Here is a 57,799-nt window from a genome sequence, read left to right on the forward strand (position 1 = left end):
TCACCATTTTGTACTGCTTTCCGAAATCTAAGTGAGAAATTATAGACCCCATATATATAGGGCCCTCAATGTATACCAAAATGCATCTTGAAAAGTAGTGTCCATCCGATGGTCACTATTTGCGACAGAAATGACGTCATTAACGGCGAAAGAAAATGACGGAGGTAGAGACCAAAATGTCCAAAAATGCTTTCACAATGAGTTCACTATATGGTGCCCGACATTGAACTCCCCATATGGGGAGTAGGGAGTGAGTGAGTGATTTCGAACACAGCCTCAGATATGACACTGACTTACAATTGGTACAAGTATCTCACTTTTTTGTAGAAGGAGAGATGTTTGTGGTGGCACGCAAAGATCAGATGTAAATTGTGGGAGGAGAAATTCTTCATAGCTACAAAGGCACCAACTGAACATGCACTTGAAAGCCAAGACGTTTATTGAGGCTGTGTAAAGAGATCCTTTGCTGCTTCATTGGGATCCACCACTGAAAGTGTTCACAAGTCGTAACCCTGGACTGCTTCACAGCAAAAAATGGCCACCACTCAGCTCCTTCTTCCGTGCTGGGGAAGAGTAGTATACTGAGGGTGTTGGACGAGTTTAAATCCGCATTCCTGGATGGCAGCCATAGCCACTGTTGACTCTCAGACGTGCTGACTTGCAATTTTTTAAAACACAAATACCATAAAGTTTCTGCAGAACTACACTGTACAAGCAGCATGATATGTTCTGCCATAGGCCAGCAGCTTCATCCATCTGTTATGGACAGGAGGTTGAAAGATGAGCAAGCCTTGCACCCTGTAGCACCTCAAACAGCATTCTTTCAGTGAGAGACTTCAAATGAAAAAGTGTGACCACACTCTTCTTCAGTTATGAATCTTTGCATCAGGTGATCCTGATGATGACACTGATTGGATGTTTTATTTAGTGTGAAGAAAGAAAAGACATATCTTCGCCTGCCAGTGAAGAAATGGCTTGAACTGAATGACTACAGATCTGGTTACGTGTGGACATACAGTACATTGTAATGTAGGGTGCTTCTAGTGGTTAATGATCCTCCAGCCTCCTCTTCCAAACCAGGAAGTGAGGTGAGAACGGAAGACAAAACAGCACTGGGCCCCAGCAATGCCTCGCCAGAGTGGCTGCCCTTGGCAACGGAGAGGCGGTCTGTGCCAGTTTTGGGCCACTTCTGTCCCGGGGCTTCTTTGAGCACAGAAGAATGTCAGGGGGGAGATTTGGAAACCTTCCCTCAGCTCAGGATGAATGGTCGTCCCCTGCACTCTCTCTCCCATCCCCTCCAACCTCCCTTCTCCTCCACACACACAGGAACAGCAGAAAGCTCAAACACTCTGGATTTGGGAGTGTATACAGTTGTTGAAGGCATCATCCAGTCACTTCATTCCATCAGATCAGATGCTAGCCTAAATGATTGTTAAGCTTTATCACAATTTGGAAACATAAAGACATTTTAAAATTATGCAGAAAATTATGCAGATCCATGGATAATTTATAGGTGTCCGTAATCCGACATATTTGGAGTACGGTGATGTTGAACATTGGTGGCTCCAAAATTGAGCCTTGAGGAACTCCATATGACAGTGATGTTTTTGCCATTTTTACTCTACGTAAATGTAGAACTGTAACCACATGCTACATATAATGAATAGCAACAACTTCTATTTATCACTACTAATACAGATGGTGCATTCAATTTGGGCTGATGGAAAGTGCCTACCCTGACCTGTAACCTCTGGTTCTTGTAATGAATGAGCACTGACTTTCAAAAGGGCTGTTCCTGCTGTCAGGTTACACAACATACATTTTGAGTTTGAGGTCAGAACATATTAATGCAAAACACTTAGCAAGCTGTGAGATGATTAAAGAAGCTAGTCAAATAGAAACTTCACTGTGTCCAGACTGGTGAATGGAAGTTTAGTACAGCTAAAGGTGGACCCAAATGCAGACAAACTCAAAAGGACTAAAGTTCAACAAAAGGTGAGCTTTAATAAGACATCAAAATGTCCAGTAACACAACAAAATATAAAGAGCAAACAAAAGGACAAAACATAAAACACACCAAACCAAAAGTAGAAGTACTCCATTGGAACAGGTAAGGCCATCCACAGAGAACATGAAACATGAAAATCAAGAAAGGCTGGAATACTTGCCGTAACACACGAGGAACACGAGGAACTCTAGGTACACAAAACGGAGTGAGGGAAGATAAACAGCTTAAATACACAAAGGCAGGGAAGATAAATAAAAACACAGGGAGTGCCTAGTCACTAGATGCCCACTGGGCAAACAGTCAAAAGGGAAAACGTCTAGGGAAGCAGAGAGAGCCATGGTGAGGGTCAAAAGGGCAAGAGACCCCAAAAGCAAGTCGAGATAGTCAGGGGACCAGGCAGGAGCCCAGTGGCGGTGCTGAGGATCCCTGTTAGGCCAGCTATGAAATCCAGAAGAATCAAGAGGCTGGGCCAGAGGCCAGTGACAACAGAGACCAGGAGACTCAGGAGGCTGAGCCAGAGGCCGGCAATCACAGATACCAAGAGACTGAGCCAGAGGCCGGCAACAACAGCGACCAGGAGACTCAAGAGGCTGAGCCACAGGCCGGTGACAATGGGGACCCTGAGAGGTCTGACCGGAGGAAGCTTGGCCAATGAGCCTCCAGAGCCTGCACTTGAAGCCACCAGAGACTGACACAAGGACCCTCTAGGATTTGGGATAAAGAGTACCAAAGACAAAGGCTCGGACTCTCCTGGGTATGGGCAGAAGGCCTCCACAGATGAAGGCCTGGACCAGAGACACAGACTCGCAACCTCCGGGGTCAGAACAGGAAGCCAGAAACCGGAACCCTCCAGGATCCGGAAAGGAAACCAGAGACTAGGACCCTCCAGGGTCCAGGCAGGACAAATCCAGAGGTCCCACCAGTGTCTGAGCAGTGGCCACTTCCAGGGAGCCAGTTCTGTAGAATCCACGGGCCCACTGGCTTGCTTGGGAACAGACGGAGTGAATCAAGTGGGCAAAGGTGAAGACACTGGTGTGGGGTGCAGGCTCAATCCAAGATACACAGGCTTGAACTGTGGAAGAAGCCATAGCTTAACGCCTAAAACATTGTCAATTAGGGCCAACAGAACCTACCTGCTTCCCCAGTTCTCACAGTTAATTAACCTACCTTAAGAGAACATAATGTTTGTACAGCCTGTCTGTCTGTCTAATGTCGCAGACAAACGCAGACAAACTCAAATGGACTAAACTTCCACAAAGGGAGGGCTTTACTAAGCCATCAAAAGGTCCAGTAACACAACAAAAATACAAAGAGCAAACAAAACAGTCCAAAACAAAAACCAAAGCAGAAGTAATTCACTGGAACAGGTAAGGTCATCCACAGAGAACAGGAAAAAGAACAGAAAAAACTTGAAAAAGTGCATGAGGAACACAAAGAACTCAAGGTGCACAAAACGATCTGGCAAGGAGTGAGGGAAGATAAACAGCTTAAATACACTAGGGCAGGGAAGACAATCAGACACAGGTGAACACACATTAGGGCGGGACAGGTAATCATAAAGGCAGGAAACAAATAAAGTAAAACACACAAGGGAACAGGGCCTTTAAAAATAAAACGAAAAGTAACCAAATCAAGCTATAAAAATACAAATAATACCAAAACTCAATAGAAAACAGAACACCAGATCCCAGGACTGTTTTGTCCTTGCATCTGCATTGCTATAAATGAGTGTGCGGGTGTGTGTGCATGTATGGGTGGTTGAAGAGTAACCTCCTGCAGGCAGCACAGGGTTTACCCATTAAACAAAACATCATTATCACATCATGGAAAGATGGAAAGTCGGAGAATGGATCACAGTTATAGTTTGTCTTAGGTCAAGAGACGAGTGCAAAGCCGGACGTGTTATTTCAAAATGCTGATGCACAAAGCATGCATACATGTCCAAAGACATACTCAAGTATAACGTCAGTTCAGTTTATTCTACTATTCTATGCTGTAAACTGATTGGCAAAATGCAAAAAACTACTCGCAACAGTTCCACTGCAACATTGGTTAAGTCATCTCTGTTGCACCATATAACATGCAGCATCACCGCCAGCTAAATATTGAACAATGCATGACATAGAAAATGCTAAGGAAGCATAACCTGTGTTTATACATTTGTATACAGCCGTCCATGTTGGCAGCATCATAATCCTAAAGTTTAGGCTAAGAGGTGAAGCACGGGTTGCAGGTTAGCTAAATACAGCTGGCTAAGATTACCTTGCTTGCTAGCTAATATTACAGCAGTTGTCCCGCTGGAAATTGATTTCATAAATGATATGAAATCAATGTTTCTGTGCTAAGTTACAGCTCACTAATCTGTGATTATACACCTTTGTTTTGTGATGTTACACCATTTATTGTTATATTTATTGACATAATATGTAACTTTGTATTATATATGCATAATGTTGGGGGGTGTAATATGTAAAGCTAGACAACTCTTACCTGCTCAGATAGTGTTTAGCTCATGATGATGTTGATGAGCAAGTTGAGACATGTCCAACATGCTATACCATAGCTACAACACATCCATGCAATGTTGACATGCTGTACCAACAAGTCCAGCAGTTCTGTCTTTGATTTAAGCTTGATACATACTCCACAGACCAAAAAGTTTTTTTTTGCGAGGTGGCAAGAACAAAAACAAGGTTAATTTTGGCTGGGACTTTTCATACTCTACGAGAAATGTGCAGAACTCTTCATACGGCTCTCCCACTGCGCACATCGCACACACAAAAACACAGGTCCAATTATACAATAGTTCTCTGGCACAAATGTGTCAAGAACAATCTGCAAGACCTCCCAAACCAACACTACAAGAAGAAAATTACGTCATTTTCATGTCGGAGTGCTGGAAGCCAGAACAAGTTTCTCTGTTCCCATGGAGTATGTAACAGCCTTTACCCTCTTACAAGACCTGGTGTACGTAACGTCCAACTGAATGAGCTGTGCGTAAATCAGCAGCATTAGCAGTCGGATCTTATTTTTTAAGTGACCACAGTCATTTAAATTACAAAAGTTAATTCTAACAGAACAATGTGCCGCTGACCGCATCCCCTACCAGTGCAGCGCTGCAAACCGCTATCAGCCGATTGTGTCGGATGGTCTCTGCACCTGGTCTTGTAAGACTGAACGTCAAAGACATGTGAAGCCCCATCAGACCGTGTCCCTTAAAAAATCCTTCTGCTCCACATTTTACACATTGGTTGCTACAAATCTTAGCATTACAGCTAACAGGAAAGTTCTCTCAATTTTTGCATAGCCAGCTTACGAACCAGTAGCACTTAGGAGACAAAGCATGAAAGTGGACAATCTTCCCTGGTTGTTGACTCTAAACAAGAGCTAATGCCAGTGACGTCCATGACCTTACACCAATCCAGTAACATCACCATGTCCACTTGGACATTAAACACTACACACTTTTGTAAATAAAAAAAAAACAAACAAATATTTAACACAGAGTGTTTAATTCCCTCTTTGTGGTATACATTTCCTGAAGATAGAGGCAAGTGAGATTTTATCGTGTACTTTTACTCCATTGCCCTTACGCCCAATGCCATGCACCCAATGACACACACATTCAGCTAAAGTAGATTTGAGCTCTGCAAATACACTTTACACTGAAATTATGCAACAGGTTTGGAAACCTTGTGTCAGATCAAATATGACCCCTGGGTAGACAAGCAGAAAGCACTACAGTGAGTCACCACGTGGGCTCATGCAATTTATTGTTCAATTCCTCCTTATCGAACTCACATTATTATATACAAATGACAAGAAACAAAGACTGCAGTACACAGATGTCTGCTATTGGCAAAAACGTTAGGCCTACATGAATGAAATATATATTTTGATTTTCCTTTTTTGGAGTCATTCCTTACTGGAGAGAAAGGGTTTTATTTGTGTTCTTAGTGTTATCATGAAAATCATTTATTCATCTCTTACCTTAAGTGGGTGTCTGACTCAGGCTAATAACTGTCCCCTCTGTGTGTCTGTGCTGCTTGGCCAGGGTAATTACTTTGACTGAGTTAATGTGGAAAAAACACAGAGAGGAATAGAGCAGCCACAGAGAGCGATCACAAACCCTCACTTGAATGCAGTCAACCCATTTTAAACTGGACGATGTTTAAAATTGGTGTGTGTTTGTGTGTGGGTGTGAGTCATTTATAGAGTAAAATCCGATCCTTAGTGGGCAGCAGAAAAAGCCTCACGGAAAAAATCGGTGCAGATGTAGAGTAAGCCATGAATAAGCATTACCTAAAGAGCCTTCCCAACCATTACTAAACCTGTCTGTACCACTCTGAGTGTACCAGCTACAGTAATAGCTTATGAATCACAGCTGATGGTTGAGGATCCTTTAGTGCCTCCTGTAGCTTTTTAAGCAGCAGAAATCAATCAGTGAATCAAACGTGATGCAGCAAATGTAGATTTCCAAAATGCAATCATTTTCCATTGGACTGATCCAAACAAAGTAACAGGGAAAAATAACAGGAAATGACTTGTGAACAAAGAGTTTTAACTTCCTTAGAACTCACACTGCATTTTCTTCCGGCATACACATATAACTATGCACTGGACAAGGAGACCATAAAACATCTGTTAGATTACATGTTACCATGGTGGGTGCAACGCTTTCCTGTTTTCATGTGGTTGAAATTCGATTTGAATTTGATTTAAACAGTTCCAGTTACCCAGCAATTGTTAACCTTGCTTCTTGGAACAGGATGCACAGAGTAGATGATTATGATTTATGTTTTAAATTTCCAGTCAGCATTCTGTCATCCTTCAGAAAATCCAAATATCATTAATTTCATGAGTTAAAGAGTTAAAATATGTTTGTACATATGAAGCAACAAGGCTAATGTAGCTTCATACACGTAAAGTGCAGCATCAGTTTTCTGATACAGATTGCTCTGCTAAAACAGAGAAAAAAGAGAGAAAAAAACAGGAAAGCATTGCACCCATTGTAGCAACACAAAATTTCCCAGATCTTTTACAATCTTCTTGTGTAGTGACTAACGTGTGTGAGTCAGAGAAAAATGCAGCGTGAAAAACCTTGCCACAGTTTCAAGGAAGTCAAAACTTCCTGTTCACCTACGAGTCTGCATGGGTAGAAGTCTGACATAACTAGATATTTACACTGTGTGCAAACAGGCGCCACTGGGGGGGTGATGCCTTTGCCCACTGGGTGATGCTTGGTCTGCTGATGCTGAGCTGAGTAGTTGTTTGATAGCAACGGGCAAATGGCACAACAAAGCTCCACAGAGCCTCTGGGGACGTTATTAGAGCGGTCGCTCTCCTGGAGACAGCATGGAGAAGCTAAGCCAGATAACACACACATGCTGTGCAATCGCTTGATGAAAAACAGCAATGGTATTCCTATAGTACATTATTGTGTGCAACTATAACAGTATAGTCGTGGTATAGCAACATGTAGAAACGGATACCCATGTGATGGGTACACAACAGCTACCTTAGCTCTGTGGAGTGTCTCATGGTTTTGCTTCTTACAGCCCACAGCAGTAGAAAAATGGCGTTCTGTTTAGAGGTTGCATGTTCTTACCATGCCTGTGTGGATTTCTCCAGTTAGTCCACTTTCTCTTGTGCATCAGCCCTGTGAGAAACAAGTGACAGAGAGCCAGACATGCTCTCACTCATACCTACGAACAATTTAGAATCCTTAACATACATGTCTTTGGTATGTGGCAGGAAGTTGGAGTTCACAAAAAAAAAAACACAAGCAGGCATTTGAAGAACGTGCAAACTCCACACAGAAAGGGCCCCTGTGGTGCAAACCACTTCTTGAGGAACTCAAAAAAGTCTCTGCTTCAAAATATCTGTATATCTGTCTAAGTACCAAGTGACCACCTTCGCAACTGAGAAATGAAGCTCATGTGGAAGTGTTAAAAATTGCATCTCACCAAACAGGTTTTGGTTGTGGAAACTGGATTCAGGAACTTACGGATGACACCATGTACTCTCTTTATGCTAAATACTGGTCATTAAAAATTCTTAGGGCTCTTGTTTACTTTTTCATTTTAACCAAAATTACCCAAATATGCAATTTAACTCTTATGTGTAATTTGCTTCCATAGCCACAATACATTAAAAAAATACGAACATAATGATAATTCTCTTAAAATACATTACATAATAAGGTCTAGAATATTAGAAGCATATTGTGTAATTTTAAGTTTATTTTGCCATTAAAAAACAACAAAAAGCTCAAAGTAAAAACAATGTATGTATATGTGTGCTTCAGGTTGAACCTGAACTGTCTCTTATGCCAGACTATGATTATTCAACATGTTCGTGGATCAGTGACTAAAATCCGCCGCGCATCAGTTAGACTGTACTGAAATGCGTGTGTGCCCATTGATTCGGGAATCTGGGTCTATTGTTAAATTAAAACCTCTATTTCAGCCCCCTGGTAGTAAATTAGTAGGCTTGTGCTGGAGACTGGCACCGCACAGGCACAAATTTCCACACACACAGGGGGTAGAGGGAGGGGGCGTGCTTGTGCGCAATGGAGACGCTAGAGGGAGGGGTATTGGTGCTGGAGGGGGGGGGCGTAATGTGTGTGTGGAGGGACGGAGGGGAGGGCCCGCCTTGTGGCTTCCTAGCCCCCTGGGTGTATTATAGATGCGCATCCAAGCAGCCGGGACGGCGGGGGCCACTGGACGGGACGGGTGCAATGTGACGGGGTTAGGGGGGGGAGAGACTAGGACGCTGCACTTAACCCGAGAGGGAGGGAGGGAGGGAGGGTTTAACCATTAACAACCATTAACCATTAAGGAAGCTGTGAAGAGCCGGCACCGTTGCTACATAAAGCGTGCGCACCGGCGTCCACGCCTTAGCTTTGAAAGCGCGTTACCAAGAGGTTAGAGGATACGTTCATCCAGCCACACGGAGACCTTGTGCACACGCTGACCGTCTCAACCTGTGTGGACCGCTGACACTGAAAGGTAACCACCATGTGGAGCTTTTCTTCTTCTTCTTTTTTTTTTAAATCTAACTTCTTGCTGGACATTTACGCTGTTATTACACGTGAGAGAAAAGTCATGTGCTGCCTTTATCTGACGGAATGTGTCACAACTGCAGCTTACCCTACTAGACCTTGTGCGCACGCTGATGGTAAAGAAAGGGAGGGCCATGATTCTTTAGTATTCTTTTTTTATGAATTACACACTCGTGGTGATAGCGGCAGTGACATCGGCTCTTGGAACAGAGAGCCCTCTGCCCTTGTTTAAATGAGCAGTAGAATAGAATAGGAGGGCTTGTCTATTCAGCCCTGACCAGGGGAGCACTAATTTACGCCTTTGCCATGTTGGGTTCGGGTGGTATTGGTCCTGACTACTAAGCAGAGGATTGTTTCAGCGGGGAAAGCCAAAGTCTGTGTGCGGATGTCGCAACATGCAGCCGGAGGAAAGCTGCGTAAAGGTAGTGAGAGTAAAGGTGGAAGCTATTAAATACGCCTTCAGAATAAAAGCTGATGTTTATTTGTTGGTTGAGTAAACGTTATCCAAGGATTCAGATGGAGCCAGCACTGAGAGTTTGTTTTCTGCAACACATGAAGTGGTAATAAAGGGGTATTACAAAATAAATTATTTAATTTTATTTGTTAAATCTGTTTTTATGGAGATCAACGTGTTAATTCCAATGTTAAAATGCTGGACTGTCTACTCTTAATAATAGGTACAAAATGTTAAACACAATGTATCCTCTGCATTAGCTACTATTTTATAAAATGAAAATCCTGTAACTTTAACCCTACAGTAACCACAGTCAAGATTTATGCAAGATCTAACTTTTATTTTTTTTATTTTGAAAGTTTCGACAGGAATTTACCATCTGCCCAGTGCTGGAGCGCTGGAGACAGTGGTAGTGTGACAGTCCACCGTCAAAAGGATGTAGGCAGAGGCTCTGTTAATGGTAGAATATTTTTAGCTGCCGGGAGGAAATTTGGCGCTGGATGAAACTGCTGAGTCTCCTCAGCAGTTCTGTAATGACTTTTCAGTCTCAATGAAGAGCTTTGGAATAATATAACAAGTATATGGGGCTTCCATTTGTGGTGAAGTTCGTGAGTGAGTTTCCAGTGATAAGTTGTTGATATTTTTTACATATGATGTATACAAACGATCATTTCTGATCAGAAACTACGACAAAATAGTTTGCTCTCTTTTGACCAGTTACAGCAAAACTCATTTGGAAATAAAATATTTTTTTTTTTTATTAAAGATTGAATAATTAATGGGTTTCTTCTTTTCCCAGGTGACCGTCCACTCCGGTCGGAGAGCTACTTTTCCGCAGCTGGTAATTCAATCCTTATACTGCCGACCTTTAAATATCTTTTGAAAACCTCCCAGCAGCCACGTGGGTGTAAGGTGAGACATTTCCACTGGTGCACCGACCAGTCGGGCATGATCAGTGGACTGAGAGCATGAAAAGTCAGTGCTGCAATCTGGCTGCTGCAGATCACTGCTTTTTCTCCAACCTGCCCTGAACATTAAAGGACTGTTTACAAGTCACCAGAGGGGGATTTCTGTGGTGAGTCCCCAAGCCCATTGTTTTCATTTCTTGTCTGTTTTGAACCAGTATGCCTTGTTTTTTTTGCCGGCCTACCACAAGCATCTTGCATTGAATGGAGAACATACTGGTTCTGCTCCCGAAGCACCGACAGGAACACGGGCTCTGCAGACGCACGGCTGCATGTGCCTTGCTGCAGGTTTTTTCCTACAGAGCAGTTTTTTTCTGGTCTTTAATAGCGACCCACACTCCCTGCCAGCCTCTTTAATGGGATAAATTAACTGGACTGATCAGGTTTGAAACCAGATCAGGTGGCCAATTCCATTCTGACTTCCCCCAAAGAGCGTTAGGCTGAGGCAGGCTGACATTTTTCTTGTTAGGCCGATTGTCTTCCAAAGGCTTCCGCATGGTACTTTGGTCGAAAGAACAAGACAAACTCCCTGACATCGACATGTCCTCCACGGACATTGAGATGAAGAAGGAGGGAGACCCCCTGACCCCGACCTTCCTCAACTCCAACTGCTCCGTCCACCCAGTGATCCTCACCAAGGGCCCAGAGGAAGTGAGTCCGGGGACCGTGGGTGAGTTTGAGCTCACAGAGGTCACATCTCTCACAGAGAGAGCCGGTGAGAACAGGGAGGATGAGGAGAGGTCAGAGATCGTGGTGGCAATGGATTGCCGGGCCAACGCCAAAGGTCAGAGGGAGGAGGATGCTCTCCTGGAGAACGCAAGCCAGAGCAACGAGAGCGACGACACCAGCATCGATCAGAGCCCCCAACCTCCGGCGCCACTCAAAGAGACCTCCTTTTCCATTGGCCTGCAGGTGGTCTTCCCCTTCCTGCTGGCCGGGTTTGGGACAGTGGCAGCAGGAATGGTGCTGGACATTGTCCAGGTGAGTGAACCTTTCTTTGCTGTTAACAGTGCAATGAAAGTTAAGGGCTTTGGGTTATTTTGGTCAGTACACTTTCTTCTTTAATCAGAGGACAAATCCAGTTAGCACCACTTCTTTCTATTTCCCTTTTACCTTTGTAGTACATCAACATGTTTCTGAGCAGAGTTGGTGCTCCAGTCAGCCCATGTGTACTGACTCACAGTATGGGATGAGCTTTCCCCTGGAGCATTTAAATAAACTTATTTAGCAAGGCCCTGGTATGTGTCAGTCACTGTGCTGTTGGCCTATCCTGAGGCCTGCCTTTGGGGATGGGTTGATCATGGAGCATTCCATGGAGGTATTTACATAACACTTTCTTCCACAGGACTGGCACATACTGGTACACAATGTGTCTTCCATTGAGCAGTCACACACTCCTCTGACATGCTTTGATCAGTAGCAGGAAGAATAGACGGTGTTCATTGTAGTGCAGTGTTTAGCTGGAGAACTGCCGGATCCACACTGCCTCTAAGAAAAGAATATAACTTATAATTTTTTCTTCTTGACTCGTTGCATTTGTCTCATTCTGAGCATGTCTATTTGTAAGTTAAGGGGCCAAAGTCACATTGACAGGTCATATATTTCCTTTAAGTCAACCTGTAGTGCTGATAAAGCTGGAGGTGTCAAGCTGCCAGAAGACCAGTCCGGGCACATTGTGTACACTGGTACTGATGCCAACATGGTGGACCCTGTCGCAGAGAGGAGGGGAGGAGGAAGAGGAAGAAATTTTACTTTCTTTTAGCACCTGAAATGGCAGCTGAGCCAGAGTGAAAACAAAGTACAATACGTCAAGGCCTCAGTTACCGTGTGGTTAGGTATTCTTACTAAACCAGGAATGCAGAGGTTTTGGGGTCAAAAAGTTTTCATGCTGCCTCAACTTAGGCACCATGCTGCTGCGCTTTCTCTAATTTCCAAAACACTCGGTGCACCATTCCTTCAGAATGGGTGAGACTGGAAGAGAAGTCACATGGTCTTATTGTACAGTGCTAGTCTGCCATCACACCCTTAGCCAGCTGTGACGTCACAGAGGCAAAAGTAACATCTGTAACTACAGCTGAAAAAAAACAAGTTGCTTTTCAGCATCCATGAGCATTTATACTAATAAACATGCTATGCTAATACATACTGACTTCCAAGCCTTACATTGCAGGGATGAAGTTATATGGTTGCTGTTTTCTGTTTGAACAGCTGGAACAAAACATTGTCTGTTTTTAGTGGTCATTAATGTTAGCAAGGAAAACATTTTCCTTTCTAATCTCTCCAACTTCTCTGACCATTTTCACTTGTGATTGTTTCACCATCCATTTGTTTTCACTTCATTTTTATTGCCCTGCCGATTGGCCCTTGCCCGGTTCAAGAACAGAGAAACACTTTTACCTCTAAGCTCCAAGCATCTGAAAAAATATAACATGGGTAGCTCATGTCTCACACTGAGCAAAACATATCAAAACCCTATGTAGAAATGAATAGAAGTCTATTAGGGCGTGCAGCATTTTGTTGTATTTTCTAGCTTACAATGTATTATCCTGGACCTCACTATTTTTCAATTTTTTTGACTACGCCCCTGTATTTTTCATTCAGACTTGTGTTTTGCACTGAGTTCCAAGCTGAGGCTTGTCTGAAACGACTTCTCCAGTGAGTTCGGCTGAGCATCTAGCAGGTCATCTCACTGCCTAATTCCCCCTCCATGACACCGTGAAACGCTAACTCAGCTAATCCCCCTTGTCCTTGCAGGAAGGTAATTGTCTAACCCTAGCTCAGTCTCTCTCTCTCTCGCTGTCTCTCTCACACACACACAGGTTTGATCAGACCTCACCAGTCCCTTTGTGAGTTTTTAAAACTGCTTTGGTTAAAAGTGTCTGTTTGGCCTGAGTTTATGAATTGCGGCTTGGTCTGGTGTATGACCTGGCTGTGTTGCTTCTTGACCCGTTTAACATTGGACTCTTTGACCATGTACAGCACACACAGAGACTCTGGCCTCATTCCCACACAAGGTTGGCCCAGAAATTATGGTCCAGCCTGGTATAGAGGAGTGAGACGTCTGCATAGTTCTTTTCAGTGACTTGGCAGCAGAATGACCTAAAACTGTCAGTCTCTCACTGCCAGGGACTGATGAGGACTCTGAGGGTGACCGGCTCAGTTGGACTGAAGGTTACGTGTGGTTTGGAAAGGGTCATGTAGTGCTAGTTTCCTCAGAGTCAAAAGCCAAATGGGTGATTCCGTCATATGAAAACCAAGAATGCAAAAAGTGTTTCTACAATATATTATCGTGATCGTGTGTGTGTCTGCCTCACAGTCTAGCCGTCTGCCCTGCATTGCGGTGTCTGTCAAAAACAAACAGTCTAAAAATACAGACACCAGTAAACAGGAAATCGTAGTCAACACAAAGGTTTAACACAAGCCAAGCCCTCGCTGCCCACCAGACATCATTTAGGTTCCAACCACATCCACTTGCTGGGTTTTTCACACAAGAGCCACAGTGAAAACCAGAACGTGGGCTTCCATTCTTCCATTCCATCAAACTGAATCATCTTTACAGCTGTAGGCTTCATACCCTGGCCCTGCTGGACACAGTTCAGCCATCTTGTGCAAATAAACTGGAGTCTTTTCTGAATTCTACCAAAATATATCATTTAAGAAGCAAATTAAGAAAAGAAACAGTTGGTTTCCGCTTGATGTTATGTCCTGACAATCATTAACAACATATCAGCTCACAGCTATTAAAACATGAAAACATCTCGGACAGCTCCATGGTCCAAGGATTAGCAGGTGCCACACCTGCTTTTGTGTTGTCCCAAGCTTTGGCTAATCTTTCACTCTGTGAAGGATCCTCAGGAATCTTTGGAAAGTCCCACTTTGTTTATTTGCTTTCCCTTCCGGTCAGATAGTTCAGGCATTACCCTCAGTCCATCCTCATGTGGCCCCAAACAGTCCAGGCTTCTTAGCTCAAAGCTTCATCAGATGTTTTTTTAATGTACACATATTTCTTCATCCATGTCAGGCCAATAAGGTCTTCATCTTTAGGATTCAGCTCAACGTGCCCCTTTATTCTCTCCATATGTTCATTGAACCATATGTTCATTTGAACCATATGTTTCTACATTGGACTTGTCTGGCTCTGAATGTGCTGTCCACGCTGCGGCACCAAGAAAATGAAACAGACACCAACTGCTGCACTTTCTGTTATGCTGTTGGGAGTTGTGTAGACATTGCATGCCATTAGGCTCAGCTTCCCACTCACAGTACAGCAAGTACAGTGATCCTAAATAAAAATGGGGCCATGATGCTCAACTGGGCAATCTGACCCTTGTGGGGGCTTGCATACCAGAGCTCCTATAGGTCTGTACACAGAGGTACTGGGGTTGTCCAGTGGAGTTCCTAGAACCGAGGAGGTGGCCTTGAGGAGGGAGGGCTTGTTTGGCTCAGAGCCAGAGTTCCATGGAGACAACAACATATATCACCACAGGGGAGGCAAAGAGCAAGATAGGGGAGTGAGACAGAAGTAGAGAGAGAGAGATAGAAAGATTGAAAACATTCGGCTGTGAAAGAAGAGAGAAGTGCTCACAGAGGCTGCTGGGTTGGCAGAGGGCAGCGAGCCAAGCTGAGGGGTTGGCTGTTGGAAAGGAGCTCGGCTTGGCCTGGTGACAGCTAAGGGGATAGACAGAAGGAGTTTAACCCACACCAGACATTTGGTGCCACACCTACTGACACAACATCTTTAATAGACAGCACTCCTTATCAATTCCATACACCTGGTACGGGTAACCACACAAAACAGAGTTAGAGATGCTGTGTTTGTATGTAGCTTCTGCCGCAGCTACTCCTCTGTTTATGCCTGTGTCAGCCTTAACGAATATTGATTCAGCACCGAGGCGGACCAGACTGTAAGTGCTGGGGGGCCTGTGGGACTGGCTCCAAAGATAAGCACTTTTTCTGGAGGTAGATCGATGGCCACGGCCTCAGCATTAGCTTTGTTTCTGGCCACAACAGACTGCAAACCTGCTATCACTGCATGAAGTCTAATGGAGGCAGCACTTCACCACAGTGACAGGCCCACGGGAGGTGAGGCCATCTGCGAGGTGAGTTCCTTGTGACTACAAGGAACTCACCTCTCAGATGCTGGCTATAGGACAGGGAGGCCTAATAACACCAGCTATAAATTTTATTAAAGGCCATCTACTGGAGATGTAGAAGAGCATGCATTTTCTCCAGCACGTGCTAAATTTGATTTGTGATTCTCTGAAGCTACCTTCACATGCTGTCCTGTAGATTTAGCTAGCCTAACTACTGGCTGACATTGTAATGCATACAGAGGAATTCAGCTTATTTAGGGAGTGGGCAATCATGGCCGCTTAAGGCATGATTGTAAAGTTGCTAAAACAAGCTACTAATAATGTATTAGTAATGTAATAATGTAGCTCCTCACGATACCATTTTTCAATACTGTGTCATTAATCTAATCTATGCTTTTTTTGCCAGCAAAAATCTTTTTATCATAACCACATGTGGCACATGCCATTTTTATTTTACTGTGTTTATAATGAAGATTGGTGGGTAAAGGTGAAAAGGGGGAATCACAAGGGAAAGAGACTGTTATTCAGAAGTGGATGGTGATAAATCTTTTCAGCCTGAAGTCCTACTGACCTTGTTCTTGTTAAGGGCAGAACTGATAGATACATAGTGCGTAAGGTCCATAGAGACTGACTGTTTTCCATGTGCTCCATTAATACAGGTTTCACCCCTGAATCGATACTGTTGTAGAATAAGGTCACACAGACACTGGAAAAAGGTGACAGTAGTCTGTGTGTTCTGTTTGAGTGTGGTATTCACTGTGTTGTTGATCATTGCAGCACTGGACGGTTTTCACGGAAGTGTCGGAGGTGTTCATCCTGGTTCCAGCACTGTTGGGGCTCAAAGGCAACTTGGAGATGACGCTGGCCTCCAGACTTTCCACTGCGGTAAGAAAAGTTGTTGTTTCTGTGTGTTTTCCACTAACTCATAGGAAATATATTAAACCCATTATATCAGCATCTTTCATTCCAGTGAAGTACTGACTAAATTCATGACGGCGGTGATTGCCATCAGCTGTAGTCAAATCGAAAGCCACAAGGTTGTTGAAAAGGAAATGAAAAAAAGATTTACAGATAGTTCCGTTGACGTGCTAAAATGTGTTTCATTTTAGCACTACATTAGGGGCTACATTGTAGTCATGTGACCATGCTGCAGTTCATTTATTAGCTTTAGCTTTTTACTTCCCTTAGCTTTCAGAAATCATAATAGTCAAAATGTGTAGGGATCATATATATAAAATGTATTTCCTGCCTACCTAAAAGTTCATCATCCCTGTTGCACTCTAGCACACCTGGATGTTGCCATATTTTGCAAGACACCGATGCCCTAAAAAGCATGTATGCAATATGACACACAGTGTTATTTTTGTAGTTGACGTTTTTATATCACGGTTAATCAAAAATTGATGCTATCTGTCACTTATAGCTGTATACTGAGCTGTCGGAGCTACAAGTCTCTCTGAGCTTGTCTATTTTACAAGCATGAGGGGTCAGTGAGTGACCTGACAGCATTGCTAACCAAAGGTTAGCAGCACACCCTACACACCCTACAGTTATAAAGGCATACGTTTTCAAGAATTAGCCCAGTATTGCAACGATCTTCACATTCTTTCCACTGGCCTGTGGGAAAAAAACAGGTGATGAAGGTGATTAGCATTGCAAGCAGCGGCCCACCCAGCACGTACAGATCTACTTACTAACATTACAAAGCAGACATGCAGAATTAGTCCAACAGTTTTCAAGTCTTTAAAGACGCAAATGCAGAGATCGCATACTGAATACACTGAAAATGTCTACTGTACGCTAATCCGCTAAAAGCTACTGCTAAATCATAATCCTTATTAGAATTAGTAGAATGATTTTGGCATAGTTTATTCGTTGCTTAATTAATTAGCAGATGTAAAAACACTGAACTGTGGCTGTACATAAAGTTCCAGCCTTCAAAATCACATAATGGAGAAAAAGTTGGATATTTAACGGGGCACTGCTTTTGGAACATGTCCCTTTGTTTCCACATTAATTCAGAGTGTGATGGGTGAATCAGTGTCAGACTGGGAAGATGATTCAACAACATTTCCGCGCAGCTTCAACACTGATTGAACCATTCCTCAATATTTATTGAATGGTTTTCCTGATTAGTTAAATATGTGTTTAATTTCTTTTTAGGAGTAACCATCACAGTGAATGACAATATTTCCATTCTTACATCCATCATCACAAAGTAGGCCAGGTTCTAGTCCTGACTGAGACATTACTGTTAGCTCTCTGCTGGCTGGCCCCAGCAGGACCACGTTTCTTTCCACGCTGCCACTAATTATGAGCAGATTAAAACTGCTGTAAGTTTCCTAATGCGCTTATTACTGATAAAAAAAAAAGAAAATCATGTAATCCCCAGTACTGGCTGGGTGTAGGAGTTTTCAGTCCACATGACTGTTGATTTTTTCCCCTCTTTTTAACCTTTGAATATTTACTGAGATGATTAATGGAAATAAGCTGTTGTTTTCTCGGTTACTTCTGCCTCCTTATTGTGTTATTGAGCCTAATTATGATTGTTTGTAGGATTACTGGAACTTGGCAGCACTTGCATTGAAACACAAGTGACCCTATAGTCTGATATTACAGCTACAAAGATCGACTTATCTTCATTTAGTGTGTATTAAATGTTTCAACACAGGTGCATGTTCAGGTTCCACTGGTGTAAACCACAATGAGCCACAACCCCACACATATAAAGCCGAGGATTTGGCATCATTATTATTATTCTTATAATGACATAACACCAGGCTATGAGCATGAGCGACATCAATCCCCACCAGATGCGTAGCGCATCCGTGCATATGATACAAACTCCCGCGAGGTTCACAAAATCACCCAGGTATCTGCCTCTCTACTGAAACCTCTGTTTACTCCATTAACACAGCAGCTTCTCACCTTTCAATCTGAAAGCAGCTGCTGCTTCTCTCCCTGCCTTTTCCTTTCTGATGTGCTCTCTCCTCCTACATGGCTGTGGATGTGTTTCTCTGCTGGTTGCTATGTTAAATCAGCTAGAGTTCAGTTTCACAGCGTTTTATTTTGAAAATCTACAAGAAACTCTCTGGTGTTCTGGCACCTGACTTCCTGCTTGACGAGGGTTGGTGCAAACTGACGCGTTTTGGGTCAAAAATCGAACTGGTCACATACTGGAGCAGCACACGTCTACAACATGGCACTGATGGGCGAGGAGCTTTTGTATTGCTATCTTCCAGAAGCACATGTCATACTGACATGCAGGGCCTACACACACATGGCCAGCAGGCTTGTCAGTCTGCCAGATGTATTGGATGGTGCTAGATTGTGTGAAATGTGAGAGGAAGAGAAAGATCACACACATTAACACTTGGCCACTGAGAAATCCCACTGCGGCTTTTCACCAGTCAGCTAGATAGATTATTTTTACACTTTTACCACTGGTTTGTCAGTCCTTTATGTCTATAGATGAATTGCTAAATGTTTGGTGAAGTTACAACATTAAATAACTTAAAGCTGTATTAATCAAAATAAGCTAACAGATCCACAACCTTGAGCTAACAATTATATTAGCAAACATTATAGTCTGATAGCTTAACATTAATTTGAAGTCATGTGTATGGACACGAGTCAAACAGGTTTGTCTACACCAGCCTGTGTGAGTCTTAGTTGAGTGCTTAGTGGAAAATGTTGGTAAGCTAAAAGCTAGTCATAAAAATGAGCTAATAAGCTCAAGTCAGTGAGTAATAACAACGTTAGAAAGTTGAAATGTGCTTCTACTTCCTGTATTATTTAACCCATTCAAAAAGAAGCATCTCAAGATCTTCTCAGGACACAACCCTTCAAGTCCAAGTGTGTTATGAACTAATTCATCTTACACTGGTTAATTAAAGCTGAACATAAAGCGGATATTCTCACACGGTTTGTCCAGATGTCTCTCTTCCCTCTGCATATGCAAATGACAGTGCACAGAATGGAAGAAGGGATTATCTGTTTGTGTCCTCTCACTGTGGATGGCCATTAGGATCATTGCTCTGGACACACAGTAGCCCACTGTAGCAACAGCCACTTGATGCTTGAGACCATCAGTGTGTGTGTGCATGTGTGTGTGAAAGAGAAGCGATGAGATAAGTGGAGTCGGCCGCAGGGTGGGGATCAGAGTGTCTTTGTCCAGAGAACTGACATCTTATTGTTCTGATGGGACCAAGGAGATACAGCGTGTGCACACTCTTTAACCCACCCCCCAGCCACCACACACACACACAAACTCTCACACAGATTGAAATAATAATATGTCATGTCTCTTTCAGGCTAATATTGGTCAGATGGACACAGCCAAGGACATGTGGAAGATGATCATGGGAAACTTGGCCCTTATCCAGGTACATGAAACTCTATGATGTGCTCACCTCCAACCAACACCCAATAAACATAAGCACTTCAGTCCATGTGGTCAGATCAGAATGTAATAATGTGTTAATACTCTAGTAAAAGTCTGCTATAGAAATATGTATTTGATGTAGAAACACGCTACAGTAAAATGCTCTGTGTACTTTATTCATATTCATATATGCAGCTATGCTGGACTTACAATGGGGCCTGCAGAGTTGTAGAGCTGGATGAGTGACCTGACTTTCTCGTCTGTTTAGTCCTCTGGTCCTCTTAGACCAGTGATCGTCAACTGGCTGCTTGCGGGCCACAGGATTGGATTGAACCACCAACCCGAAGTTGCTGTCACCTACTGCCTTAAGAAAAAAAATAGCAGCCCCCCAATAACAGCTTGACAGCCTCACATATATGAAACGTACATTTGGAAGTAAAATGAATACATTAATATACCAAATAATAATATATTACAACTTTTTTTTGGCCCTCATTGTGTCTGCTAAGAAACATTTTGGCCCTTTGACAAATGTAGTTGATGACCCCTGCCTTAGACCATCCCCAGTGTGGTTCTATAGGCTCCTTGTGAACTCAGGTTTAGGCTTTCGGGGCCACCTTCGTTACCTCTATACAGAATAATTGTGTATTCATCTCTGTTGTACATAAAGAAGATAACTGGGGGTAAAGATGCAGGTTCACAAGACCCAAAACCTACATTAAAAATGCTTTAATGTGGACACCCTGTGAGGAGCAGTTTTTGGTGCCTTTATGCTTCCCGTTCTGAACCTCCGCAGGTTTTAATGCTGCTGTGTGAAGTTTGTGTTCTTATATTTGAGTGGCTTTTGAAACTGAGTAGATCACATTAGAGTTGGAGCTAATAAATGATAAACAACAGGTTGTTTTACTGAACTCACTGCAGCACAGGTTACAGACACAGTGGAGCAGGTTGCGGATGGTTGTGTATTTTTAGTGCTCGTACAACACTGAAACACAAATGAGAACAACAAATTCAAATCTGATGATTTTTTAATTATCTATAATAGTATCATTATATCATACAGACCAGGACAGAAACTTCAACCTGAAGCTCAGATTTTCATTGAAATTACATTTCAGGATTCAAGTTACTGTTAAACCTGGAAACCTGGAAACAGTGATGTATTGTTAGAGCACTGTGTGTACAGTAAACACTGGGCAGTGATGACTGGGCACAGGACTTTAGCACAGTACAGGTATTTCTATGACTGCCTGATTGGACCATACCTAATTTAAGCTTATATTGCTGTACATACAGTAAACAATGAAACTTTAGAGTGTCTGCATCTTTATAATATTACATATATATATGTGTGTGTATTTTTTCATTTACCTAAAGTCCCTCTGTCACTGTGAGTTTGTCACCGCTTTGAGGGTCTGCCATCTGATGTAAGCCTGTTATGTAATATTTGGTCAGCCTGTACTTCCTGTAAAACCTGAAACCAATGCAGGCCATGTGCTAACACAGCCTCCTATTTAGAATCACTGTGCACTCACGCAGGGTCAGATTGGTGCTCAGTGACTACTGGGACTGCAGATTTGATCAATCTGTTGTGGTGTGTAGGTCGGCCGTGTGTGTTTTGGACATAGTGTAGTGTATAGTGTTACTGTGTGTACACATGAAGGCCATGTAAGGTTTGACAGGATGCTGACGGACACGTGACATGTAACAGGATCGTCTCATACACCTGGAGTTTACATGCAATCCATAGCCAACTGAAACATTGTAATGTGTGTGTGTGTATGCAGGTCCAAGCCACCGTGGTGGGCTTTCTGGCCTCCATAGCAGCGGTCATCTTCGGGTGGATTCCAGAGGGACACTTCAGGCTGGGCAACGCGGTGTTGCTGTGTGCCTCCAGCGTGGCCACTGCCTTCATCGCCTCTCTGCTGCTAGGTACAGTCATCACACAGGATGTGAGGGAGTGTAAACAGCCACTCATCATGTCAGGGCTTAATGTGACTGTCAGAGTCAGGGCTAAAGTTAGCGAGTCAGGGAAACGACTTCTGTTACAGCTGGAAACTAAGCACTACAAACATATATATATATATATATATATATATATATATATATAGTGCTGTGGCAACAGGTTAAGCATATAAACATCAGCTAAGACCTTCTCCCAGATTCTAGAATAAATGTCTTTTTAACATTATACATGACAAATTGTAATTTCTCTTCATGTTTTCTACAAAGGTTTGAGTACTACTCACTTAAAATGGCTAAAACGCAAGTACATTTTTGTTTTTTTGGTTTCTAGATTTCCAGCATCATGTTTTATTTAGTGTCCTGTTTCTCACATTAACAGCTTTTGACCCTTTGTGTTTTATTTACACTCCTGAGTGCACTTTTGACAAGTGTCCACTTGTCAAAAGGACATCCTTTAAAGGTTGTAGTGTTTGGGACAGGGTCCAAAATCCTTATAGGCAAAAAGTGTCACTCGGCAGACATCTTGAAAACATGCTTCAGCTGTTATTTCAGGTTGGACCAGGCCCCTAAGTCTTCATTAATGTACATATAAGGCAGATGATTGGCTGTTTGTAGAGAGGGGTAGCATATATGTTACTGTGTTATACACAAGTTTCTGATGCGATAACTAGCGTAGCTCCAGTTAGCTGTGGATCTGTAGCTCCTAGCAAAGATAGTGGTACACATGCAGTCTTAACACACTGACCCGTCTTCCCTGTCGTGATTCCTCTGTCAGGTCTCATCATGATTGGTGTGATCGTTGCATCCAGGAAGGTCGGCATCAACCCGGACAACGTGGCCACCCCCATTGCCGCTAGCCTGGGGGACCTGATCACCCTGTCCCTGCTGGCAGGCATCTCTACAGGACTCTACAAAGAGCTAGGTAACACTGGTGTTTTCATTCATTTATTTTAGATGTTTTTTTGAAGTTGTCCTTGGTAGTATTATTTTATCTATCACTAATCAGACTGCTGGTAGCTCCCAGATCAAAAGCAGAATAATAATCATTTGTATACCAATTAATTCAATAATATAATCATCACACATCAAAAGCCTTCATCACCTTTGAAGATGCCAAATAGAGCCGCACGTGTAGAATGTGTGAAATGTTTCCCTGCGCCCGGCTGTGCGCAGTAAACAAAGATGAAAGCCGCACATGCCTAACCTTGCTGCGTTTTAGGGCGAGAAGCTCCACAGCTATTTGGCCCTATTGTTAGCTCTGTGATGGTTTTTTTTTTCTCCAGCAACACACCCAGCTCCCCACTGTTCACATAATTTCCACACCACACACAGACAGACACTGACAAACACACACACATATGGTGAAATCACCCTGAGTGTGGAGTAATTCTCTCAGAAAGTCTAAGTTTACTGTCTTACTCACATCAGACAACAGTCTGAAGCTATGTTGGGCTTATTTGGGATATTTTGGCTCAGGCACATACAAACAGGGCTGGGGCTGTCTGGGTTTTGTAAGTGTTCTGTCTACTTAAATGTTGCTTGCTTGCGGTCTCCTGCAGTGTCAGTTGAGCTGTAACACTGCCCCCTACAGGACAGACTAGTGATTTTGTTTTTGCAGTCTAAATCCAATCCTGTTTTATTATTTTTTTTTTTATTTGAAAATTTAAAGCATATAAAAATTCATGTTCAATCTTTAAATTGTATTTTTCTTCAGTTCAGATTATTGTATCACATTCAAACACTTGTTTTGAGCCTCTTACTGCTGTTAATCAAATTACATATTTTCCCATGAATATTTGACTCCTCACAGATCTCAGTACAGGAAATCATCTGCCTCCCACTGTTTTTCTCTGTCTTTCAGAGTACAATGACTATACCAACCCGCTGGTGTGTGCGGTGTTTGTGGCCATGTGTCCCCTGTGGGTGCTGATAGCTAGAAAGATCCCATCCACCAGAGAGGTCCTGTACTCCGGCTGGGAGCCGGTCATCATCGCCATGGCCATCAGCAGGTAGGAATCACATGCATATAATAGCTTTTATATAATGCATTGGATCTAAGGTATTACAAATACATTAAAAGGTCTTCCTAACTGCTGACTACAAGCTAATTGCCATGTCAAACATCATCAACAATGATGAAAGACAACAGGAAGTAAGTGTAGCATCCTAGGCTACCATAATATAGTAAATGTTGCATCTACAATCTACACATATAGAAATATGTTTAAATGTGTGTTTCACATAGTATTGATTCAGTTCATAATGATGAGGCTATATCTGATTATGCTAAGCTAACTCCAGTTGTTAATGAGTCAGTCAAATGCTATTGCTAACTTAACAATTTGAAGCATGCTGTGTTGTTTTTGTGAATCATGCGATTGTGATGTCTACTCTAAACAGGTCAAATATTAGCAAGCTAATGTTAGCTTTATTGGCTAAACAAACAGTGTAAACAGTACAATAATAGTAATACATGTTGACAGTGTGTAATGTATTCAAAGATAATGTATTCAAGATAATGTATCTGAATTATATTAGATGATATAATAATAAAGATAAAGATAATAATAGTGGTACCAATATGTCTTACAGTGTCGGTGGTCTGATCCTCGACAAGACCGTCACCAACCCAAACTTTGCTGGCATGGCCGTCTTTACTCCAGTCATCAACGGTGAGCAGCTGGAACACAAAAGAGTAGAATTTATGTTTTAGGCACTGGCAAAACATGTGTGGCTTTTAGAGATAACTAGTGCCACTATGCCAAATAGCTGATCAACAATACAGAGAAGCCAGTGTATGCTTAAAGCTATTTGCTCATCCATCTGTTTTAATAACAGTCAGAGTGTCAAATGTGCAGAGATGTCTGCCAGACCAAGCGTGTTTGTGAAGTGATCATCTCTTGAACAGATGGAAGCGGCAGACTGCTAAAAACATGGTGGAACAAAAAAAACAATAACAGTGTTTCAGATGTGAAAACTGTTTTCTATTTTCATCATGTTTTGTTGTGTTTCCATGTTTTCACGCTGTGTGTGTGTACCAGGTGTGGGAGGTAACCTGGTTGCTGTTCAGGCCAGTCGGATCTCCACCTATCTCCACATGAATGGTCTACCCATCGGGGATCCCAACCCTGCCCCCAGGAAGTGCCCCACACCCTGCACGTCCTTCTTCGGCTCCAGTAAGTTAGCGTTCAGGCCCGGAATGTTCCGCTGTTCCTGTACATGCCTTATCTGATAAACACACAACTTTCCATGCATGGCCCTGAGTCCAGGGAGATGTCACAAAACAAGAGGCCAGGTGATGGCAAATAGACTCACAGCAGTTACAAAAGAGACACAACACAACTACAATAAAATATAATCAACAATGTACAAAGACACATAACTACCCCTGAAAAACACAAACAACTAGAAGGTGTAAGTAAACAACAAAGACTACAGAGTCACAAAATGACTACAAGGTGACTTCACATCACCACAAGGAGGCACCAAACAACAACAAAGTAACACACAACATCTATAAATATCACAAAACAACAGCAATAAGACACTGTACAACTACAAAGACACATGTTTCAACTTAGACAAAGAGCTACAAGTAGACACAACATCACTAAAAAGAGATATAAAACAACAAAGGGACTAAAGACATCTACAAATAACAAAAAGGACTACAAGAAGACACACAATGGCTATAAACAGACTCAAAACAACTACAAATGACACATTACAAGCATACAACAAAGGGGATACAAAACAACTACTAAGAGTCTAAAACTACAAAGAGTGAGTTCTGATGCCTTCTCTTCCAGCTGTGAACTCTCGCTCAGCCCGTGTGCTCTTCCTCCTGGTTGCCCCTGGTCACCTTGTCTTCCTCTACACCATCAACTCACTGAGAGGGGGACACACAACGCTGACGCCCATCTTCATCTCCTTCTACCTGGCTGCTGCACTACTGCAGGTACACATCTGTCTTCTGTAGACTCTAGAACTCCACATGGCAGAATGGTTGCTATGGCGACCTAAAACCGAGCTCATTGCCCCCTGTCATTGCCTCTTTCAGGTCATGATCCTCCTCTACCTGGCAGACTGGATGGTCCACTGGATGTGGGGTCGAGGCATGGACCCCGACAACTTCTCCATCCCCTACCTGACTGCCCTAGGTGACCTGCTGGGGACCGGATTCCTCGCCCTCTGCTTCCACATGCGCTGGTTCATCGGGGACAGAGACAGTAACGCGGGCAACTGAACAAATGTGATACACGCACAAAAAAAACAACAACAAACCTTACTGTACACTCACGGGCTTGTTCAGATGAACATCACCTGTATGTTTGAACACTGTCTGAAAGTGTGCATCCATAATAAAAGGGCTAATCTTCTGTAGGGCTCTGTTGATGGTGTAGTGCATAGCATTTCATCTTCAGGATATCAGGACACTGTTGAACATATCTGCACCTCATTCTATGATGGATCAGCCCCACAGACTTTCATTCTAACCTTACCACTATTGACAATGATTGTTAATTGATTCACGTGCACGGCCAGTCCTCATTTTTTTCAATGGGGACGTTATAGCCCTCCTGTTTTTTTCTTAAAAGATCAGCATTTAACACTTGAAGCCACCACAAAAAATATAGAGAAAACAAATAAAGAAAACAAAAAATATATCCAAACAAGCCTAGAATGCTTAATCACCAAGTGCTACGTCAAATGAATATTATGTGTAATCATTTCTGATTTAGTAGAATGTTGCGTTGTTTTACTACACAAGCGTAATCCTACGCTGTGATTTGAGTCCAAACAGGGAGTTCAAAGCTCTCTCTCTGTAGAATAAGGAATATGAGACCCAAGGTCAGGCCTAGAGACGCTTTCGTCAGTTGTGAATCACCTTGTTAGTTTCTGTTAATGAGGATTGTGTGTTTGTTAAATCCTCCTCTAGAGTTCACAGAGCTTACACTACTTCTGTCCAAATCTACTAAATACTGCGGTTATGAAATAATAGTAGCGGGGTGTTATCTTACGTCCCCCTCTCTACTGGAGCAGGCTAGTTGTTGTTGTTGTGTTTCCCAAGCCAGGCTTACAGTAAGTGACAGAGTGGCTCAATATGCTGCAACGTACTGGAACAAACATGCAGAGCTCAGCAGACAACTGAAAGTGTGTTAAGTTGCGTTAGCCAGGATGTGTTAATTCAGGTTCAGCTGGCACAGTCCGACACACAGGCAGCGAGGTACAGACAGCTGATTTTTTTTTTGCGTGGATCCTTCCATGCATGCTCATTCTGCTGCTTTTGTTTTTATTCCTTTTTTTAATCCATCAGATCAGCTGTCTTTGTGGACTTATAAGAGAGGAGGAGAATGAAACAGGAAGTCGTTAGCCTTTCAGACAGACTGTACCAAGTACAGAGAAACCTGCATGTGATGCTAGACCTATCACTGTTTTTTGTTATTTTTTTTCAAAGTAAATGTGGTGTGGGGGTAGAATGCATGTGCAGGGCACATAGACTGAATGTGCAAAACTTGATTATTTCATTTTACTGATTTTTTTTTTTTTTGGTTAAAATTGTGATTTTTCTATTTTGTATTTCTTTCCCTAATCTTTTTAACTCTTCATGATTGTTGTTTCTGTCTTATGAATATCATTGAACATACAACAAACCACTCTAAACATGAATTCTTTTTCCAGCTGGTCAAATGTACTGTAAAAGTGTTAATCCACCACCAGAGGGCGCAGCCTCCTCTGATTTGCATACTTTTCTGTAGCCCATCCTCCATCCTCATACTGACCAGGTGCCAGCGTTCTGCCTCTGAGAAAGTTGTGAATACTTCTATAAAGAGGGGCAAGCGATGCTTTGTCTATTTATTTTTAGAAGCACACAAAGCAAATTGTACATACTATATTTATTCTATATATACACGGTTGTTTATTTTGGCTCCATTTCTGTTGTTGATGATTTTTTTTTCTTTGCAAAAGGCCAGTAAAGCTTTTTTTGTTTTGTTTTGTTTTTTTGGGCTCTTGCTGCTATAGTGGAGCTAGCTAAGCTAACGACTAGCACGGTGCCTGATGACAGTTTCCGCACACATATCCCCGCAGGGGAGGAAAATGCATACTTATTAAGACATAGAATGGCCTTAACCTATGAGAGCCAAGCTCAACTCAAGAGTAACCAATCAGGAGCTGGGTTTGCCACAGAGTAGCATCTCTTTAATTAGCTTTGATTAATATGTGGTGTACAGTATGTTGATTCAGATGTGTAATATAACTTTATGTGATGTTGGCAGTGGAAATGTGAAAGGTCCCTCAGAGAATGCTGCTGTGCTCCCTCCATGCAGCTGTAACACACCCAGCCTTTAAACTCCTCCCCACTGCCTTTGTTAACCTCAGTGCTTCGACCACTCGCTGCCCCCCCCCCCCCCAACCCCTACCGCCTCTGTACTGAACTCGCTGGGAAGCATGTTGACCCCAGGGGGGGTGATGACATCCACCTCTGAACGCTGATGTGAAGACACGTGCGGCGGTGTCACTGAGGTGTTCTCTGTGTCCTTCTCGTACAAACCCTCCCTCTGTGAGGCAGGAGGACACCTTTCTCCCTGCAGGACTTTGTAAATTTGCTGGAAATAAAGGACTATATTATTTCATACCATCCCTCTGTGTGTGCTGCTGGGTTCCTAAACATATCTGTCAATATAACAATACAGTTACTTACAGAACTTTTTAATCTTTCAAAAAGATTAAAATGTCATTTTCCTGAGTAATGTGCTCAAAAACAAATGGAAAACATACTTAAAATTCTCTCAGACCATTTGCTGTGGTATCATGTGTTTCCTGTTGGCCTTAATTAGCCTTGAGATGTCCTTAGAGTCCACCTGTAGCTAACTGAACTGATTAGACAGTCTTTAAAGGTAGGGTAGGAGATTTCATTCTGATGAACGTTTTGTTAAATTAGTGTAACTTCTCTTTACAATCCGAATATTAAGCATCTGTGGAAGCTATAAAATGCTAAAAACATCAGCCAATCCTCCGGGTGGACCCTGCGCAGAGTATTGGCTGGTTGGCACTCTCTTCCTGCTCTACGCGGTACGTGCATGATGGCCAAAGTCACAGACCACTCGTCTTCAGGTAATGCACGTCCATGTCATTGGTAGGCCTGACTCTCACTGAGTTTTCAAAATCTCCTACCCTACCTTTAATCCTCAACTGTCAGTGGGGTTCATCCTCATCAAGTCGCCAGACTGCCGCCAATTAACCAAACATGCGTGTCTCTGAAGTACCAGAATCAGATTTCAAGCATTTCTAACCACACATTTTCTCCACTTCTGCACACACGCCTCCACCATTCACACCGCATGTCAGGCAACAAGCAAACAGAAAGTTCAAAAAAGACCTTTGTGATACAACTCAGGAGAGGCACCAGGAGGTCCCAGGAATACAGGGAGTTGGTAATCTGGTCTTCAGCCAAGAAGATGATCATATATGACTGTGACCTAACTGAGCTGCTGTACTTTTCTGCACAGACAGGAGAACATGTTAGGGACAGTGTAGTGTAGCACCCATTGACAGTAAAAACTATGGACAGAGCTTCCGTGACGTCACCCGTTTGTTTCTGAAGAGCCGTTTTGAGGCTCGGTGGGAGGTTCCGGGACGTGATGACCGCCGCCATGTTGGCAGCGTCATATCCGCCAAAACTCCAAATATGGACAAAGATGGGGCGCACGAGCGGGGTTTAGGGGGGCGGGCGATCGTGGAAGCAGGAAACTCACGCTGTGATACGTCAACTGTCTGTCACTCAAGTGGCAACGCCCATAATTATGCGTAATTTTAAGTCCGAATACAATTGAAACGAGTGAGCTGTAAAAAAATTACTCGCTTTTGGAGCCAGCCCCCAGCAGTTGCGGCGTGAAAGTTTTGACACTCCCGCATGGACTTCAAGTTTGAGCCCCGAAGGTTGCCGCTTGGTTGCACCTCATCAGCTTGTCATGACTGACTACCATAGGCTGAAAAACCTGTTTTTGTTGTTTTGCCTACATGCATGAATGAGTGTTATATGGAACGTTGTCAATTCTAACCAATGAGACAAAAATGTCACTCTCATAGCCTGCTAATGCTGTTTTTCAGTGAAGCATGGTGATAGCATCATGCTGTTTTAACAAGTAAGTGACAGAATGAAGAAGCCCCTTTTACCCTATTTGCTCTGGTCCTCAAAACATTAATTCAGGATGTGATATGTGTATATATAGCTAGATACTAGATGCTTCTGTGTTACTGTATATGTTAATGTGATGTACAAGCACAGACCTTGATGTTGGTTATATTCCTTTTTTTATTCAAAAGAGCCTTTTTTACAAGGTTTATATTAATATCCAAACAAATAGATTGATACAAAAAATTAAATAGATACAATACAAAACACTATCAGACTGAATAAAATATATATAATTCTATAAATCTATAAACATATTGAATCAGTCTAAAACATTGTACATTACATACATACAGTACATTACATTGTACTGTTTTTATATAGATTTTTTTACAGTGTAGCATGTGCTTCAGCAGGAGATGAGCAGAGGGTTGATGCTGCTGGTTTGTCGTCCTGATGAAAGCATCAGTTTGTCTCCGCTCTGTCCTCCTCCTCCTCCGTTCTCCCCTCCTGTGTGCAGATCTGAGGAGGACAGGCGGACGCAGAGGGTGTCAGCGACCTTCAGGACCTGCGTCAGATGCAGGTCAGACATACCATCTCCATTTCTGCCGCACACATCCACAGTGTCCATCACTATCTTCTTCAGCACCCTGCGGGACACATTCTAAAGGAAAAGACAAGTATTTTGTCTCAGTGTATATATACTCCTGTGCGACCACAAGATGGCACTGAAGAGCTCAGTATACTGTACGTGTATGTGTGTGTGAGTACCTGGTTCCGTAGCTGCAGCAGCAGTGAGAGCGAGTCTGATAGTTTGTCCTCCAGCAAAGACAGATGTGTCTTCTCCTTGTCCTGCTGCTTGGTCCTTGCCCCATCATTAACAGGGTTCTGCCAAGAAGAAGGAAGAAACCCCAATAAATGAAACTCCTGGCCAAGTTAGGCTTTTTAAATTAGTAAATACGGGTATAATCCTCCACCTTTTCAAACCCTCTGCTTTCCTCTTGGTGTAGTCCTTTACAGCTGCAGCACCCCCTGCTATCCTTGGGGGTGCTACTGAGGTTTTTGTCTTGCAGGCGACTCTTAGACAGAGTGTGATGGACCACATTGTCCTGACAGCTGAAAAGAAAACACCGGAGACTTAAGGCCACTTCGGACTATGGGATCTTGGAGTGGACAAAAATCCAACATGTGGTCAATGTAGGCCTACAAATAGCTAATTGGAGCTTTGTTACCCAAACACACTCAGCTGCAATTTAGAAGAAACATTTCCACCACATCCTGCACAGTCTAACATAGCCTTATCAGTGTCTGTGTGTGTGCAGGCAGATTTTTCTTGCTATCCTTGTGTGGACCATTTAGGTGTAAAAAGTCATAACAAGGACAATTCTGCATTGTGAGTTAATTGTATGGCCAGTCATCACCACCTCAAATGACTGACTGTAGATTAAGACTGGCTTCTAAGGTTAAGGGTCATGTTTGGCTGAGGGTAAGCATTAAGAGTTAATCAATGCTTAATTTTCACAATAGTCCCTAGTTTTGTACACACAGACCTACACCTGTGTGGCCAGTGTGTGTTTATTAGAATTAAACAAGTGGTGCATATAAGTATGAGTTAATTAGCTGAAGCTATATTGTTAGCAACAAGATTAGACTCAGAGTACAAAACCTATAAGATGGATGCACATGTGAACCAAATATAAAAATAAACCAGAAGTTAGCTAACCCTCTGCCACAGCCGTGCAGTCGGCCGACGTGCCTCTTCCCCTCCGTCAGGCAGCACTCTCCATCTTCTCTCGCCCCCCTGTCCTCCTCCTCTTCATCGGATGCAGCCCTCCCCTCCACAGCCCTCTGCAGGCACTCTGCATGTACAGACAAAGAGACTGAATACACCACTTACCAGTCACGTCACATCTGTCATACATCAGCATTTTTTAGTGAGACTACTCACCTGTCTTGTCACAGGTGTCCTCTGGGTGGATATGTTGGCCTGAAAGGTCTGGGACACAGATGCAGCGGGATCTGAGGGTTGTTAAGGGCAGACAATGTACTTTAATTAAATATACTGACAGTCAGTACTGTTGACAGAGGTATTCACTGGTCTAGACCAAATGAGAAGACGCACACATGCTGTTAGAGTGCTGACCAGTAAGGGTAATTTATGAGTGATGATGATGGAGATGATCAGACTGCACTAATGATCAGATGAGTGAAGTCTTGAGGAAGTCAATAATTATATGGCAGTATGAAATGACTTGAACAAGATGGCGCTTATTTTGCCTATATACCATGCAAATACATACAAAACACTGCTTAAACGGAACCTGGGACCATCACAGGAAGTTCATCACATCACAACAAAGCAAGCAAGCTGGCATAATAGAGGCTGATACGCAGCTTAAAGCAACTCAGTGGTGTTCAATGGGAAAATTGCTCTCTGGTTCTGTGAAGGAACCGGCATATCTTTGAAACATGGATTCCACATATAACGTAGAGTATGTTATATTTTTGTATATAAGCTAAACCACTCCATGTGTGCTCTATGAGACTGTATGAAGAGATGAAACACACTCCCCTTAACAAAGTACAGGTCACCTGTAGCTTTTGTGCATTGACTTTCAAATAAGCAGAGCACAGAGGCAAATGGTGTGTAATCGGACGCACAAACACACCCATGCAGTGAATGCCTCTGCTCACTCCCGACCGCACACGGTCTTTGTACCTGTACTGCTGCAGCTCACTCTCCAGCTGGGTGATTGTGGTCTGGAGCTGCGGCACACACTGGGCCTGCTCCTGTATCAGGCGAACCCTCTGCAGGCCCAGGCTCAGAGCTTCCCTGGCCTCCTCCGCCCGCCTCCTGATGGAGATTATCAGATTCATGCTATTCTTCAAACATTATTATAAAATGATTTGTGTTTTTATTAATAAAAGGTAACCCCCACCTAATCTGAGCATTCTCCTTCCTCAGTGCAGACTCCACCCCCTGTAGTTTCCGCACCTCCTGGTATGCCCACTGCAGCTCCTCCTCCAGGCGCTCATTGAATTTCATGGCCTCCTCAAGCTGGCCATCACGCGAGGAGCGGATCAGCCTCAGCTCCCTCAGGAGGGGATCCCTGATGTCCCGTCTCCTCACTGCCCTGCTCCCTGCGACTCCCACAGAGCCGCCCCGTGTTCCTTTAATCCTGCGAGTCGGCACCAGTTTCCCCTGTATCAGGGTGATGGAAGAAACAGGAGAGTTGTAGCGGGATGGAGAGGGGGCGATGCTGCTCCTCTCTCGTCGGAGCGCCACCTCCAGGGCCAGGCAGCGAGCGTCGCTCCCCTGCAGCGCCGAGCGGAGGTCCTCCACCAGCTCCCTCAGAGCTTCCACCTCATCTGGAGAAAAGGATGCAGTGTGTTCAGATCAATACATGGTCTTTATTCATGTATACAAGGTATACACAGTGAAAGCAGGGACATGCTGATGTAACGTGCAGAATGTGTCTTGGCATTATTATATTCAATTATTTTGAACCATGTTCTGATAAAAGGTCATGTGGTGCCTCTACTCTTTGGCTTAAAGGATGCTGAGATCAGAACTTCTATTTAAAAAAAAAAAATAAAAAATTTAAATGTGGATTAGTCAGACCTGGCTTTGGTCTAGCCAGGACCAGCAGCATTTTGGAATCTTTGGAGTAAGCAATGTGTTGTATGGACTCACTCTGTGCCAACATAATGTAACCAAAGCTTTTGTAAAGTAATTACTTTAGCCAGCTTTCGTCTAAAACCTCATCTGTTAAATGTACATTTCTCACTTTTCATGTAAAGTAGTTATAGCTCTGCCTAACCAGTGCTTTTGATAGCAGCTATAACTATATTTGCATGTTTAATAAAGCATATTTTTGCTTTTATGTCAGAAGAAGATTCGAAAAACTGCTGGATGATCAATGGGTGCAGAAAAACTCCAGGTGACTAAAGGTCAGGTGCAGAAGACAAAAAAGAAAAGTTCATGTATTTGCTATACTTCAGGAATTTAATGGATAGTTGAGGTAGGAAAGTGTGTGGGTGCATAATTAGAAGGCTGTCTAATTGAGCAACACTGTAATTAGCTTAACGTGCAACAATCAAAAGGTAGTACCTGGCTCACGGTCCTTTGAGGTGCAACTTTTCATAGATCTGTTCACGGCTCCAGTCTGATGCCTCGTCAGATCAAAGCTGACACACTTTCTCCGCCTGACGCGAGGCCAGCGGAGCCGTATCTGTCTCTCCACCAGCTCCGTATCCCCGCTAACCGGCAGGCGCCATGCGCACTCCCCCGTACCACCGCGTGCACTACGCACACGGAAATACCCACAGAGCCGCGAGTGGAAGTCTTTAAAAGACAGCTGACTGGGCAGTCCAGAGCATACATCCAGAAACTCCGCATCTTCATCATCTTTGTCACCATCTCCTTCTACTTCCTTTTCTATCACCATCATCTTCCCTTTCTCGACCCTGGCGAGACCCAGCACGGCGCAGAGCGCAGTGAAATCCTCCGCCGACACCGTGTCGTCCCGGTTGGGGTAAGCCAGGTGGTGGAAGACCTCCTGCAGGTATTGGTCTATTCCAGTGGCCAGGACGACAATCTCGTTCTCCGCGCCTGTATCTGGGCAGTGGTGGTGGGCCAGCGCGCTCCGGAGCCACTCGCTTTTACGCGCTGCTCGAGGGGAAGGCTGGACGCGCGTAAGAGCCGGTGCGGTGCGCTCCATGGTTGCACATAGACTAGGTTATTCTGGTAAATGTAACAAAGCAAAATACGACCAGCATCAAATTGGATTAAAAAAATAAAACAACACGGGACGTAACCTCAGCTCAGGACTCCTTCCTGCGGCGCGTCATGCGAAGATCTGATACTCGCCGGCGAGGAAAAGAAGTTCCAGCAAAAAGACTCCACCCTTCAGTGTACACACACACTCTGACTGCTTGTGTGTGTGTGGACTGTACCAAGGTGTCCACAGTTAAGTGAGTTGTGGTTGTCTGGACAAAAGTGGATCCGATTTCATCATGATGCAGTGAGTCATGGTGGGTTTCAGTTTGCACCTTTACCAGAATTAACCTTTCTAAACCCTCTGAAGTGTGTCTGACTCACCTCCTGATGTGGCAGCGTAAAGTGACTCCTGTCCCCCCGTCTTCTGTTCTCAATAACATCAGTCACACACACCTTTCTTTGGAAGTCAAATATTTTTTTACAGGAAACTGAGAAACTCCCCTGCGGAAATACCTCTCCTCACCACTTATCACTCACCTGATGGCCAAAACAAAGACTGCGTCTTTCATTTCACTTACCTGGGCATGACTAGACCATGCCATGCAAATTACACATGAATCCCACTCCACTGCACACACACACACAATAATTCAGCTTCTTAGAACCTTTGCCAAAACAAACTGTGAACTGACAGAAAAAAAGAAATGAACACTTGTTTGCAGCAATGACGTTTTGTTTGCATATTTGAATTGTGATAGGTTGTGTTGCACTTCAACTGCATTTCCCATTACACACACTGACAATGCAGGATAACTAAATCATATAAAGTAATGTGCACACTTTTGTTGTAGCAGATCAGGAAGTTTGGATTCATATAAACCTCACTTACTTAATGTATGTGTACCACACACTAGATGCAAGCGAGTCACCTGATCTTGTCCAGGGAAACCTCAGGTGTTGTTTAGTCTTTGTTTTGGTTTCCAACACTAATCTGATTAGGCTCTAGTCGAACGACTGTGCTCACTATAGTGACTCATATGTGGCTTTTTGGAAAGGCGTGTGAGTACAGTATACTGTTTCAGTCAGTGTTACTCCGAGGCTGCACAAGGTGTATACAACAGACAAATATGTTCAATAAAATAAGCACAAAAACAGATTTATTTTATCTCCTGGCTAGTTTTCCAGACATGTGGGGGCAGGCAGGAGGGTCGTCAGTGAAGTCTATGAAACAGCGGTTCTTTCCTTCCATGCTGCAGGGGAGCAAGCTGTGTGGCAATGTCATGGAATGCACTTCAATAATACAAATGATTATTATTGTAAAACAGTAAGGTCGCCTACAGCCAATCAGACTGTCTATTACATTAAGTCTATTTTGTAGTAACCAACAGGCAAGCTGCCGTACAAAGGGAACCTACATTTTATTATCAATGAGATCTAAGCCTGTATCTGACATCCATCTTTTTACATGTTCATATTAATATAATATTGCCCAGGGTCAAAGCCCTTTAATAGGCCATAGCTTAATATTGCCATAGCTCATCTGCACCTTCCTTCCGAGGAGCAGTGCATCTTTGTACATCTCTGTGTCCTATCCTGTCTTATCTTGCAATACCCATTCCAACCAACAATACAATAAGCATGCTAAACGCCCTTTGCCATCAGTTTAGCTCTCAAACATTCGATCAAACCTGCAGCCACACATCCATTCCCAACGGCAACGCGGGACAAAAAAAGCAAACAGGCTGCGCAGATCAGTCATCACAAAGATTTTCAGAAGGATAATTAAAGCTGCAGGACGTGACGCCCTCCCTCTGTTTGGACTTGGACTTAAAGCTATCGTTTCTCTATCAAATATGACTGCTTTTAAAGAACTTATATAAATCACGTAATTGGTGTTTTTGGTGACACTAAATCCTCTGTTGTGTTGTGTATATCTGTGGTTTGTGGGTGGTAATTAGTAGTCAATGTGCAGCTCAGTCCAGCTGTCGTCCTGCCTCCCTCCCTCTGAGAGACAGTCCTCCAGTTGCTGCCTGCTCTGGGTGAAAGGACCTGATCTGAAAATGAAAGGATGGTAAGTAATGCGGGGGGAGGGGGGGCAGTGAAGGTACGGAGTCATGTGTGTGTGTGTGTGTGTGCTCATGCATGCCTGACCTGTGCTTCACCTTAGAGAGGAGGAGTGAGCTAGTATCAGTATTGATAGGAGTGGGGTTTAGGGCTTTGTGTTGCTGCCATATGCTCCTTTGAGGGTCAACAAAGAGACAAATAGAGCGACACACTTCCAACACACACACACATATAAACCACCTCTTTTAAGTGCTAACACTGAGCGATATGATGTGTCCACTTCTCAGAGGGCTCGTCCCAGTGCAGCCCTGCAGTGGTGTGAAGGTCTCTACACATGTTGCTAAGTTTTGTTCGTCCACTCACTTCCTGATTGATCCACTTATGACTAAGGCACATGTCACAGGACTGAATAGTCACCCTCATTTATACATGGCTGACTTGTTGGTTGACATGTTAGGATGTCTAATTGAAACAATTTAAACTTAAAACCTTGCCAAAGTTAATGAATAGTACCTCACCTAATTTAATTTCATAGCTGTAAATCATCCCCACAGTCCATATGAATACAGCCGTGTCTACGCGTCTGAACATGCACTCTGTGATGAAGAACAAACCAGCTTTTCCTGGCAGTGCATTAACTCTGTGATCTGTCTTTGTGTGCTCAGGTGTGGCTATCTAAAGAATTCAGAGATGGACAATCATCGACCTAAACCTCTGACTGAACTGCCAACTCTGAAATGTCATGAAGACATTCACAGCCAACATGGGGAGGACAGTTTTAGTGAAGCAGAGAGAGGATGGACAAAAATGACAACTAAAAGTTTTCTCTTCAACACACACATTAGCTTCTTCTAGCTTACTAGGAACGGCCAAAGTATGTATAGATTCAAGATTCAAAGCGTTTATTGTCATATGCACAGTATAGAAACTGGTTTCCCTGTACAATGAAATTCTTACTTTGCTGCTCACACTGATTGCCATAAAGGTTTAAGAAAGACAAAATAGTATAGTTTGCTGGCATGCGTCATGGGTAGCACACATGTGGAAATGTGCAGTCGATGTGGCTGCAATGAACAGTCAGCATGAAGCGCTGTGGACACACACACATGAAAGTCATTGTAGTTGCATTTATATGCCCCGCGATGGCGCAGGACAGCACAGCCAACATAATGCAAATGATCGCAACGAGTGCCTTGCTATTTGTCTTTGTAGACAACCCTAAAAGTATCGGATCGGGACTCGGTATAATTGGCAGATACTCCAAATCAAATAATTCGGACTCGAGGGCATCCTACAGGACAGGACATCCATAGCTTTGGTTGTTAGCTTTGCTACAGCATCGCATGCAGCTACTGTATGTCTGCCATGTTTAGTGCAACAATGGCAACACAGCAAGACCATTAAAGATCTCTAAAGTGTCCAGATGGTCACATGTCCTCGAATGACCTTCCACACACTTATAAAGGTTCAGATCATAAACTGCTCACATTGTGTAGCCAGCTATACAAAAGACATCTGTCAACGGTGAGGCCAATCAACACCCTCTGTGAGTGTGAGGAAATGTCATTAAGTGCTGTGTGAGAACACTCCTATTGGGCAACCTAAACTGCTCCAATGCAATCTGAGAGCCACGGCATGAGGAATTAGGTTGGACAAGAAGCAGGGTCGCTGTTCGCTCTTTCACTGATGTCATTCATTATATGTGAGTGTGTACCTCCACTGTGTGACCATGTAAACATTTCCTCATTCCCGAGATATGGAAGGAGCGGCGGTCCACCTTTGAGCCGTTCCACCCATGCACACAGTCAGGATACTCAGATCACACTCACACATACACGCCTATAGCGAACCCACTCAATCACACTGACACACACGCACACACAATTTACCAACCACATTCCTGAGAGCCAGTGATGAGCCTGGCTGAAGGTTTAAAGGGGGAGCAGATGAGGCATGTGGCAACAGGTAGAGCTGCTGCACTCTCACTCACACTGACACGACGGTGCCTGGGTGTGACTGTTGTTCTCTTCTGTACTACACATATTAGTCCTTTGTTAACACAGTGTGGTTGCGTATCATTTCATATGCATTCCTATAGTTTCCACATTTGGAGTTTCTGAGATCCACAATGAATCAACATCTCACATGAAGGTGGATCCCTATAAGGTTAAGATTGTAAATACACTTTTGGGGCCCCTAGGGGCCAGAAAGCCATGTTTGCAGTTTGAATATCTGCAGATTCTGTTTAATATGTCATAAACTGAGTCAGGTCCATCGTATTCTGTGTAAAGTTGTCACAGAAAGAACATTCGATTCAATTCAATAGCACTTTATACAATCAGAATTGTCTCAAGGAGCTTCACAGAGGCCCAGAACCTGAACCCCCTTAAGAGCGACAGTGGCAAGGAAAAACTCCCTTTTAACAGGAAGAAACCTTGAACAGGACACGGCAGGACACATTGTCAGAAACAAAGTGGGAAACCTACTAATTAATATGAATAATACCAGTTAGCAATAAAATTGATGAACGAGGCAGAAACTTCAATGAACTTTCTACTAAAATAATTTTGCTAACACATAAGTTTAATGAAACGTTGGGTATAAGGTGAGAGTGAGGGGTGAAGAAGAAGAGAGGCTTTACTATAAAGAGATCAATCACTATAAGTTTAATGGGACTTTATGGAGTCCTAACTCATAATTTGAAATTACAAATATTGGTATATACATGCCGCAAAAATAGCTTAACTGTCCCATTCAGCCAAATGTTACAAAACAGTTTATCTTTTTTTTTTCTCATTCATTCAGTTTGACTTTGGTGCATGACTTCCTCACAAACACCAAATTCTCCCATCATTCATCCATAAAGGAATCCCACTAAAGCCCATGTAAAACAGTCATTACAGCATGACAACATAGAATATATAAAGGATTATTCTTTTAACCTCTTATTTACATGATTAAATGTGACATGATTGCTTAAAAACATATAGATTGACATACTGTATAAGTAGGAGAGACAATCTTTCATTTCATCGCAAGTAAAAAAGAATGTGTACAGAGGGATTAACTTTTCATCCATGACTTAGACACACACAGTCACTGAACAGAGCGCTGCATGAACAAACACTGCACACAACAGTTTTGGGAAGGTCACACACATTTTTCATCTCAGTCTGTGTTTGTAATCCATACCCTCGCTCTGCTGCTCTCAGACAGTAAACAATACCATTGAAAATTCTCCAAACTTCCTGTGGACTTGTTTATGTGTCTGACCTCATGTGTTCACTCACATAAAGCAGGCAGACCCCTGCACAGTGTGCGCTTGTGGCCTCCGGCAACAAGTGTGAGTGGGTTTTAGTGGCTGGACAGCCGTGGTTGTTTATGTCGTTACAAGCCACTGCACCGGTCCACACTGTCTTTCCTGTCATTTTAAGATGTTTCATCCAAACTGTCATTATTAATTAAAAATAGAAGAAAAGGTTTTATTGATATACAGTTCTATAGTAAATGCATAAGAGGGGCTTTTCCTGAGAAGAACGTGCACTATTTTATCTTTGATACAAATAAAATGTGACCTGAAGCAGCTGATTGAAGCTGACAGTTATTTATCGAAGCTTCATTCTGACTGGGACAATCCCTGTTTAAAGCTTCCTCCATGTTTGCACCACATATTTATTACTATACTGCCACCATATGGCCGGCAGTGGTAATGCCAGAAAAGAGGCCTGTGTGCATTTATTACTGCCTAACAGTACCACCAAGCTTGCTGGTTTCCATGGATTATATTGATATTTTGCTTAATGATCCACTATAGAAGAAGTTAATATGGATTATATTTATTTACATTTTTATTTTGTTTTGGTAGTCTCATTTATTTTCTCAGATGACAATTAGTACCTTACACATCTGCAATCTCCTTCAACTGTATATCTGCATACAGATTCTATAAATTCTATATTGCATGTGCAAGACCTGTATAACAGAAAATACTCATTCACAGAGACAAAAAACTGGCAAATCTCCCACATGTCCACCTGATTGAGTTTTCCCGTCATCACTCACCTCAGCAATAGAACTTTCTCCACTGGCCCTACATGATGGCCCTGCCTCTGACTCACTCTCAGAATCAACATATACAATATATATACACAATATAGATGGAGATGGATTGTGCTTTACTTTTCAATTAACAACCAATATAAGTGAGCTTTAAAATATATATCATCAATGAAATAACATCAGCATATTTTGTTTGAACACAGTTCTCATCATCTGAGTTTCAAAAAGTTGTTGGACCATGAACCAAACTCTGCTTAATGCAGATAATACTGAAACACTAAAAATACTAACTTACCAAAAAAATGCATGTCTTTATTTTTATTTGCTTATAAAACTTCTGAATTCACAACAAACCTTGTGGATGTGTTTATAATGATGCGCTGCCTCATCTGCTACATCAGTGCTTCCCTGTTAATACAGTGCACCACTGTGTCCTGACGGTCCATCACATGTATTTTATTCTTGCTGATAAGAATACAGCAGGAGGCTGAAGCTAGCAGGCTAACAGAAGCGAACCTGGCCTCATTACAATATGGGTTAATGCCGAAAACAACTCTAACTTTCCGTGTCTTTGTTAGGAATCTCCTTATGTCCATCCTGTCTGGGGAGGGAGCAGAAAAGGCAAACAACATGTCGTCAGACAAATAATACCGAAACTGAAACTGAAAGTAAACAGCAGCTTCCTCCCAACTTTTCTAAGTTGATTTAACATCAACCTAACGTCACCTATGGGGCCATGTAACAAAACAGTAAGGCTTCAGCATGAGCTGGACTTTGTGGGAGACAACGGCACTGACATTACCTCCTCCAGCTTCGACCAGCACTGACGGCTTTGTTAGGTCCGTTACTATAGTAACTACCTAACAGTTACTATTCATCATTATTCGTCATTTTAAAATGTGTGTGTGATATAATGGTAGCTACGCCTATGCAATACACTGACCTTTGTGTATTTCCAAGAAGATTTAAAAAAAAAACAGAAGTAAATCAGTTCACTAAATTAGAGTCTGCTTTCCCCTCATTCACTGCTACTTTTGCATGTATTGTCGTTCGGCTAACCCCGGCTCCACTCGAGCAAACTCGTAACACAGTGGGCGTGTCCGGCTGTGGCGCGTCTCAACCTCTACTCAGCGGTACAATCGGATGATCCCTCGGTGGGCGGAGCCAAGTATGAGGAAATGGTACAGTTGGTCGACTGCTTCCAAGAAAACCGGCGTCGAGCATCCATACCCGGCAGTGTGACCGCACTTCTTCACTGCTTGTAGCACCGGTACTGCTTCAGCTGCCAAAACAGAGAAACATCCATTCACAAAACACACACCGACATTTAGCTGCTTATAAACCAAGCAAGAGTTGTATGCTTCAATTTCTAGAAATATCCGTGAAGTGCTCGGAGATTAACGTTTCAGATAAACTGCAGCAGGATGGAGACGCAAATACACGTACCTGTCGGGTTGCCGGTAATTAGAAAAATTCCAATTTTCGTGGATGAACACAACGTGACGGAGGGGGCGATGAAGCTTGTTAAAGAATTAAGACCGGCGTGGGATACAAGTCACGTCAAGACTAAGGTAACGTTAGCCACTAAGCTAGCTGTACAGCGTATGCTAGGCTAGGCTAAAGACTGACAGCTCTGCAGCATCACCAAGCACTCTCAGCCGGTCAGGAGGAGGGCCGTGGAAATGCCACCTACTGGCTTTTATTACCTTTCGTTAGCTAAATTCTCTCCTTATAAATGACAAAGACGTATTATATATTGACTTTCTGCTGCTTGAAAGCAAAAGAAAGCGTAAGCTACGCTAGCAAGGTGCTATGAGAATTAAAGTCAAAAACTATCGCCAGGGAATAAGCTACCACGAAAGTCGTAACTGTATACTAATTGCGGTTTCACATTGCTTTATATGTGCGAAGTACACAACATGTAGGACCAAATTTAGCCACGAAAGCTAAGTCACGCTGTCATCTTAGTGCCAGCTGGTGGTGACGTGATGCTCAGTTTGGTTGAAGAACGTGGAGATTGTTAATTGCTAGTTGAAGGAAGCAGACACACCTACTGCGGAGTGTTTTAAAGCTGGTACCCTCAGTGTATTTATTGGCAGCTCTTTATAATGTCTTTCAGCTCTCTTATCAAATGTTTGTTATTCAGAGTGTCTAAATGTTTATGATAAGAGAAGCATTAGCTACTGATGAGGTCCTGGTTCCTTTACAGTTTGGTAGACAGACTTTATTGCTGTGTACTGTTGTGTGTGTAGTTTGGGCATAACACTTGGCACACTGAGGAGTTGTTCCTCTCTCCAGAAACACTTAACAATTTTTAACATGTTTTATCCATGCATTTAAGTATACAAATAATAACACTATAAATACATAAAATAATCTCCATGTTGTTTGTATGAGCACCATGGATGTATTAACTCAATACTAAACCTAAACATAGTATTCGACTTTTTAATAAGGTAGTAGGCTGTTAGAATCCATAAATGTTTCTGGAGGGGAGCCAGCCAGACAGAAGCAACAGGTATTTTTTGACAATTATTTTAAGAAAGGATGGGAGGGTTCGTGTGCACAGCTGTAGCAACAGCCACTTGTCCTGGTGGTGGCTCCCAAACTGAATATGGCATCACCACTTAGACTTGCTGCCAATTTTCTCATAGACCATTATTATACGAGTCTTCTCTAAAACTGCTAGGACAACTCTCCCTGCCAACCCGTTTGGGTTTTATTTGGCATTTTCTAATTTTCTAATTTTAATCTATGTAAAATCTCTCCAGTGCCACTGGAGCTCATGAGCAGGGTGAGTAGGAGGACATACAAATATCCATGTACAGTTGGTTGCACAATGCAAAAGCATTAAAATCATATTATCATTAAAAAGTTCTGAAAGCCCCTTACAGTGGGGGAACCGTATTTGGCACTCTGGTCACACATGAATACCAGTGTTGTCTGAGTCAGGTATTTAGTTGTACAGCATTAATAACAATTGCAGTGTGTGCACAGTTTTCTAGGTTAAATCCTCTAACATGCCGTAGCTAATGGATGACAACTGCTGCTCTACTAAAAAAGATCCAAGTGAAACTGTCTCTCTCTCTCTTGAGTTTATCTGAATAGGTTTGAATACAGTAACACATATCTTAAAGTATGTGTTTGGATCACAAGGGCTTCAGAATAAGTGTTCCATGCTGGATGAAAGTTCTGAATGCTGTGCTAATCATTTCTGAACAACATTTGGCGAATAGCAGGGTTTTGGGTTTTTTTACAGTACAGTTACAGTTGTTTGAAATGAAACTGAGTCCACAGTACATCAGAACTACATGTGTTTGATTAGATCCACAATATATCAGCACAGCATTTTAGATATTTGGTCTAGTAAGATAGAAAGATTATGAAGCAGTTATAGCAGCCGTATCTGCATCAACACTCACTCATTTCCTATGAATCCTTCAGACTGTTATTTGCTATACATCAGCTCAGACTTGACATAGAGTTTGTTAGATATGGTAGGGTAAAGACCTATTCATGTCTGGTGGTGTGACTGAATTTGACGTGTTTTTTTTTTTTTCATTTTTCCTCAGGCTAACATGCATTTATTGTTGCTATCAAGTGTTTTTTTAGTGTGTTGTTTGCACAATCTAGACACAAATGTGTAATTGATTTCTAGTGAATGGATCAGATGACTGATGTGTTTTGGAGTATCTCTGACAGTGAATGTGGTAACACCAATCGCAGTGGTCACTCTCTAGTGGCTCTGTTTGTACACACCTGCTTCAGCCATGTGTTTACATCCTGCTAGCTAATCTCCCTGGATCTGATACCCCAATTCAATTCACACACCCCAGCAGCTGTGAATGTGGCTGTCCAGTGACCACCACTTTTAACAATTTGGACAGGTTTAGCTGCACAAAGTGTTAGGTTGACTTAGAGAGGATGTTCTGCAACAGCTGGATCATTGTTTTGTTGGTTGAGGATTTGGAAGTACAAATGTGTTGAGTGCAGAGCAGCACTGTTGACAGAAACACCTCAAACAGGTGGTCAGGTGGTCCTGGACAGGAAGATTTCTACTGCAAATACACACTGTCCTTTTCCCAAGAACCCCTTCACACACACAGAGTTCCTGAAAACAGTAGTGTGTGCCAACAGCAACAGAATCTCCTCTTACAACTTTCTCATGCTCATCTCTGGCTGAGCACAGTCAGACCTCCCTCGACTCTGATGAGGGATGAGGGGGAAAAAATGCCACCATCATTTTTACCATGCAAGCAGTATATGGCTGAATGTTTACCTCTGTCTGGGTCAAAGCTTATCGCTGTCTGTAAATGTATTGATCGCCGGTCTTAGCGGCGTATTGTGTGGCGGAACGACGGGATCAGTAATGTGGTAGCAAAGGCGTGTATGCTTCTGTATGTACGGTCATAACAGGGATGCCTGCATGCCCATCTTTGTGGTCAGCCACGTGTGGAATGCCAGATATGCGTGAGTGAGCGTCTGGACTGGGGAGAGATGCAGGCAGTGTGTATGTTGTTATTGTGTTAACTGCAGACTGGCCCATTGGGTTCCACTGGAACGATGCTGTCACTCAGATATTTAAGGCCTAGCTTAGACACAAGAAGATTTTTGCAAAACACTAGGGAATGACTGACCAGTTTTCTCATACTTACTAACTGGATGCAATAGAGATTAGGGTTGGGCGGTATTAAGGTATGCCCGGCGGGGCACGCAGGTAGCGACGGTATCATTTATATCAATAAAAAAAATTGCACTCTAAAAAAAATCCACTTATGTAGAAGATAAGGATCAAATATTAAACATATTTTATTTGATGCCGTGTGTGGTTGAATCTTCAGTTTTACTTTTGGAGATGTTTGATAAAGTTTATGAACATGACGTTTATGACGTGACTGTGGAGAAGAGAGAGAGAGAGAGAGAGAGACCTGGTCCCTTAGGTCCCTTAACACTTCTGCAAAGTAATTCTGATTCTGAACTTGGCAGCGTGACTGGCAGGTTTTCAGTTTACCGGACAAGTGTTTTTATTACAATGCGTAACTTCTAACATAAATACTGCACAAGGCTGTGCTCTTAACATGATAAAATTGGGGGGTTTGACGGTATCAAAATTTGGATACCGCCCAAACCTAATAGAGTTGTCAGTTCAGTAGTGGCAAAATATTTTCACACTTTGGCACATTTTATTGTCATGCATCCTAAAAGAGATGAGAAGAAAACATTGCTTTGTCTTTTTCTGTTACATTAACAACCAAAAAATGAAAAAAAAAAACATCCAGGTTTTTGACCGGGCTGCCCCCCTAATATTAGGGAAACACAAATTCATCTCATTCAGCTAGGTCAAAGTTGCATCCTATCTTCAATGATGAAGGAGAACGAATAAACAAAACCTGGGTGCCAACATTGTGTGGTATATCCAGACGTTCTCTGTGAAATGTCACAAGATTTCTTTTCTTCCTCTTTCAGCTCTTTACCGATGGAACCACAAATAAGCTAGTGGGCTGCTATGTGGACGACAGTCCAGAAGACGTGGTCCTTGTGCGAGTGTACGGGAACAAGACAGAGCTTATTGTGGACAGGGACAATGAGCTTAAAAGCTTTCAGGTAGTGACACCATGTTGCTGAGTTTGAGTCATAAGATTCTTCAGAAAAGTTTCTTCCATCTCACTCTTTATGTTTCTTCCAGGTGCTGCATGCCAACGGCTGTGCACCACATCTCTACTGCACCTTTCAAAATGGCATCTGCTATGAGTTTATGCAGGGAGACGCTCTTGGGACACAGGATGTCCGGGACCCCACCTTACTCAGGTCAGGGCATATAAAGAAAAATGATGACACTGTGCAGAGCAGGTTTTGGCTTGCTGCACAGGTGATTAGACACACACACACAGACATGCCTGGTTGTCACAAAGTACACTATGCAAAAAAAAAGTCACATGCCAATGTTTCATCCTCAACAGGTAGGTTTGTGCAAAAGTACCAAACAGTAAGTCCAATTTTTTTGGGTTAAAACTTCCGGTTGAGCAGCCATGAGGTAGGCAGCACAAATACAGAGCTCTTTGATCAGCAAGAAAAACACAGTTTTTTTATGCACAACAGCAAAAGTTAAAGATGTGTTTACAGTATGTCCAGAAAAGTCCAAAAAATGTTTGATGAAAATAACCCAGTCAGACAGATGGCTAATCTGCAACGATACTGCAAGAACTGCTAGAGTTTTGGCGTGAAAATGCAGACACTCTTCATGAAATAAGAAGAGACATTAAGGCAACTGAGATCAAAATCGACAAAGCCGAAATAAGAATTTCAGAGACAGAGGTACAGGGGCTAGGTACAGTTGGAAGACAAGCTAACGGACCATGAGGAACTAGCAAGATGGGACAATATAAGAATTAATGCGAGTGAGGAGCGTTCAAAGAACAGCTCCACAGCCATGATAGTATTTGTGGTAAAGAAGAAATCCTGCAACAGATATAGCACAAACAGGGTTTCTGTGTTTAAGTCTATGTGGACCATCACTATGCTCCAGAGACCCAGAGGAAGCGCTGGGAATACACAGGGGTGAAGAAGGTGCTGAGGGAGAACAAACTACAGTTCCTTTTTCAAGCCAGGATGAGAGTTTTTAACAAGGGAGAGACATAGCTGTATAACTCAGTGCAGAAGGCTACTCAAAGACATGGCAAAGAGAGAGTTGCCTGTAGTGGAGCATGACTTCCAGGACGTTCATAGTTGTTTTGAAAAGTATTATAAGACTATATTCCCAGAAGGTCCATGAGGGAAATGAATCAAAGGAATCCCTGCTTGCTTCACTTAATCTCCCAACAGGAACAGAAGACCAGAGTGGTCAAGGTAGCTATGGAGGAACTGCAAAAGGCATTGTTAAGACTAAACCAAATAAATCGCCGGGCTCTGGCAAGTTTACATCGGGATAGTATAAAACATTTAGTGACTGTCTATCTTTACTATTACTGAAAACATTAAGTTTGGGTCCTGGAGAAAGAAGAGATACATCTGCCCTGGAAGGCAGGGATCATCACTTTGATACTAAAAGATGGAAGTCCAGTTAGTGTTTAGAATTAGGATTACCAGAGTATACAATGAAATTTGGGAGCACTGCTCCTCCAAGGCTCTCACTGTTGTTTATTCATCTTGAGATGATGACAAACTTGTCCTTTCTTTCTCCTCACAGACTGATAGCTAGAGAAATGGCTCGTATCCATGCCATCCATGCACACAACGGCTGCATCCCTAAACCCAACCTCTGGATCAAGATGCGAAAATACTTCTCCCTCGTGGCCACAGAGTTCACAGAGCAAGCCTCCAACATCAGGTGAGCTTCTCAGCTGCACTCTCATTGCTGGCAGTCCTGCTTACTGCTCTTTGCACACTGCGATAATAATGCAAATAGTTCTTGAAGCATGGCACAATTTGCCTGTAACATTAGCTATGAGGACAGAAGCAATTTGCAGAGCCTGATACCATCAGAGAGCACTCAGTGGAGAAGTGGGCCGTGTAGGGGAAGTTTGGTTTCGTTTGCATCTTTAAATATGAGGCATTAGGTTGGTTGTATGAAAAGTGACCAAAGTAGTTGTGATAAGAATGAAATAAGCATGAATGATCCTGTATTGTTTACGTAGCTATGGTCATAGATTTCCAGGGGTTGCAGGCAAAATGAATGGCTGTTCAGTGAAGTGTTGAACAATATGAAAGGTAACCTGGAGTAGACATCAAAACGTTTGAAAAGGTGATTATATATAACAGTGTTGCCCAAATAATGCCAGGAAAATGATATGCTAGCTGCTTGAGAAGTTAGGAAAAAAGTTCTGCTCCTCTCAAGGAAAGGAAGGACAGCTGTTCAGAGGGGTTCATGGAGTGGTCCAGTTTGCATCTTGGCACTGGACCTGTGAAGCCAACAAAGCAAACCATTTCATAACCTGGCCAGCTGTCCCATCACAGCTGATGTCTTTGTTCTAATGGCTATTAGGTTAAGTCCAGCATGTGGCTTATATAACTGTAACAATAATAGCTGACTGGATTAGGGAGTCTGAGGCATGCAGTGGGCTAGCAGATGTTTGCTCAGCTCAGGTCACTTTACCTTCTTGCTTGGCAACGCAGACAGCTAGAGTGTCCTGGTCCTAGACAGTGGACTCTGGTAACATACACCATGTGTAACCATGGCTGCTTAAAGGAGATTTCTGTGATTTGTGATGTTGTAGTTTTATCTCGGTGGCTGTGACGACATTTACCCAATAGATGAATAAGGTTAAAACACTTGAGTCTGAGCTGGTCTGAGAGAAATAGCAGTCTCCCCGGAGAGGTGTGTGTTTGATCCAGCCTCCTGCCCTGCTTTCTCTCCTCTCCTGCTATTAGACTGACTGTGGATTAAACCCCATAAGCCCATTACTGTTAGCACTGGGGTCTCTACTCAATACTCAGGGGTTGGTTGGCTCAGAAACTGACTGGCTTAACTCTTACTCCACTAGCCGTAATACTACTTCAAGACCACTTTCGAGCCACCTTGGCTGCTGCTGATCTGATTGTGTCAAAGTGCGTCATCTGAAGTGGACTGGACACTGTGGATGTTCACTAGGCTTCCGTTATATGCTTACAGATGGAAAATAAAATGTATATAGTGTGAATTTTATTTAATAATATAACAATGTAGAATAAATGACAAATTGAATATATAATCAGGTCTCAAGGCCCATTTCTAAATGAGTCATGGTGGTGTATCCATAGCGACAGTGGAACACCTCAAGGATCCACTGAAGACTTGTTTCTCTGTAACTGCTCCCAGGAGGCAGGAGGCCAGAGCCCCTGTGTGTTGCCTGTTCTTGTTGGTCTCTGTTGTTTTCACTTTGCATGTTTTCTCACTTCGCAATGATACCAAAACAAGGAAAGACAGTTTATTTTGGTCGATAACGGCTAGTAAATCTATTCCTGTCACTTTCACTGGGGCCAGTGTTGTGTTTATAGACAGTCTGCAAAGTTGTCGCAACAACCTAAGAGAGTGTGTGACTGAGTGACCTTTTTTATCTCTCCTTCTCCTGTCCAGAATCCAGCAGGAGGTTCCCAGCAAGGCGGTGCTGGAGCAGGAGATGGTGTGGATGAAGGAGCATCTGTCAACACTGGGCTCCCCTGTGGTGCTCTGCCACAATGACCTGCTCTGCAAGAATATCATTCACAACAGCAAAGAGGGTGGGTGCCCTCTCCTTTAACCAAACATCACTCTTTTTGTCATCTCCTTCCACTATCCGAATAACCACTTTCACCCCTTTCAGTTAACTTGCCACAATGCTTTCATCCAATGAGTTAGGTACACCTTAATCCTTGAGCCAAAGCCAGAATGCATATGATCAGCCATTGTTTCTGATACAGAGATGTCATTTATTACCAAGAAAGACAACCTTTGACTAGCTGCACTGCACTGTCATTACCCTGCAAGGCAACTGGATTCTCTCATGATTCTTAAGATTACAAACTCACACAAATCCCTTCTGTCTGGCTTGAAAGTATGTGGCTGATGCTAAGATAGCAAAAAAACATCACCTGCCATTCTACCTGCCACTTGTTAACTCAGCTAACCAAATTCCCCCTTAGCAACTTGTTGTTTTTCCTCTTTAGAGATTCATTGATCTGATTGCCTGAAGTTTGCTTGAGCTAGATGTTGAATGATTTTGAGACAATGATCCACCTTACATGTGATGTGTACTCTTGGTTTCTCTCAGGTCACGTTCGCTTTATTGACTATGAATACTCCAGCTACAACTACCAGGCCTTTGACATTGGCAACCACTTCAACGAATTTGCAGGTTTGATTTTTTTGATGTGAAAGTTAAAGATTGTATCCCTGCCACATGGCTTATTAACTGTGTGTGTGATCAGGCATGGCAGAGCTGGACTATGGGCTGTACCCCAGTCGGGAGATGCAGATGGACTGGCTCAGAGTGTACCTGCAGGCATACAAACTCTTCACTAAGAAAACTGAGGAAGTCAGCACACGAGAGTTGGAGACGCTCTACGTACAGGTCAACAAGTTTGCACTGGTAAGCAGAAGAAACATGTTGGCCAGCACACAGATAATCCCTTCTACTGCTTCCACACACTCACAGCGTCTCACATTACTTTACCCTCATGTGATATCTAATTTGTCTCTCTCAAGGCTTCTCACTTCTTTTGGGGCTTCTGGGCACTCATCCAGGCCAAATACTCCTCTATCGACTTTGACTTTCTCGGGTAAGTTTCTGTGTGTGTGAAAGAATTAGCGCTGTGTGTGGTGACCCTGTTCCCCACCTCCCACCTGTGTAGAATGTTACGTAAGTCAGGAGTTCAAACTGCGTGTCTGAAAAGGATCTGTCAGCATGGGTTATACAGAGCACTATGAATGACTGAAACCTATAACCCAAAAGCCAACATGTCTCTCATTTCTTTTGTGAGCTTCTATAGCAACAGCCTTAGTTCTTACACTGTAACACATACAGGCACCTCCTGTGGTGGTTCACACAGAGCAGAGTTTCATGCACTCTACCACAGTGGACCTTATCTTAGTGAGAAAGACAGCATCTCTGCTGCTTTACATATTGGTTGTTTGCCAGTTTGATTAGAAACGTGGTATACAAAATGGTGCTAGATGTTGGTGTTGTGTCTTTGTTGGCAGGCACTGTAGTTGGGTGCTTATTGTTTAACTGGAAATCCAAAAACTTAAATATTTGCATCGTCACAGTCTCGCTCTCATCTCTTGCAGGTACGCAGTGCTACGTTTCAACCAGTACTTCGAGACCAAACCTACAGTCATGGCCCTGCAGATTCCAGAATAAGAGATGATGAAGCCAGCCAGAAGAACGTGGAGGCAAGACCAGATGGAGGGTGTAGCAGGTTAAATGCTGGGACTTCTGTAGCCAGCTGTTGATGGACCACTGCTTGGTCTACCTGACATCCTTTTTTCTGCAACAAGCGCAATTACTCTTTCATTCCTACTACACTTTCATTCCTCCAAACTTAGCTCAAAGTTTGTCACTGTCAAATTTGCTAAACTTCCATGTGTGTGCGTGTGTTTGAGTGTCATGATCTGTCTTCTCTTCATGATAATCCCAAACGTCTTGCTTTTCCTCTTAAGGGCAGCTGAACCAGGCATAGTGAGTACAGCACTCTGTGATTAGGGTAGAGTTTACCAGCTTGTTTTTATTGTCTGTCACACTGGCGCCAAAATGTTTCTCAGTGCTGGTAATGAAGGTCAGAAGAGGGACAAGACTATCAGCGAGGGTTTGATACTTACATTAGCAGATAGTTTGTATCTGCTGCTCAATGCCACGGCTTATAATATTGAGACACTGACGTCTGGGGCATCTCGCCTGGTATTCCTCACTTTATGCGTGTGATGTGTGAGGTGAAATCATTCCACTGTCCATCTGCAGATACTTTACACTTTCAGCCCTAATCTGTGCAAACCTTTACTCTCCGTCTTTGGTGCTAAGTGCTTGTAGCCGCTACATTTCTGCACTGAGCCTTCCAAAGATCATAAGTTTCCTTCCACTGGTTTTTCTGTCCGAGTTATCTGTAAACAAACTTCTGATTCTCTGCTGCTAGAAATGTAAAAAGTACTTTTCTGTGTGCAGGTGGGTTTTTTCCTTCTGGAAGGACGGACCTAACTATCAAATCTTGTTGAACAGCAAATGGAAAGGCTTTTTCATGGAGTGGCTTTAGGTTGAATCACTATTGTGTTCTAGCAATCAGTGATAGAAAGTAGCTAAATGTGCATTTATTTATTAGTGTGGAGACACTGTGGATTATTTAACATCTCAGGTTAACAATTCTTCAGTCTGCTTTAGCAAGTGTTGCTCAGAGAAGGGGAGATGGATGGTTAAAAATGGAGACCTGTGTAAATGTGTACATTTCTGTCTTGGTGCTGTTTCCACCTTCTTGACTTTTATGGTTACAGCGAATCGCTCTGTTAAACTTTCCATTTAAACTCTGCAGACCTTTTGGAAAATCACAACCTCCGTCACCCCTCTGTGCCAACTCCTCCTTCCTTTTATGCCCTCCTTTCATTTTTTTTAAATCTCCTCGCTGCACTGAGCTTTGTCCCTTTTCTTCTCCCTTCATCTCTTAAGGTTGAGCCAGCAACACCTGCTCCACAAGCCATCTTAAAATCAGCTTCTCTCCCCTCAGTCTGTAATCCAATGCCGTTCACATCTCAGATCTGTATCCAAATTTTGTTACATAATCAGGCATTACACAAGTTTCATCTCGGGTCAAATCAAGTTAAGCTTTCAAAAAGACGCCCAATAGCTTATCTGTGGTTGTGTGACCATCATGGGATCACCTGACATGGGAAAAAAAGGTGGTTCCATGGCTCTCCATGAGAAATGGAATGTTAAAATCCTACCAAGCACTACCAGGCCCTTCATTCTAACTGAATGCACTATGTGTCTAAACGAATACTTGCTGCCAACATTCTATATACCAACTTAGAGACGTTAGCTATAGGCAAGCTAGCAATGGAGTTTTCAGCTGAACTTAAGGTCTGGTTAAAGTTTCAAAAGCGTTATTCTAACTAATTTTGATGTTAAAGCAAAAAAGTGCCCTCTGATAGGCTACATGAAGCTGCTTCTGTTAGTCTGATACACTCAAATACGAAATGCAACAGCACACGACAGTTTAGATATTTATTTTACATTTGAACAAATGTTGGAATTTAGAGTAGAAAGTGAAAATGGACTTGTCTTCCCATCATTCTCTGCCTCTAAAATGTCTGAACACACATTGATTCGCCACAGATTTCAAGCTACAACACACATGGCCTGCACCTGACAGTGCAAGCAGCTCTCTCCCCTCGTCAATTTGCATTAACTACAGGATTGTGGTGTCATTTTTTTTTTCAAAAAGTAACCCATTTATGCTGATCTCTTTCTTTATTTATATATTTTTGCTTCAGTTAAATTCCAGACTCCTTGTAAAACACTGTCCTGAATGCTCAGTGATATAGTGATGTGTCTTCTGTTGAACCCGAACACATCCACAGACAGGGGAGACGCTGAGCTGTGACCTTTGTCCTCCATTTCTGGTGTCATTTAACCACCAGGCTTAATAATTCACCAGACGAGCAGCAGCTCTTCAGAGCACAGAACAGAACAGTGTACCCGATGTTAAAGGCTTTCAGTCAGAAGCGATGTTTTGACTTCATTTACCGGTACATGTGAAATGTGTTGGCGGCTGTAGGAGCCTTCTTAATGTGAATTATAACATTTTAGGGCAATGTGAGTGACTAAAGGGGTTTAAGAGATTTACCTATGATGGCACATATTTGGGAGCACAAAGCTACCAGCAATACTGTCTTCAAAAAAACAAAAAAAAGCTCAAATCACCCACATTAGCAGTGCTTTTTTAATTTGAGAATAATCAAGAGCCTCTTATTTTAGGGCACTCAAAGATAGAGTGATCTGCTTAGTGCAGACAAAAGGGCCAAATTAGTGAACTTGCTGCTTGAACGCACAGTCCAAATACCCTGGTAGGAATTCCGCCTGGTTTAAAAAAAAAAAAGGGGGGGGGGGGGGGCATTTGCACTCCATGAGCACTGAATGAATTTCCCCTGGCCATTTGTTGACAAAGATCTATGAAGGAAAATGTAACTTAATGCTTAAAAAATATATCATTCCTCATGAAACTGGGGTTCTCCTAAAAACCTTTGCACTCAATTAGCAACTGTTTGGCCCATTTGCCAACTACCCACTGTGTTGTCTGGTAGTAAAATAGAAAAATAAGAGGTCAAGTTGCCATTTGATATTTCAGAATCACAACCACAATCAGAATTCCTTTATTATTTATTTAATTCAATCAATTGTATATTGGTAAACACTTATATAAATATAAGGGCTTAAAATATACATTTTGTACTCAAAACAAGGAACATTTACCAAAAAGTTAGCTTTGCACTGTTGCACTGACATTGAAGATTGTTGACATTAGATTACACAGTGGGTAACGTGTCAACAAGCCAAACGAGATATGATGTGAGCATTTATTGAAATTCCCTTATTTAATGACCAATACATCCATTATTTATGTGTTTTTGGATGTCTCAATTTGCTTGCTTGTTCTATTCTGGCCATCAAAAGACGTCACTTTCGCCTCTTAAGGTCGTTTTATTTATTGTGTGAATCTAACATTGCATTACCTACCTGGTCGTTTGTTGATTTCTAATCATACCAAAATGGTTAGCTTCAGAGTTTGCATTGCAGTTTCATTTGAGATTAACTATTTTTGTGTGTGTGAATGTACTAACTTAATTTTACAACACTGTACAGACAACTGTTTTTTTTGCTTTGTATGCTGATATTTACTTTTGTTTTGTAAACGCTTTGACTTGAACCATAGAACGCTGCGTAAAAAAGGGGGACTCAGCGTTTTGGCATCTGTAAATGTACTCATCCACTGCTAAAAGGAGAAGCTGCATCCATGATGTTTGGCCCCCAATGGAGATGGGAGGATGTAAATACTGTAAGAAATACTGTGAAAAAGCTTACTGTACAGCGATCCTTCACACCTCTGTAGGAATGGCCAGAAGAATTATTTAACAGTTGTCAGTAAATATTTCCATTAAAAACTATAAAACGATGGGGGAAGAAAAGTGTGTTGTGTTTTTATTTTTTTCTGTGGTCTCTGAAAGAATCCTTGAAACTACAGATGTTTGTCTTGTGTTGTTGATGCTTCAGTTTCCTCCTGTGTTTGTGTCTGTCTGCCAGCTGACCCTGTGTTTTGCTCCCTGACTGGAGGAAGGAAGGACGAAAACATCAGCTGTTGGACATCCTGTTAAAACATCCAGACCAAGACAACATCCCTACACACTCGTCCAAGTCTAATCAAAACATCACATTGTCATACTTTTGGAGGGACCTACTGCAGAGGATGACCTTATGTTTTGACACAATATCACAGAGTTTGGGGTCACTTGGAAATGTCTTATTTTTTTCAATGAAGATAACATTAAAGTAATCAGACATACAGTCTAGACATTGTTAATGTGGTAAATGACTACTCTAGTTAGAAAAGGCTGATTTTTAATGGAATATATACAAAGGTATACAGAGGCCCTTTTCCAGCAACCATCACTCCTGTGTTCTAATGGTACATTGTGTTAGCCCTAAAAAGGCTAATTGATGGTTAGAAAACTCCAGTGAAATTGTGTTAGCACAGCTGAACTGTTTATGCTGAGCAGAAAAGCTATAGAACTGGCCAGGTAACCCCAAACTTTTCAACGGTATTGTATATATTAAGGAATTACACCCTTTAGATTCACAGGTTGTGCCGAGTCACTGTCAGATTTTAAAAAATGACAGTATGGTCTTTCTGTAGAACAAGCTAAAACCGAAAAAGTGGATAATTACAAATTAACATCCTTAAATGCCCATAAAAAGAGAAACTAAAGAGAATTGCTAAAAATGCTAGCTACCTAGGTACCAATGCGGACAGCTACAAATACCTGGGTGTCCACAATAAATCTCATCTAAAAGGTTTAGATTCATTTAGATTGAAGAGGGACCGACTATCTTTGAAAATTAGGTGCTCTCTGTTATGTATTTCCAAAACATCATCTTTGTTTCTCATTTAATTTGAATAAGAATGTAAAACATTTTAGAAATGTAGTAAAAATATATCTACAATGGATTGATGGACACAGTACAGTAATAATCTGTCTGACACAAAATGTAATGTAGTGTAGCACTGTGTCATATTTGTGTGTGTGTGTAATACAACTTGGCAGTAAAATCAGTAGCTCTGCTTATGATCTCACATGACATGTGACAGCCCAGCTAAATCTGACCCTGCCTGTAACACAAGGAAACAGGCGTGAGAAGAGATGCACAAGAAAAAACAATAAAAACAAAGCAATTCATAACTAAGTGGCAAAATAGCCAGTCGGAACTGATGGAAAGAAAGTTGTCCCTGTTCTAATTCATGTGCCATCAAAAAATAAGTTCTGACTTTACTCAGTGTATCCTGTCCTACTGTAGCATTTGCCTATGCTAGATACACTGAGTCCAACAGAGGGCGGCAACAGCACAGTAAGAGAGCAGCCAATAGCAATAGCTGCTGCTGCCCTGTTTTGATCCACTGTTTATTTATTTACATGGCTCAAATTGATCATAGCAGGCCTTTGAATGACCAAACAACACACATTAGTAACTGCTTTTTAATCCTATGTGGGTTTTTTAATATAAAAACATGATAAAATCATGTTATTGTTATGTGTTTATATAAAAAGAGAGGGTGTGAATGCTGTACACCTGCTGATGATTGATTCATCAAAAACTGATGATCAGCAGCACCTGCTGCAGCTCACATAGTTAAATCCTATGAAAGCAGGAAGAGAGTTTCTTTCACACACACACACACACACACACACACACACACAGAGAAAACCTGCACCTTAAGTCAAGGTACATTAACCCTCAGGCGTCATTGTGGACTTTTTTTTGTCGATATTGGTAATTTCTGCCTCTTTACCTGGCCACCATTTTATCTGTGACTCTCTCTAGACAAATTTTAGAATTCAAATTGACACAAATACATCACCAGAACACTGTGAAACAAATTTACTACCCTTTTGTGTCATTAGGGACAAAAATGTCCAAAAAACGACTATAAAACTACCAAACAATTTTTTTTTAATTTAATATTCGAATAAAGTAATCAAACTGGCATTTAAAGGGTTAAATTCCTCAGAATGATTTAATGTTTGGTAGTTTTGAGCAGGGCTGAAGTTGTTTAACAGATTTATGCAGAAAAAAATATTAATCGATTTTTATAGCAGTTTTTTGGAAGTGGACATTTTTGTCCCCAATGACACAAAAGGGTAGTAATTTAAGGTGCGTCACCTTAAATTACTACCCT

At 42.5% G+C, this 57,799-nt stretch overlaps 3 protein-coding genes across 4 annotated transcripts; 2 read left to right on the plus strand and 1 right to left on the minus strand.

The window, feature by feature from the left end:
* The first annotated feature begins 8,836 nt into the window (after positions 1–8,836).
* Positions 8,837–27,926, plus strand: slc41a1 (solute carrier family 41 member 1). Of its 2 annotated transcripts, none has more exons than XM_028406082.1 (11): positions 8,837–9,018; positions 10,325–11,471; positions 16,361–16,468; positions 19,897–19,968; positions 21,755–21,899; positions 22,708–22,854; positions 23,794–23,941; positions 24,525–24,604; positions 24,974–25,108; positions 25,742–25,890; positions 25,993–27,926. In XM_028406082.1, exons 2-11 carry the CDS (start codon positions 10,986–10,988, stop codon positions 26,176–26,178), a joined length of 1,656 nt encoding a protein of 551 aa, XP_028261883.1. In that variant the 5' UTR covers positions 8,837–9,018; positions 10,325–10,985; the 3' UTR covers positions 26,179–27,926. The 2 variants fall into 2 exon arrangements, with proteins under 2 accessions (XP_028261883.1, XP_028261884.1); XM_028406083.1 differs by lacking the exon at positions 8,837–9,018 and adding an exon at positions 9,948–10,137.
* Positions 27,927–30,469: 2,543 nt separating this feature from the next.
* Positions 30,470–35,133, minus strand: LOC114436098 (EF-hand and coiled-coil domain-containing protein 1). Its single transcript, XM_028406185.1, has 9 exons — positions 34,888–35,133; positions 34,181–34,813; positions 33,009–33,438; positions 32,789–32,923; positions 32,018–32,088; positions 31,793–31,928; positions 31,047–31,185; positions 30,841–30,957; positions 30,470–30,733 (listed from the first exon to the last, which is right to left on the minus strand). Exons 2-9 carry the CDS (start codon positions 34,788–34,790, stop codon positions 30,479–30,481), a joined length of 1,893 nt encoding a protein of 630 aa, XP_028261986.1. The 5' UTR covers positions 34,791–34,813; positions 34,888–35,133; the 3' UTR covers positions 30,470–30,478.
* Positions 35,134–42,064: 6,931 nt separating this feature from the next.
* etnk2 (ethanolamine kinase 2) lies at positions 42,065–55,527 on the plus strand. Its single transcript, XM_028406709.1, has 9 exons — positions 42,065–42,483; positions 46,379–46,516; positions 46,599–46,720; positions 48,099–48,239; positions 49,965–50,107; positions 50,638–50,721; positions 50,795–50,955; positions 51,072–51,145; positions 51,654–55,527. Exons 1-9 carry the CDS (start codon positions 42,337–42,339, stop codon positions 51,724–51,726), a joined length of 1,083 nt encoding a protein of 360 aa, XP_028262510.1. The 5' UTR covers positions 42,065–42,336; the 3' UTR covers positions 51,727–55,527.
* The last annotated feature ends 2,272 nt before the right edge of the window (positions 55,528–57,799 follow it).

This window comes from Parambassis ranga, chromosome 5 (genome assembly GCF_900634625.1).
Source record: "Parambassis ranga chromosome 5, fParRan2.1, whole genome shotgun sequence".
NCBI lineage: Eukaryota > Metazoa > Chordata > Actinopteri > Ambassidae > Parambassis > Parambassis ranga.

Excerpts from the sequence above, each read along its gene's own strand:
- slc41a1 (XM_028406082.1), top strand. The coding sequence starts at position 10,986 with ATGGTACTTTGGTCGAAAGAACAAGACAAACTCCCTGACATCGACATG. Across the intron at positions 11,472-16,360 it reads TGGTGCTGGACATTGTCCAG|CACTGGACGGTTTTCACGGA; the intron begins GTGAGTGAACCT and ends TGATCATTGCAG. Across the intron at positions 25,109-25,741 it reads CACGTCCTTCTTCGGCTCCA|CTGTGAACTCTCGCTCAGCC; the intron begins GTAAGTTAGCGT and ends CTTCTCTTCCAG.
- LOC114436098 (XM_028406185.1), bottom strand. The coding sequence starts at position 34,790 with ATGGAGCGCACCGCACCGGCTCTTACGCGCGTCCAGCCTTCCCCTCGA. Across the intron at positions 32,089-32,788 it reads AGTGAGCTGCAGCAGTACAG|ATCCCGCTGCATCTGTGTCC; the intron begins GTACAAAGACCG and ends AACAACCCTCAG. Across the intron at positions 31,929-32,017 it reads GGACACCTGTGACAAGACAG|AGTGCCTGCAGAGGGCTGTG; the intron begins GTGAGTAGTCTC and ends CTGTACATGCAG.
- etnk2 (XM_028406709.1), top strand. The coding sequence starts at position 42,337 with ATGGAGACGCAAATACACGTACCTGTCGGGTTGCCGGTAATTAGAAAA. Across the intron at positions 48,240-49,964 it reads GAGCAAGCCTCCAACATCAG|AATCCAGCAGGAGGTTCCCA; the intron begins GTGAGCTTCTCA and ends TCTCCTGTCCAG. Across the intron at positions 50,956-51,071 it reads AGGTCAACAAGTTTGCACTG|GCTTCTCACTTCTTTTGGGG; the intron begins GTAAGCAGAAGA and ends GTCTCTCTCAAG.